At 41.7% G+C, this 57,586-nt stretch overlaps 1 protein-coding gene across 1 annotated transcript; it reads right to left on the reverse strand.

Annotated features, from left to right (window-relative positions):
• Positions 1-320: 320 nt before the first annotated feature.
• On the reverse strand, positions 321-42,070 carry SLC26A6 (solute carrier family 26 member 6). The gene is made up of 20 exons (XM_058167160.1): positions 41,773-42,070; positions 33,775-33,914; positions 32,709-32,819; positions 31,691-31,866; positions 30,918-31,082; positions 30,681-30,833; positions 28,909-28,991; positions 28,521-28,668; positions 27,722-27,835; positions 20,236-20,313; positions 19,901-19,996; positions 17,786-17,892; positions 15,578-15,647; positions 13,528-13,620; positions 10,914-10,997; positions 9,989-10,057; positions 4,472-4,672; positions 3,393-3,447; positions 1,967-2,103; positions 321-902 (listed from the first exon to the last, which is right to left on the reverse strand). The coding sequence occupies exons 1-20, from the start codon at positions 41,976-41,978 to the stop codon at positions 879-881; spliced, it is 2,310 nt and encodes a 769-aa protein (XP_058023143.1). The 5' UTR covers positions 41,979-42,070; the 3' UTR covers positions 321-878.
• Positions 42,071-57,586: the final 15,516 nt, after the last annotated feature.

Raw genomic sequence — 57,586 nt, forward strand, 5'->3', positions numbered from 1 at the left:
CTTTACTTTATTGTCATTGCACATGGTACAACAAAATTAAATGCCTTCTTCAGATATTCTAAATAAGCTTTTTGGATGAGAAGCGAAACGTCTTCAAAGGAAAACCAGAAAGTTCAGTTGCCTCTTGGGACAACCATGATCTGGTTGACTGAGAATTTCCACAGACAACCAGAGGTCTTTTTTACATTGTTTACCAGTATCACTGACCTTGATTTATGCCAATTATCACAGGTCTTCAACTTTCTTAAAGTTTGCTATCCGATACTTCTAACTGGAAATATTAGGAATACTTCAGGCAAAGCATGTGGGCTAAAACGCCTTCCTCTGTATTAATGCATCCAGGCATGAACAAAGAAATTCAAAGTATGAAAAACTTACTTTCTAAGACCTGCTATTAAAACTCCAGTCTAAGAAGGAAGGAACAAACGTAGAGAGTAGATGCTTCTGTAAGGAACATGTTCTGCCTTTCCTTATTGATCAGGACTATCACAAAGGCAAAAACATGCTGTAAATGCCCAGTTTTCTCACCAAATCCAGTGGCAGACTGAACGGAAAATCCTTATCCCAAGAGTAGGGAGAGCAATACATTCCAGTACCTGAGAAGGATTCTTTTTTTAATGCATGAAATATTTTCTTAGGAGAACTAGAAGAATCAGTGCTCAAAAATCCAGAACAAAAGCTTCTCAGCCGCAATCATTCTCAGTTTCTCCAAAGTTGAGTCTCCAGGAAAAGGCATTTCCAACTTCCAGTTTTTAAGCATTTACACCTGGTAATGGTTCACTTCTTCTCTGGATTTGTAATGATGGTGAATCATACCTCACTAGCAACATTGTTTAGAACATCATCTTGAAGATGTAAGCCTGTTTTCTGCTTGCCGATTACATGGTAGTGCTGTAGCCAATCTACAAAGATGGAGATTGAGCATCTCATATTAGCTGTACATATATATCATGCAAGGAGCCTGTCTGTACATATTCATGGGACAAAACACCAAGGAAAAACTATCCAAGATAGAGATCATCTCTCTTTATATCCTCCTTTCCAAGGAAGATCATATGTCTAATTCTAAACACACAATACCTTGACATAATTTTTAATTGAATTTCTATGGAAATGCACATATGTAGAGTAATCCTCACAATACCTAAAGAGAAATCAAAGCACTTCTTACAAGAGCTCAATTTGTAATCCTGCTTTACAGGGTAGTCTGAAAAATAGAGCCTTATCTCATCTGATCTAGTGAGTTTGGGACAATAGTCATTTAACCTGGCCTATATATTAGCCAGTCTGGTGTAGTGTAGTTTTCTATACTGCCCAGAGTCCACTGGAGTTGAGCAGTCAGTACATTTAAATAAATAAATAAAAATAATAAATGGGTAAGGCACCAGAACCGGGAGACTGAGTTCTAGTCCCATATTAGGCACAAAGCCAGTTGAGTGGGTACAGGTTAGTCACTCAGTCTCAGCCCTAGGAAGAAGAAAATAGAAAATTTTCACTTCTGAAAATCTTGCCAAGAAAACTGCAGGATCTGATCCAGGCAGTTGCCAGGAATTAACACTAACTCAAAGGCACATGCACGCATTCACACAATTAGGCCTACCTGGATGCAATAGGTTTTCAATCATTATTTTAAACTGTATTAAATGGGGAATATAAATTATGATTTGTGGGGACGATAAATTATGAATTGGCATAGGGAGAAAGAATCTTAGCACACGAATCACGGTTTTCCCTTTACAGGGCTGTATAAAGAGTGAGTATAAATCCTGCAGTTCAGAAAAGAAGAAGAAGAGTACTGATCTGGCATTGAAATACAATGAGATCATCAAGGAAACTGAATAGTTCAGCCCTGCTGTTTCAAGAGATATGCCTGGTGGCAAAATAGCACCAAGGCAGTCTACTAAACCTGCACGATCCCTGCGAGGAGTCGTTTTTTTCTGAGTTAAGAAGAAAAAGAATTGCTTACAGTGTCAATGTGTGGCATGCTCTGTTCTCGGTTCCTGGCGATATAGGTAATTGCATCGTGCACTGATGCAAAAAGGTGGTTCTTAGTTATGGTTTCATTGAAAAAATTGCCTCTTTCCAGCTGGGTAATGACAGTGCCTGCGGAGAGAAGAGCAGTAAATTGCCTGACAGGACCACGTACAGGGGCACATCTAGTATTTGTAGTGGGAACACTAGTGATGAATCCAGTCAGGGTCACATCTCATTTAGCCCAATAAATCTGGACTAAAGCAAGACTGGGGACAGCTATATGTCCATTTTAATACGGCCAGCCGAGAAAATTTATTTTGCATATTTCCTGCCTGTTTTGCTCACCAGAAGGTCTATTCAAGACTGGGAACTCTTACACCCCCCTTAACTTTGTACTCTCTTTCCTTGATCAAAATTACTCCCAGTTGTTATTACATACTACATATTATATGCCTCCCCCAATCTGGTTGTATTGAACTACTGCTCTCATATTTCCAGCTAGTGTTGCACAATACAACCGAAGGTCACAAGCTGGGAGAGGCAATGCTAGTAGCCTGGTGGGTGGCATGCTATGGGGAGACTCATTTATTTTTTTGCTTTAGCAGAAATTTCCACAGGGGTTGAGTTATACTTAGGAAAAAGGTTGATTTTTCCCAGGCTCTCCTCATGGGACTCTTAAATAATACCAAACTATGATACATGTATATCCTAGTTTTTAGTCAGATTGTATCTGGGCTGCAAAGGTATAGATTAATACTTAAAGGCAACAAAGAACGTTTTGGTCTCTTTACTGCCACTTAATGGCTTTCTGTATACAGTTTGTGCAGCTCTGCCCCTGCTAGTTTGACCTTTTGCTGAAACTCATACAGGTAGTCCTTGATCTAAGACTGTAATTGAGCCAGGCAAGTCTTGATAGTTGTAAAATAGATCATCACATGACCGGACCCAATTTTACAACCTTATTTGTGGCGGTCATTAAGCAAATGTGGAGCTTGTTAAGTTAATGTTACAGTTGCTATGTGAATCCATTGTATGCCATTGGCCAATTTTTGCTGGAAACCGGAAGGAAATACTGGCAAAACCATCATAAATCATGGCCATGCGACTGTGGGGTACTGCAAAAGGCCATAAGTACATGCTATGGGGTTGCTGTAAATGTCGTCACGTGACCACAGGGAGGGAGCTGATATAGGAATTCTGAAATCAGGTCGTAAGTAGCTTGGGGGGAAGGGGTGTCCATGGTAACTTCAGTCGCTAATGACCATTTGTAAGTCAAGGACTACCTGTAATGCTGAAACTCATAAATGCCCATGAGTCAGACCTGGACTGATACAAGAGCAAGGCCTGAAGCCAAAAGAGGACCATTTGATTCAAGGTACACCCACTTCCAAGGTAATAACTTCCTGGGTCTTTCTTACCATGGCAACCAGCAAGAAATACATCCACTTCAATCTCCTGGAAATCTTTAAATATCTGCAGAAGGCAACAAAGCAGAAACAGCAGAGTTGAAATACCCGTATAAATATGTGTGTTTGCCCAGCTGGCCAATTTAGGCTAGGTAAGGAAACTGCTAATGGAGTTTCCTTTAAGGTAGTATACGATCCAGATGTTTTGCAGTTGGACTCCCATTATCCCCTGAGAGCACGCTAAAGGGAGTTAAAGTCCATTTCAATGGGAAGGTGCACAGTTGAAAACGATTTAACAGAAAGTTATTTCAACAAAGTCAGATTCTCCCTCTCCATTTGTTCTTTCAATCCTTTTAAGTTCAGTGAAACAGTAGTGGCCATGAGCAATCTGCCACAGGAAAGAGCCTTATTTCTGAAAAGCTGGGGAAATAAATGCTGTCTTGGCATTTTGAGTTCTTCCAACCATTTCAATGGGGAGAAGCGACCAAATGAGAGAAATTGATTTAAGCAGTCAGGAAGCTGCAGGAGACCCATTTTTAGGAGGTCAGAAATTGTAGTGAACTCAAAAACCCTTCAGTCCAGAACTCAACTGGAGATCCTGATCAATTTTAGCATTTTGTACATATGACAAATACAAATACCAGTAGATGTTACATTCATGGAATCTCAAGATCTCTATGATCTTTAAGGCTAGAGAGTCACATTTTTCAGATAGGCAATTTATAAGGAAAGACAGAAGGTGGTAAAGATTAAAAACACTTTCATCCGTATGGTGACTTTGAAGCAAGGAGCCAAATGGTTTTTCTTGAAGAAAAGCACAAGGGAATAACATACTCTTATTTCTAGACATTCTTGATTCAGAAAGAAAACACTACTTTTACAGTAGTGTTACTTCCCTCCAACAAACAGTAATTTGGAACAAATGTGGATTTTTTTTTGTCAGAATCTGAGCAAGACAAGAAAGCAGTTAAATCCACACTTCATGTGGGCAGTGGCATTTATTCCTTGCACCTCCCTCCTACAAGGTCTGTTGGTCTCTCTTCCCAAATGGGGCACAGCCATACATCTCTGAAAGCTCTCCCTGTCCTTACATTTTTTAAGGTCTTTACGGAGACAGTGTCCACAAAGGTGACAGAACTGAAGTCCAGAATGAGGGAATGGATAGAAGGCTTTTCTAGCCCCAAACCATTTAAACTGGGTTTGCAACAAGATTGTGGCTGGTGATGACTTGGGTGGTCCCAAGCCATCACAGTTCCATTGCTCTCTGTACCTGCTATGTCTTCCTCTGGTTCCTGCAAGAAAGGAGAAGCAGAGTTGATTACTTGGAGGGATTCTCCAGGGGTTGTCTTTGCTCTTAAGAGTATGTGTGGAGTTTGAGAGGTGTGGACTGAGTTCTGCTGGGAATAGGAAATCCCTTTCTGTGGACAGATCGTAATCATATGTTGGGTTCTCACACCTTAACTTAGAACCCAGAAAAAATGTTTGGAATGTCAGAGGGTTCATATGCTAGCTTTTTGAGGCAATAAATAAGCACATAGGGAGTATGCAAATTTCCTGAGAGGGAAAAATATGAACAAACTTGGTGAAGAAACAAGAAGTCTAAAGCAGTAATATCTCCTCCTTGTATTTATCTTAGTAGTGGTTGTATCATGTTGAAAGAACTATCATGACAACTGATAATACATCTATCATTCAAAAAGACCTTGATCATCTAACCGCTTGGTCTAAAACTTGGCAACTCCAAATCTCAACCAGCAAATGCTCAGTCTTACATATAGGAAAAAAGAACCCAAACACTAAGTACTCGCTTGATGGACATTACCTTACAGATGACCCCCATCCCGTTAAAGACCTTGGAGTTTTCATGTCAAATGATCTAAGTGCCAAAGCCCACTGCAAATACATAGCAAAAAAGGCTCTAAGAGTTGTAAACCTAATCTTGCGTAGCTTCTTTTCCAAAAACACTACACTACTAACCAGAGCATATAAAACATTTGCTAGACCAATTCTAGAATACAGCTCACCTGTTTGGAACCCTCACCATATCTCTGACATCAATACAATTGAACGTGTCCAGAAATATTTTACAAGAAGAGTTCTCCATTCCTCTGTAAACAACAAAATACCTTATCCCACTAGACTTGAAATCCTGGGCTTGGAAAACTTGGAACTCCGTCGCCTTCGACAAGACCTAAGTTTAACTCATAGAATCATCTATTGTAATGTCCTTCCTGTCAAAGACTACTTCAGCTTTAATTGCAATAATACAAGAGCAACCAATAGATTTAAACTTAATGTCAACCGCTTTAATCTAGATTGCAGAAAATATGACTTCTGTAACAGAATCATCAGTGCTTGGAATACTTTACCTGACTCTGTGGTCTCTTCCCATAATCCTAAAAGCTTTAACCAAAAACTTTCTACTATTGACCTCACCCCATTCCTAAGAGGACCATAAGGGGCGTGCATAAGCGCACAAACGTGCCTACCGTTCCTGTCCTATTGTTTTTCTTTTCTTCTTCATATATATATATATATATATATATATATATATATATATATATATATATATATATATATATATATGTTTTCTGAGGTTTTCGTGTGTGTTTGAATGCAGGTATTTGGTTGTTGGGTTTTCTCCCGTAAAATTGGAAGTGTCTTGGCGACGTTTCGCGAAGTCTCATTAAATCATCTTCAGGCTTCAACCGTGCTTCTGGGAGCAATGTGTGATTGCAGCTGTTTCTTCCTTTTAACTGCTAGTGGGGTTTGAACTGATTGGGTGGGAGCTTGGCTGTGCTCTGATTGGATGGGGTTTTTGTGCTCTGATTGGCTGGGGGTGTGTCCTGTTTGGGTGGGGGCTTGGTTGTGCTCAAATTAGACTGAGTTGCAGGGGGATTTGAGCTGGTGAGCTGCACTGCTGCTGTTTGGCTTCATGTTCGTGGTCGTGCTACATCTTCATAGTGGGTGTCAGTCTGCTGCATGTATGGATTGGAGGGGTTTGAAATGGCTAATGTTGCAACTGCGGTCTGGGTTCTGGTCCTTGGTCGTGCTTCCTGATCAGTGTGGGTTTGGGTCTGCTTTCTGGGTGGATGTGTGGTGGTGACATCCTGTGTGGACCTCGTGAGTGTGGGTCTGGTGTCATTCCTCGTGTTAGGGACTCGTTTGTCAATAAGGGCGGGTTTCCAAATGGCTGGTAGGCGGAGGTATCATCTCGTTTGTTCATGCTGTGTGGGCGTTTTCTATCTCAATGGCTTCTCTGATTATTCTGTTGTTAAAGTGTTCAGTTTTGGCGATAGTTCTGGTCTTTTAAAGTCAATATCGTGTCCTGTGACTTTAAAGTGTTGGACCAGGGAAGAAGTTAGTTCCTCTTTTTGAATGAGTTCTTGTGTTCTTCAATCGTGCACTTATTCTTCTGTTGGTTTGTCCAATGTATGTGGTGGGGCAGGCGGTGCATGGGATTTCATATACTCCTTGATTTTCTAACTCAATTTTGTCTTTGGGGTTTCTTAGGATGGTGGATATTTTTTGGTTTGTGCAGAATGCTGTCTTGATGTTATGTTTGTGGAGGATCTTGCTGATTCTGTCTGTGGTGCCTTTTATATATGGGAGGAGGGCTGTGCCATTTTCTTGTTCTCTGTCTTGGGTTTTAGTGGGGGGTTCTTTTTGGATTAGTTTGGTAATCTTATTTCTCTGGAATCCATTGGATGTTAGTACGTTTGTGAGAGTGTGTAGTTCGGTTTTTAGGTGTTGTTCGTCAGCTAAGCATTTTGTTCTAGAGATGAGTGTCTTGGCTACGGAGTTGATCTGTGCTGGGTGGTGGTGTGAGAGTGCATGCAGATAGCGGTTTGTGTGTGTTTTCTTCTGGTAGATGGTGTGTCCTAGGGAGCCATTGGGTTTCTTGTAGACTAAGACATCTAGGAAGGGAAGTTGGTTGTTAACTTCTGTTTCCATGGTGAACTGTATTTTGGGGTGTAGGCTATTGAGGTGTGTGAAGAAGTTGTCAAGTTTTTCTTTCCCGTGTGGCCAGATTATGAAGGTGTCGTCTACGTATTTGAGCTAGAGTTTGGGTTTGTGATCAGATTTTTCTAGTGCTTGGGTTTCAAAGTGTTCCATGTAGAGGTTGGCAATGACAGGTGAGACGGGTGATCCCATGGGTGCTCCTTCTATTTGTTTGTATTTTTGTCCGTTATAGATGAAGTATGTGTTGGATAGGCAGTGGTTGGTCAGATATAGGATGTGCTTGGGGGGTTATATTTGTTTTGGATAGCTGTCAAGGCTTCTTTGATTGGCACTTGGGTGAAGAGGATATGACATCAAAGCTCACGAGTAGGTCGCTGGGCTGTAAGTTTTGTTTCTTTATGATCTCTATGAACTGGAATGAGTTTTTACGTGTGAGGTGATGGATTCTGCATAGGGCTGTAGTTGTTTGGCGAGAAATTTGGCTAGGTTTTGTAGAGGTGAGCCTATGGAGCTGACTATGGGTCTGAGTGGGGGTTCCTTCTTTGTGTATCTTGGGAGGCCGTAGAGCTTAGGGCATCTGGATGATTTCTCTCTGGGAATGATTCTTTGTTGGATTTCTTCGCTGATGGGGAGGCTTTTATTTTGGATCTAGTGGTTTTCTAGGTAGGTGGTGGGGTCTGTTTTAGGGGCTTGTATGCAGGGTCTTGGAGTAGGTTGGTTAATTTGGTTTGGTAGTCAGATGTGTTCATAACCACCGTGGCATTGCCCTTGTCTGCTGGTAGGATTATTATGCTGGTATCTTTTTTCAGGTTAAGTAGTGCTGTCTGTTCCTCTTTGGGTAAGTTGCTTTTGGGTGGCTTGCTGCTGCAGAGGATGTTGGTGATTTCGAGTCTGATTTTGTTAGCGTCATCGGGGTTGATTTTGGTCAGGCTGGTTTCAACTCCGCATATAATGGTCTCAGTGCGGATGTATTTGGGAGTGACTGCAAAGTTGAATCCTTTGGAAAGGACATCGGTTTCAGCTTTGGTGAGGATCCTATCTGAGATGTTATGCACTGTTTGTTTCATGTGTGGCTGTGAGGGGGGAGGGGTTTGTTTCTGGCGTTCTTGTAGTCTTCGGAGTTTGTTGGTGTGTGTGTCTGTCTTGAGAGTGGTCTGTGTTTCGGCTCTCCAGACGGCGAGTTGTTTGGATTTGTCCCAAAGTGCAGGGTGAATCTTGTTGCTGAGTTTGAGGTGAAGTGTGAGGAGATATTTGTTGATTTGATCTAGGAGGAATCTTTTTGTGTGAAGTTCATTTCTGATTAGGGCCAATTCTGTTCTTTTTAGGATGCGTTTGGCGGCTGCAGAGTTGGAGTGGAATTGTAGCACGACCACAAACATGAAGCCAAACAACAGCAATGCAACTCACCAGCTCAAATCCCCCTGCAACTCACATTAATCTGAGCACAACCAAGCCCCCACCCAAACAGGACACACCCCCAGCCAATCAGAGCACAAAAAAACCCTCATCCAATCAGAGCACAGCCAAGCTCCCACCCAATCAGTTCAAACCCCCACTAGCAGTTAAAAAGGAAGAAACAGCTGCAATCACACATTGCTCCCAGAAGCACGAAGCTGAAGCCTGAAGATGACGAATGAGACTTCGTCGAAACGTCGCCAAGACACTTCCAATTTTACGCGGGAGAAAACCCGAATAACCAAAGACCTACATACAAACACCCACGAAAACTTCAGAAAACATATATATATATATATATATATATATATATATATATGCTTATACCTTTATATACTATATAACCTTTCTGTATGATAGTTACATATATTGTTGTGACAAAATAAATAAATAAATAAATAAATAAAAATAAAATAAACTTACTAACCTAGTTAAAAAGCCACTCACTACCTTTTTAGTACTTGGGAGTAATAACGCATCTGTGTGTGCGTGTGTGTTTGTGCATGCATGGTGCATGTGCATGTGTGTAATTATGTGTGAGCATAGAGGTACAACATATCAGAATTGCATTTTTTTTGTCAGAATGCATCTGTCAAATGTCCAAATGGTATATTTATTGACACTTATTGTGAATAGATTATATAGCTATAATTATTACATCGCTATCTGCACAAATAATACTGTATATGATCAGGCACTGCCTTAGAATAATGAAAAATTAGGTCCATACAAATCAGTGAGAAATCCATTTGTGGGAAGGGATTATGTCAATCAGCTGAATATTGGCACTGTAAGAAAAAGTTGCCTTGTATTGGTAAACATAAGTGTGATTTCATCAGGTGCATCTCTATGAATTGAATGGGAGAGCTGTACCTCTTTAGTCTCTACCTAAAGACGTCCTTCTCAACTCCAGGTCTGATCTGAAATCTCAGATCTTGGAAAACTTTGGCAGGAGAAAGTATCATTTGTAAATCCATATTGACAGAGGAAACTCAGAGGAAGCTTTTGTTGCATGGTTATTGAACATTTAATATCTACTTTGCTGGATTTTGAAGCCAAAAGTACTCATTTACACAGAAATATATACATACAGTATACAATGGGTTTACTCAGGTATAGTAATGTCCTAAATGCCTAGGCAATGTTGCCTGCACTTTCTCTTTTTAAAATAATTGTACACGGTACAGTACTTGTGACTTTGCATCCATCTCCACATCCTCAAATCCAGGGTTGTTTTCTCCAGATTTTTTAGCAGTTTTCTGTTACCAAAAACAAGAGGAAAACATATATGACAATTTTCACAGAAGTCTTTCTTCATATGACATTTTAAGATACATAGAATTAATTCTGGATCAAGGAAGAAAATGACAAAAGTTATGACACTGGTATGTTGATGCCATGCCATGCCATGTCATGGTAGCTTATTGCACAAACCATAATTAAAACAAATCAGAGTTCAGTACAGTATGTGAACAAATAATGATATGATACCCAAAGCTGAACAGTTTATTCTGCACATAAACTGTTGATGTGGAACTGGTAGGGATATTGATTTTGGTAAACCTGACTCTTAGGATTTCTGTTCTGTTTTGCATCAATAAAACAGAGAGTTGTAGTCCTGCAGTGCTCTGAGCATAAGAGTTTCAATATCATTTATGAAAATATAGTTACAGCAGTACAATCCAGCCAGCCAGCCAGCCATCTTTATCCATGTCTATCTGTAAATAATACTTTTTTATGGTATGGTAAGAATAAAATCCATAGATATTTCCAAAATCACTATGTAAGAAATGTGCTGTTGCCTGAACCAGTCTGAACCGGCTAAATACTACCTCCTGTATGTATGTATGTATGCATGCATGTAGGTAGGTAGGTAGATAAAGATAGAGATAGAGATAGATAGATAGATAGATAGAGAGAGAGAGAGAGAGAGAGAGAGAGAGAGGGAGGATGCAGTATTCAAAATATCTGAAGGGCTCAAGGTTAGTGAAGGTTAGTTTGAACTCCTTCCTGTTTTTTTGATTATCTATAGATAAACCAGATCCAGGTATCTTTGTGGGAAATATTCTGCTTGGAATTTAGAAGAAGAAGAAAAACACTAGTCAGAAAATGTACCTTGGCTTCTTTTTTGTCTTTCTTTTGCTTCCTCTTCAGAGCTTTCATCTTCTTTTCAATGAGATGACACACATCAATGCCACACTATAAAAGAGACAAGTTCTTACATCTTTGGAAGTAATGGACAGCTGCCAGTTTTCTGGTGTGTGATGGTGTGGTCAAAAAGTCAAGATGATAGACACAGATGGTGAGATTGAAGCTCTGCCTGTTTTTGATATGCCTTGCACATGCGATGCATATCAAAATCAGGCAGAACTTTGATTGTATTGTTATGTTTCCCATCTTGACTTTTTTTTTAATCATATCCTGCAGATATTCTTGGGAGACACCAAGATCCATTTTACTCATTTTCACTTCTTAAAAGAAGCTTTAGATGGTGGGCTTTACACACTGAGAAGGCCCCATTCAAGATGATATTTGAAATAATCTGATGGATTGATATCTGATAAGAAAAGTTTCACTAAAATAAAAAGAGTCGTTTTGCACTTTCCCTCACACTTCAGTTTATTGGGCCAGAATTACAGAGTCAGAATTACAGGCCAATTTGATATTTTCCTAATAAATAGACTTTGATGTCTTGGACTTTATTGCATGGGACATGTTACTTGGAAGCATGACAGTCAAGTGAGCTCATGATTAGATTATGCCATTAAAAGGGTCTACTGTGGGGACAATCTAGAAACAGAATTTATTTCAAAACAGAAGATAGGGGCTATTAACTGGCACTAGTCATTAGGGGCTTCCCTTGAAGAGCACCCGGAGGCTCCAGTTAGTCCAGAATGTGGCTGCGCGGGTGATAGAGGGAGCCCCTCGTGGCTCCCATGTGACACCTCTTGCGCAGACTGCACTGGCTACCTGTGGCCTTTCGGGTGCGCTTCAAGGTTTTGGTAACTATCTTCAAAGCGTTCCATGGCATAGGGCCGGGTTACCTACGGGACCGTCTGCTGCCACTGATTGTCTCCCACCGACCCGTGCGCTCTCACAGGGAGGGACTCCTTAGGGTGCCGTCCGCCAGGCAGTGCCGACTGGCTACACCCAGGGGAAGGGCCTTCTCTGTGGGGGCTCCCACCCTCTGGAACGAACTTCCCCCAGGACTCCGTCAACTTCCTGACCTTCGAACCTTTCGCCGCAAGCTTAAGACACATCTATTTATCTGCGCAGGACTGGACTAGAATTTTAAATTTTAAATTTGGTTTTTAACGGGGTTTTATTATTTTAATTGTAATTTTAATATTTGGCCTTATTTAATAAGTTTTTTAATTGGTGTTTTATCTTGTAGTTATATTTGTGTTTTTTATTAGGCTGTAAACCGCCCTGAGTCCTTCGGGAGATAGGGCGGTATAAAAATGATTAAATAAATAAATAAATAAATAAATAAAGAAGACTGTTGATCTGTGATAAAGACCTTTATTAGTTTTTGGTCAATTTCTGAATACAGTTCAGGGAGCTGCTATTTACTTATATAGCCTTGGACATGCTGTAGGTGGGTGGGGAGTGGGTCAGAAATGGCTTTTCTTATGTCCACTTGTCGTTGTTCACAAAATTCTTTCTCAGAGGCTGTCCTCTGGGGATCTGGGAATATGGCAGAAGGTTTTGGGGATGGGAAGAAGGTTTCTGGGGAGGATGACTGCCTGCGGAACTGTCATTATCACTCATGCATGAGGCAAACACAAATTTGTTTCTCCAAACTTTTGACATCTCACACAGTCCATTCTTTCACCAGTGTTATTTTATTTCTTATCATCAGTTATGTACCACTTTGGAAATTCTGAATCAGAAGATGGCACACAAAGGTTTACAATAAGCTGTAAACAGGGAAAGTAAACTCAGAATTTAATCAGAACAGCAACATTGAGATGGCTGGGCAAATTGAAGTTCCTATAAATTTTTCCTAGTCTGAATCATCAATTAAAAACATATTTTACTTCAAGGGAGGGTATGTATGTATGTATGTATGTATGTATGTATGTATGCATGCATGCATGCATGCATCAGTGGTGAAATTCAATTTTTTTACTACCGGTTTTGTGGGCGTGGCTTGGTGGGTGTGGCAGTGGAAGGATACCACAAAATCCCCATTCCCTCCTCACTCCAGAGGAAGGATATTGTAAAGTCTCCATTCCCACCCCACTCTGGGGCCAGCTAAAGGTAGTATTTGCCGGTTTTCGAACTACTCAAAATTTCCGCTACCAGTTCTCCAGAACTGGTCAGAATCTGCTGAATTTCACCCCTGGTATGCATGTATGCATTTATTTACGTATGCCCTCTTGGGAAAATTTGTAGCCATTTCGACATGCCTGAATGTGGATTTTGATAAGATATGCAGGTTGACCCTTGCCCTGCTTTTAATGTTGCTGCTTTAATTCAGAGCTTTTCATCATTTCATAACAGTTTTATATTCGGAATACAAATGCATGAAGTAAAGCATTTGATCCTGTTGACTTCAGGTCAGGGAATCAAATGTACCACAAGGGCACTCCCACGCGAGAGTCGAAAGAGCATCTGTCTTTGGATCCCTTCTCAGTGGAATACAGCCCAAAGCTATTTTACAGGTCATAGATTGCCATGAATGAGCAACCAAGCAAATACAAGAGCAAACTCTAAGTTTTCTTACCTTTTTTTTAAGGGCCTCTGCATACAGTTCAGCATTGGCAAAATAGATAGTAGCAGAGGAGTGGAAAATTTTCACACCTGGTATTTCCTTAGCCTATTGGGGTGGGGGGAGAAATGTTAGGAAAAGATAGTTATTATGGGGCTAATAGTAATAATTCAAAGACCAGAATAAATAGAGCTCGGACAGGAACTCCATTTATTTATTTTCAAAGAAAAATCAGGAACATCAGGATATGTATTAAATAGGATCTCAAGATAGTGGGAGTCTGCTCCAATCCAGACAGGATGATTCTGGTCTTTACTGATCATTCTCTCTTGTTTTGCTGGACAATAATTTCTCAGAGGTCATAGGCAGGCAGTGTCAGCTGTGTCATTTAAACCCAACATAATAACTATAATTCTTGGCTAGAGGAGGTTTCCTAGAGGATTAACAATCACAATATGGACTTTGCCCCTGTAGGGATAGGGGCCTAATTGGGCCTGCACAGTTGTGATCTGCATTTGTGGAACAGCTTGCCTACTACAATCAGTAAGTGGAATAACTTGCCTGCAGAAGTTGTGAATGCTCCAACACTGGAAATTTTTAAGAAAATGTTGGATAGCCATTTGTCTGAAATGGTGTAGGGTTTCCTGCCTGGGCAGGGGGTTGGACTAGAAGACCTCCAAGGTCCCTTCCAACTCTGTTATTATGTTATGTTACTCCGATCTGCAATACTTCTTACCTGGTGGGTTTTCATAGGACTGTAAAAACTTGACTATTCAATAAGACCTTTATTTAGCCCTGCCCCTGGTTGTTATTTATTATAATAATATTGCAATAAGATAAGCAGGGATTAACTCCAGAGGAACAATTGTACGATATGAGAAAATTCAAAAATAAAATAGTAGGTAGGTATATAGGTTAGAAATGCATATAAATAAAGATTCAATTTTGCTTAGGTAGGGGGTTGGGCTGGATGACCTGCAGGATCCCTTCCAGCTCTGCTACTGTATTAAATTTGTTAGACATTACTCTGCTTTAAGATAGTGGAGAAGAGACATGCTGAAAATATAACAGTGTTGTGTTAGAATAAATCTTTGTTTGAGGCCCCTTAGAAAGAGGCCCAGCTATGGGGACATTCTTTAATGCCAGGACAATTGAGATAAGGAAGAGCTATGCTTGCAAAATATTTTGTGAGTAGAAATAAGGAGGTATTGGTAGTAATAGGGAGGTGTTGAAAAACATGTAATTAAAGAAAGAGATGATGTTGTTTCTGAAGGCATCACTGGATTAGTGGGGATCGGTCACTGGGTCCTATGTAGGAGGGGCGGGGGGGGCGTCGTGATAGGGAACTATAAAATGTGATGCTTTTGAAATTTCAGGTGTGGCTTCCTGGCTCAAACTCCTTTGTTGAGATCTGCTGAGATACCACCCTGTTTCACAAAATTGCTTTTATTATTATTTTTAATAAAATCTCTTTAATTTCATGCTTGTTGGCTGAATTCATTTCTAACACAATCAAGCAGTAAAACAATATCCTAATCAAGGAACTATCAAGGAGAAAACCACATTCCCATCAAAACTGGCAGGGCAAGCCACTGTATCAGTGGTGGGTTGCTACCGGTTCGGTCCGGATCTTGCGAACCGGTAGTAATGGCAGCAGGAGGCTCTGCCCACCTACCCAGATGTCATCACAGATGCTCTGTGCATGCACAGAAGTGCCGCACATGAGCGCCCGCTCCCATTGCAAACCGGTAGCAAAGATAAGTGGAACCCACCCCTGCACTGTTATAAATAGGAAGTAAACTTCACTAGAACTGATGATGTTACCTACTCAAGTAATGAAATGTCTGCAAGCAAACAACAAAGCTCAGAGAGCATCAAGTACGCCACAATATTATGTGCTGTGTTGCCTGTTTTTTAAAAAATTCTCTTTAATGCATTGCCTTGTAAATTGCTCAGAGCCAGTCTGGAAAGTAGCATAGATAGTTTAGTAGTAAATAAATAAATATATTTTTTCTATAGAGTTCCTGACAACTATCTCCTTTAATCATTTTCATGATATACTTACTTTGTGATACTGAGCAATGTCTTTGTAAATTCCTGTGGTGGATACTTGCCCCAAAATGGAATAATAAGGCCTTGGGAAAGGGATAAAAGAGAAAAAGGATTAGCAAAGGGTTTGACCTGCTCTCATAATAGGTCATTCATGACATCTGTATCTGGAACTCCTCATGGAAAAAGAAGCTGCTTGCTTTATATTATGTTAAAGTTTCTTTACCGGATTTTGTATTAATTGTTTATATAAGTAATTTGAATATAAATCTTCTTGTAGTGAACATGCCAGCCAAGTATGATGACTCTTTTGAATGTTACCCATGATACTGATAGATTGCAGTGATGAAAAAGATGTAACACAACCCTTTGAGTATTTATACTCTGATTATGCAAAAGGAATGGCTTACGCCTTAAATCTCTGCAGCTTAGATTAAACATATAGACTAAGCATATAGTTACTTGTAAATTTATTTATTTATTTATTTATTTATTTATTTATTTATTTATTTATTTATTTATTTATTTAGATTTTTATACCGCCCTTCTCCCGAAGGACTCAGGGCGGTGTACAGCCAGATTAAAACAATAATATACAAAATTAAAATAACAATTAAAATACATATTCAAAAGGTGGCCGAGAATTAAAACCATCAAATTGACCTATACTAAAATACCCCAATTTAAAATTATTAAAAATCCAAAAATTTGAAAATTTAAAAATCAAGCCAGTCCCGCTTGGATAAACAGATATGTTTTCAATTCACGGCGAAAGGTCCGAAGGTCAGGTAATTGGCGTAAACCGGGGGAAAGTTCGTTCCAGAGGGTAGGTGCTCCAACAGAGAAGGCCCTTCCCCTGGGGGCCGCCAGCCGACATTGTTTGGCGGACGACACCCTGAAAAGACCCTCTCTGTGTGAGCGTACGGGTCGGTGGGAGGCATAAGGTAACAGCAGGCGGTCCCGTAAGTACCCGGGCCCTAAGCCATGGAGCGCTTTAAAGGTGGTAGCCAACACCTTGAAGCGCACCCGAAAGACCACAGGTAGCCAGTGCAGACTGCGCAGGAGCGGTGTTACCCGGGAGCAACATGTGGCTCCCTCAATCACCCGCGCAGCTGCATTCTGGACTAACTGGAGCCTCCAAGTGCACTTCAGGGGTAGCCCCATGTAGAGAGCATTGCAGTAATCCAGACGAGAAGTGACGAGAGCATAAGTGACTGTGCATAAGGCATCCTGGTCAAGAAAGGGGCGCAACTGGCGAACCAGGTGAATCTGGTAAAAGGCTTTCCTGGAGATGGCCGCCTACTGATCTTCAAACGACAGCCGTCCATCCAGGAGAATGCCCAAGTTGCGCACCCTTTGTGTTGGGGCCAATGACTCGCCCCCAACAGTCAGCCAACTGTACCAGGGTGCCGGCATCCACAGCCACTCCGTCTTGGATGGATTGAGTCTGAGTCTGTTTCTCCCCATCCAGACCCGTACGGCTTCCAGGCACCGGGACAGCACTTCGACAGCTTCGTTGGGGTGGCCTGGGGTGGAAAAGTTGAGACAGCTGAGTATCGTCAGTGTACAGCTGGTAACTCACCCCAAAGCCACTGATGACCTCACACAACGGCTTCATAGCTAAATCCCAATATTTTGGTTCCATATACAAATATAAGGGCTTTTATTGGTTCATAATAACAACAACAGTGTTTTGATTGAATTATATATACCCTGTTTCCCCCAAAATAAGACATCCCCTGATAATAAGCCCAATCGGGCTTTTGAGCGCATGGCAATAAGGCCAAGCCCTTATTTCAGGGCTCAAAAAAATATAAGACAGGGTCTTATTTTTTGGGAAATATGGTATGTACTGAAATTAGCAATTCCATCAATAGTGAGATGGAGTCTGTCTTCTGCTAGATACTGCTGAACTTCACCTTCCAGCACCTCCAGTCAGAATGGCCAATGGTGACAGATCTGGGAAGTATAATTCCGTAGCTTTTAGGGACCACAATTCCCATGTTTATCTTTAGCTAACATATATATATATTATATTACTTGCCTTACTTGGCACAGTTCTGCCTCTCAGTTTCTTAATATTATCTTATATTTGAACAAATCAACCTGAATCTTTTGAAATGGGGCAGAATATAAATGCCTTAGACTGCTGACTAAAAGTCTAGCAGAAAGCAATTCCAAAATCTATTTCTCCCATCCTCTCGCTAGCTTGAGTAATACTTACATCTGAGTCCGGAAGATTACAGTGAAGAGTGAAAATGTCACAGCTGCTGCCAGTCCCAAGTCGAGATTCAAGAGTACCGTAGCGAAAAAAGTTACAAGCCAGATAAGCTGAAGTCATGAGAATGAGAGAATAACAACAGTACTGAAGGCATCACTGGAATTGCCATTCAATTTTAGAAGAGGGAGACATTTCAGTAGTTATTATTTTTGAGTTATGTTAGCAAATGTGAATTGGTGCAAAATGTTATCCCATTGCAGCTGGCCAGTGGTCTGCCTAACCTTGTTGACCCATCAAGGATTGCTGAGTCAACTAAAAAATTGAAAACAATTGATTTTATATCAGATAGGCTATTGATGGTACAGAGATGCTTTTTAATAACCCTGTAGGACATTGTTATTGTTCTATTATATCTTAGCTATGGAATACATAAATATGAAGAAAAAACACTGTATATTGCAAAACCTACAGCATTAAAGAATAACATGGAGGTACAACCACATCAGCAAAGATTTTAAAACGGCATGAAGAATCTTAGAATCTTCTCTGTTGGAGTCAGTAGAACAATGATGTGAAACATTCGGTGCAGTAGGTGCTTTGAAAATACAAATTACTTTGCAGTGTAATTACTGCAACACTCTCTTCATGGGTTTCCCCCCCTGTTGGATGCTACAATTGGTAGAAATTGGTTTCAGCCAACTTGCCAGCCAGAGGGAACAGATCCAGCCGTTGAGCACCAATACTGCAGTGACCACATGGCTACTGATTTACCCCCAGAACCCATTCAGAGTGCTTATTATTAATGTTAAAGCTCTACCTGGCTTGATTCTGGGTGTTTGTAGGATGATCTCAACTTGATTTCACCTGTTTTGTGTTGAAAAGACCATGTGACCATGTGTGTGAAGTGGGAGCTTGAAAAAAACACTTGCGTTGGACTATCTTAATTGTACTTCCCATCTTTTTTTTTTTTAAAAAATGTTTCATTATAATTTCTTTATTTGAATGTTGTGAGCTGCCCAGAATTGTTGAGATTTGGGTAGCACATAAATGTAATAATAATAATAATAATAATAATAATAATAATAATAATAATAATAATAATAATAATAATAATAATAATAATAATAATAATTATTATTATTATTATTATTATTATCATCCTCCTCCTCCTCCTCCTTCATCTCACCTCCCAAAGTATGGAACACATCCAGTTTCCTTGCCTTTGGGAATCTATGTGTAACTGCCTCAAATCTATGGAAGTAGATGAGCTATAATTTATGTGTTAAATAAAGTAATTGCTAAGTATCAATCAGGATATGAAGACTCTAATATCTGAATGTCCTTCAATTATGACATGGTTTTAATCTTGCCACAGAGAAAAAAAGCTGGCATGTCTTGGAAACTAGTTCTAGAATATCATTTTTCTAAGTATGTTCAGATTTCTTTGTTCGAGGTCTGCATGACCATTACGGGTAAATGGCCTCCCAAACTATAGGATAAAATTGCATGTGCCACAGTGCATTTCTTGCTTCACTCTAGAAACAGAGGGATTTCTCTTAAATATAGTGCAAGATGCTATCACTTGTACGGTAATAGTAATGTAGTAATGTTGGGTGATGGTGGTGGTGGGGTAGAAATCAGTTTTTTTGTTTGCTATTTTATTTCTTTATCTACTTGTTTCTATAACCTTGTTGAAACATTATAGCACAGTTTTATTAGATTTTTTCCCCCAGGTGTCCTTTATACAATACTGTTATTCTTTTCTGTTTCTGAGCGTGAGAGCTACATCTTGCATCCAGTGGTGAAATCCAAATTTTTTTACTACCGGTTCTCTGGGCATGGCTTGGTGGGCGTGGCTTGGTGGGCGTGGCAGAGGAAGGATACTGCAAAATCTCCATTCCCACCCCACTCTGGGGCCAGCCAGAGATGGTATTTGCCGGTTCTCAAAATTTCTGCTACCGGTTCTCCAGAACCTGTCAGAACCTGCTGGATTTCACCCCTGCATGCATCCTTGTTGCACGCATAATCTAAATTAGCTCCTTGTAAAAAGCAGAATTTATGACCACCCATCAGTCTCTGCTTGCCCTCGGATTCCTCTTGAAGGCTTCTCCTACTTACCAGGTCGGTAAAATTAGATCTCCAAAGTGCAGGAATATCTTTGAACTGTTTGAACATGCCTTTCAAGTTGACGATAACAATGGCAGCTAAGACAGCCTAAAAGAAAATGGCAAAGATACTATTTTATAATATCTCGAGTAGGAAGTTTTAATTCAAGCAATGGGCAAGAATGGAAGAACCTTTGCATAAATATTAATCTTTTCTAGAGCAATACAGTCCTCACTAAGTCATATTGATATTACCACTGTATTTGGAGAATGTTTCCTTCAATATCCACTGTACCTCAATGGTATTTATTTTTTTTAAAGAAAGAACAGTCCAATTTTGGAACATACTTTGGGTAGTTCGTGGAAAAGCTCTCCAATCTTCAGAATGGTTGCCAGGATGATGAGAGAGGAGGTGACTGTAGCCATCTGCAAAATAGAAAACGGAACAACTGACTTGAAAGCAGGCTGCATAAAGCAAGAAAATAGCCCCAAATTTCACTTTCCTCCCGTTTCAGCTTGTTATCAGGTTTTAAAGACAGCAGATGGAGCCTAAAGTCAGCACTTGGCTGACTTTAGGCTCTAAAACTAAGCAGGGTCAGGCCCGGTTATTACATGGATGGGAGATCCCAGAAAGTTTTAGAACTGTGAAAAGAGAAAAAAGGAACCCCAGGTAACGATTGATTGATCAGTATGATACTGAGCAAAACTTTGGAACAGATTATTAGACAGTTTATGGGCATTCAGAAGACAATGTCTTGCTTGGCAGTGCAGGTTTATCAAGAACAAGTCAGGCCCGTCCAATGTGATTTCCCTTTTTCACAGAGATCAGTTGAGGAGATTACAATGGAACAGTGTATTTGGATGTCAGCAAAGTATTTGAAACCCATGAGATTCTAGTAAGCAGGCTGGACTATGCTAATAGAGGAATATAGAGGTGGCTGAAAAATTGTAGTTAATAAGCATATGTTAATGATTTTTTAAAATCAAACTAGATACACTATTATATTCTGTGGGTTCCGTAATAATTGAGGCTCCACAGATGTTCACACACAATGTTTATTTTTAACTCACAGAGACCAGTAACAACCAAGAACAGCGCACCCGCTTTGACAGCCCTTTTATACTCGGCTGTCAAAGTGGGATCCAATCAGAACAGAACAAGAAACCATCTCCACCACTAGGGGCCGCCACTGCCGGTGCAGGACATAACATACACGAAAGTGTCAAGTAATTTACTGCAGGCTTCATTTTGGGCCCAGTGCCGATCCTTTTTTTTATTCAAAAAGTTTTTATTGGTCAATAAAGGTTTATACAAATACATATCAGGTATGGTAAATTTTCATTTTTCTTATCCAAAATAAGAATTTTACTCAAATTTTTTAACACCTACAACAGCCATATGGCAAGCAGGTGACACGAAGTAGCTACGTTTACAAATCTTAAATACGTAATAAAGAAGGGTCAAGAATAAACAGAATATCGTACAAAAGAGAATAAGGAAAACCAACACAATCCCAAATATCTTTATCACTTCCTAGTTTTGGATCTCAGAACTCTGGGTTCAGCCTGACCCAACTCCAGGGCCGCAACAGCGGCAGCCGCCTCCGCCCATGGTCTATAACCTCCCTTCTTCAATTCCTGGGTCATCTGATTCCAGGAGGGCTTTGTGTTCCTCCACGTAGGCCGTAGCCTCCGCAATTGTACTAATTTTTTCGTAATGCCCTCCCGGAAAATCATCAATCCCTCTGGCATCAGCCATCTGAAGCCCACTCCTTCTGGTACAATTTGCTTGACAAAAGTAATATTTCTTTCTCATTTCACGTACCTGTCTGGGAATCTGCCTCAGAATGGCTATCTCCCTGCCCCTGTAAATCAGTGCCCCACTCCTATGTTTTCTAAAATTTCATCTCGTCTCTCTTCTCACAAATTTGACATGAACCTCTCTGGGAACTGCATGCGTGCGTGCATATTGTGAATTAACTCTATAAACTCGATCCACATCCCAATTCATGAAATCAACACCTCTCCCAAGAAATTCTCCCAACAATTTAGTCACAACATCTCTCAAATCTTCTTGGTCCACTTCTTCCAAATTTTGTAACCTAAGGAAATAAGACATTTTATCCATCTGTGGTCAAGCACAGCATTGCCTGTCGTCTCCTCTCTTTTCTGCACTGCCGCATCTCACCCTCAGACCTTCCACTTTCTGCTTGTTTTCTGCTGAGACTTGTTGAGTATCCTTTAAATCCTTTTGGATAGTCACAATTTCTACTCTTATTTCCGTTTGGCCTCTTTGCAAATCATCCAATTTCTTGTCCATATTAGATAACTTTTCCAAAATTCTCTCCATCTCTCCAGCAGTTGGTCTCTGACCTTTGCCATTGAAAAAAAAAATACAAAATCCTCAGGCAGGCACAGTATCCTTGTAATTTCCTCCGGATCCACCAGGGGCACTCACAGGAGCAACGAGTCCAGAGTACAGTTAGTCAACCAGGAAGCCGAAGGAAGTGATGTCATCAAGATTCTCATAGTGAAGGCGGAAGCTGGACGCCACCACTGTTCCCCAGAGGAGGGGCCTCAAACCTCCCTCCTAAATTTCTCCATCACCTCTTCTCTCCAGAGCTCCACAAAACCGGTAATCTTCTTATTTTAAGTTCTCCTCTCTCCAGAATGACTCGTGCTCCTTCCAACCGCAGGGGAGAAAACCCCCGCACTCCGGGCACTCCACTGCACGTTTACCGATATCTCCTTCCCTTCTCCATTCCTCAATTCTTCTCCGTTCCCTGTTCACCACCAGGCTGCTGCAGTTATAAATCCAAAGCCCCGGTGTCACCGGGCACAGCGGCCCAGGCGACGACCAAAATAATGGCCGTGGCCCGTGGCCTCCAAACCCCGCCGAGCCTAGGACGCGCCAGCATCGGTCCCCACAGTCCTGTATGTCGGCTGGGAGACCCCTGGCGAGCCGTCCGTGCGGCAGGTGTCCTTTTCGGAACACCTGGCCCCTGAGGGCCTCGGCGGCGGCCGGATTCGGGCGCTGGAGGCAGGAGAAGCCTTCCAGACGACCGTTGCCGCTGGACACCGGAAGTCGTCTCCCAGTGCCGATCCTTATATTTAAAAATGAGTTGTACAAAGAGATTTTAAAAAGATTGTAAAATTTGCAGAAGATGCAAAAATAGAGAGAATAACAAACCCTTTAGGATATTATGTGGGCGATCCTTGACAAGCTGGGCAGAAAGATGATTATCAGCATAGCCGATAACAAAGTGTTGCATTTTGGTAGAAAATGTCTTGGGGATAAATATAGGATAGGGGCCTCACGCTAGGCAGTGCTACATGAGAGATGATCTGAATTCATCACAATCTGAACATAAATAGTACGATGTAGCTGCAAACAGACACGCACAGACATACCAAGACTATGCTGCATCAGTGAAATGTGAAAATGTGGAGAAATGAACCATCTCTACTCTGTTTTGGGTAGATTACAGTCTACCCAAACTGGAATATTTTGGATGGAATATTGGCATCTCCACTGAGAAGATTGCATCCAGTTCTGGGTACTGCAGTTTAGGAGGTATATTGATAACTGAAGTGAGTCTAAAGGAGGAGAGCAACCATGATGATCAGGGTCTCGGAAGGAACAACTTATGAGGAATGGTTGGAGGCAATGGGTGTGTTTAGTTTGGAGAAGAGAAGACTGCAAGAAGAGTTCAAGTATCAGAAGAGCTGTCATGTAGAATACAGGGCAGAATTGTTCAGAGATGTTTCTTAAGACAGGAGAAGAAAGAATACGTTTAAAATGCAATTTAGTTGAACATCAGGGGAAACTCCTAACAGTAACAGCCAAAGGTGGGTTTCAGCAGGTTCTGACCAGAAATTTTGAGTAGTTTGGAGTTAATACCAACTCTGACTGTCCCCACCCCCATCTATTCTCTGCCTCCCAAGTCCCAACTGATCATGAGGAAATGGGGATTTTGCAGTAACCTTCCCCTGGAGTGGGGAGGGAATGGAGATTTTACAGTATCCTTCCTCTGCCACAGCCACTAAACCATGCCACGCCCACCAAGCCACGCCCACAGAACCAGTAGTAAAAAAAATTAATCCCACCATTGGCTAAAAACAAACAGTGGAAGAGACTGACTTGAGAGGCAGTGGACTCTCTTTTGATGGGGATTTTAAAAGGGATGAGATGGCCAATGTAGGGGGTGCTGAAATAATTGATTCCTGCACTGGGCAGGAGGTTGGACAAGATGATCTCCAAAAGTACTTTCTAAATCTCACAATTTATGATACTATAACTGGAAAGTAAAAAGAAAAAAGGAAGTAAATGGCAAAGTCTTTCCATATCATTATCAGGAAACGGCATATACTTATCCACAGTCAATTGATGTCTGTCTAAGTTTGAGACATATTTACTTTTACTGTTTACTTAGCCTTGAGCTCTTATTTCCTGTCACACCAATTGTCTGAGCAGTCTGGATTATTTATTTATTTATTAATCACATTTATATACCGCCCTATCTCCCGAAGGACTCAGGGCGGTTCACAGGCAAGTAAAAACATATAAATACAAATTAAAATAACAATTAAAAAACTTATTCTAAAAGGCCGAATTATTAAAAAGCAGTATAAATAATAAAACCCATTAAAAACCAATATAAATTTAAAATCTAATCCAGTCCTGCGCAGATGAATAAATGTGTTTTAAGCTCGCGACGGAAGGTTCGGAGGTCCGGAAGTTGACGGAGTCCTGGGGGGAGTTCGTTCCAGAGGGTGGGAGCCCCCACAGAGAAGGCCCTTCCCCTGGGTGTCGCCAGACGACACTGCCTAGCTGACGGCACCCTGAGGAGTCCCTCTCTGTGAGAGCGCACGGGTCGGTGAGAGGTATTCGGTAGCAGTAAGCGGTCCCGTAAATAGCCCGGCCCTATGCCATGGAGCGCTTTAAAGGTGGTTACCAAAACCTTGAAGCGCACCCGGAAGGCCACAGGTAGCCAGTGCAGTCTGCGCAGGATAGGTGTCACACGGGAGCCATGAAGGGCTCCCTCTATCACCCGCGCAGCCGCATTCTGGACTAACTGTAGCCTCCGGATGCCCTTCAACGGGAGCCCCATGTAGAGAGCATTGCAGTAATCCAGACGAGACGTCACGAGGGCATGAGTGACCGTGCATAGGGCATCCCGGTCTAGAAAGGGGCGCAACTGGCGTACCAGGCGAACCTGGTAGAACGCTCTCCTGGAGACGGCCGTCAAATGATCTTCCAAAGACAGCCGTTCATCCAGGAGGACGCCCAAGTTGTGCACCCTCTCCATCGGGGCCAATGACTCGCCCCCAACAGTCAGCCGAGGACTCAGCTGACTGTACCGGGATGCCGGCATCCACAGCCACTCTGTCTTGGAGGGATTGAGCTTGAGCCTGTTTCTCCCCATCCAGACCCGTACGGCTTCCAAACACCGGGACAACACTTCGATAGCTTCGTTGGGGTGGCCCGGTGTGGAAAAGTACAGCTGGGTTTCATCCGCGTACAGCTGGTACCTCACACCGAAGCCACTGATGATCTCACCCAGCGGCTTCATATAGATGTTGAACAGAAGGGGCGAGAGAATCGACCCCTGCGGCACCCCACAAGTGAGGCGCCTCGGGGCCGACCTCTGCCCCCCTGTCAACACCATCTGCGACCAATCGGAGAGATAGGAGGAGAACCACCGATAAACGGTGCCTCCCACTCCCAATCCCTCCAACCGGCGCAGCAGGATACCATGGTCGATGGTATCAAAAGCCGCTGAGAGGTCTAATAGGACCAGGGCAGAGGAACAACCCCTATCCCTGGCCCTCCAGAGATCATCCACCAACGCGACCAAAGCCGTCTCAGTGCTGTAACCGGGCCGGAAACCGGACTGGAACGGGTCTAGATAGACAGTTTCATCCAGGTGTAAGGGAAACTGATATGCCACCATACTCTCTACAACCTTCGCCGCGAAGCGAAGGTTGGAGACCAGACGATAATTACCTAAAACAGCCGGGTCCAGGGAAGGCTTCTTGAGGAGGGGTCTCACCACCGCCTCTTTCAAGGCGGCCGGAAAGACTCCCTCCACCAAAGAAGCGCTCGTAATCGCCTGGAGCCAGCCTCGTGTCACCTCCTGAGTGGCCAGCACCAACCAGGAGGGGCACGGGTCCAGTAAACACGTGGTGGCATTCAACCTACCCAACAACCTGTCCATGTCCTCGGGAGCCACAGGGTCAAACTCATCCCAAACAATGTCACCAAGACCACCCTCAGACGTCTCACCTGAGTCACCGCAATTTTGGTCCAAACTGTCCCGAAGCTGAACGATTTTATCGTATAGATAACCGTTAAACTCCTCAGCACGTCCCTGTAATGGGTCATCCCGCTCCCCCTGGTGAAGGAGGGAACGAGTCACCCGAAACAGGGCGGCTGGGCGGTTATCTGCCGACGCAATGAGGGAGGAGGCGTAGCAACGCCTCGCTTCCCTCAATGCCACTAGGTAAGTCCTATTATAGGACTTCACTAGTGTCCGATCAGCCTCCGAACGGCTAGACCTCCAGGAACTCTCTAGGCGTCTTCTCCGGCGCTTCATCCCCCTCAGCTCCTCGGAGAACCAAGGAGCCGGTTGGGACCTGCGCCGGGTCAGAGGCCGCAAAGGCACGACACGGTCTAAGGCCCCCGCCGCGGCCCGTTCCCAGGCCGCAACAAGTTCCTCAACCGTGCCGTGAGCCAGACCCTCAGGAAGTGGCCCAAGCTCCGTCCGGAACCTCTCCGGGTCCATCAGGCGCCTGGGACGGAACCAACGTATTGGCTCCGTCTCCCTGCGGTGTTGAATGGTGGTCAGAAAGTCCAGGCGAAGGAGAGAGTGATCTGACCATGACAAAGGTTCAATGACTATTTCCTTCAAGTCCAGATCTCTCAACCACTGACCAGAGATAAAAATCAAGTCCAGTGTGCCACCCCCAGTGTGAGTAGGGCCATCAACTACTTGAGTCAGGTCCAAGGCCGTCATGGAAGCCGTGAACTCCCGAGCTGCTGTCGATGACGAGCCGGAAGATGGCAAGTTAAAGTCCCCCATGACTAAAAGTCTGGGGGTCTCAACTGCCACCCCAGCAAGCACCTCCAGGAGCTCGGGATATAGAGGGAGTCATAGTGCAAAAAGATCTGGAAACATTAGTTATAGAAAACTGCCCACTTTTGTGGTCATGGTGGATACTGGGTTTTTTTTTTGACAACAGGAAGCCAAACAGCCCTCAATAAATTATTCGTCTCATACATTCAAAGAGAATAGTGATGAAACAAAGTTTTGAACTTCATGTTAATTCCAGTAGCATATTCAAGGCTACTTAATATTTGTGAACAGATTCATGGCCGACTCAAATACTAAACACTAAAAAAAATACCCTAAATGTATTTTTTATTATATTTCATAATATAAATAAATTTATCTTCTAGAGCAGGGATCTGCAAACTTGGCTCCTTTAAAACTTGTGGATTTCAACTCCCAGAGTTCCTCAGCCAGCAAAGCTGGATAAGGAACTCTGGGAGTTGAACTCCATAAGTCTTAAAGGAGCCAAGTTTGCAGACCCCTGCTCTAGGGATAAACAAGCCCACCCTCAGTCCACAGGAAGGGTAATTGATGTAATTTCTAAAGCTAACTGTACCCCAGCATTCATCAGAATGATCTCATCTATTCCAGCATGCCTTTAAATTAGTTCTCACTTAGTTCTCTGCAGGTCTGTTCTGCTATCCATCCATTTGATTGATTCCAACTTCTGCACAATTCCTTCCTCCTATCAGAAAAAGGCTACAGGCTTCTCTGGGATTTACCTGGCTGTGTCCTCCTGTGCTTTCTTGTACCAGGGAACGGGACATGGAGCAGCTGATGCTGTAGCAATGGAAAAAGCTACCAGTGATGTTACTGAGCCCCAAGGCTATCAGTTCCTGTAAGAGAGTTGAGAAGACCTCAATGTATATTTCTTTATTTGGAGAGGGGGGAAAAAGTTCGGAAGAGGCTGCATGCCCATCCCTTGACTTAGAAGTACAGTACGGGTAGTTCTCGACTTAGGACTATTATGGAGCTTGCCCATTAAAGTCGTAAGTCATAACAGTCATAACATAGGTCACCCACGTGACTAATCTGATTTTACAACCTTTTTTTGTGATGGTTGTTAATTGAACTGCAGTCACAAAGCAGTTCACTGCATGGGTTCAGCAAGCACCATAATTGTTAAGTGAATCAATGGTTTGTTACGGAGCTGTTTGGCTGAAAACCTGAAGTAAATGCCAGGTTTTGGCAAAACCATCATAAAATGTGGTCATGTGAATGCAGGATGCTGCCAATAACCGTAAATGCAGTCCAGTTGCTAAGTGCCTGACCTGCAGTCATGGTACTGCAGGGTGGGTGGGGTTGGGAGCAGCCAATGGAATTTCAGAGCTGGGCTGTTAGTATTCTTGGGAGGGTCCTTCATAACCTTGAACCATTGCCAAGCAATGGTTGTAAGTTGAGGACTACCTGCAACAGGAGTAGATAGATTGGTAATCTAGAGAGAAAATAAAGTCAAGGCAAAGAAGAAAGAGGGAAAAAAGCCAGGAAGCCAAGATAAGGAAAACATAACAAATGTCTTACCTGGTTGCTGTCCACACTATAACCGTGCCTGAGTGCGAAGATTTTCCCAAGGGAGATGCAAAGGACATAGCTAACAATAGCAATGGCAAAAGCATTCCCTATCACCTGCCCAAAATAGCTTCCATTGGGGGCTTCAGGAGATCTCAATCTATAATAGGAAAACATAGATGCCACAAAGCAACACTGCTGTACAGGTAGCACAAGGCAAAAGAAGGGAGGAGTAGGTGATTTCCCAGGGCTGGGGTGGAAAGAGGAGTATTAAGCAAACAGAAAGGGAATCTCCATTTTGTGCAGTGTAAATGAGACCTCTGTCAGTTTTGAAACCAATTAATCTGGCATATTATGGCTCTGAGACCAATGGATTTGGGGAAGCAGCAAGAACACTTACCCCTTGGGAATATCGCCCACAACACTAATCCCAAATTTGTTGTTCAGGCTGGCACCATAGCAGATTGCCGTGGAGACAATAATCTGAAAAAAGAAGGCAGGTAGGCAAAATATTCTTTGGTAATTTAATGCTGCTGAGGAAGGGCACAGATGAAGGCATTTATTAGGTTGCAATGTCTGTAATGTGATGGCCTCATTCTTATCTGTTGGGCCAGAATTTCCCAAATGCCAGCTAACATGAAAATCTCTAAAGGCCATTAGATTGCGGAAAGTTGAGCTAGATGTTCCTCAGATGCATAATAAGAGTAGAGGAGACTCAGTCATTGCAGCACTCTAACCCTTTTCTTTTTGGTCTCAGAAATGGGACTCTTATGCTTGTAAAAAAATTTTTTAAAAAAAATTGGCAAAAAAACCCCATAGCAACAATAAAGCAGCAGCGTGTATCATTAAAAATATCCTTCAGCAACTTAAATCTCATAGAGATATTTTTAAAAGAGGAAATTACCTAAATTAAATGACATTATGAGCCACGGTGGTGCAGTGGTTAGAGTACAGTATTGCAGGCTACTTCTGCTAACTGCCGGCTGCCTGCAATTTGGCAGATCGAATTTCACCAGGCTCACGGTTGACTCGGCCTTCCATCCTTCTGAGGTGGGTAGAATTAGGACCCAAATTGTTGGAGGCAAAATGCTGACTCTGTTAGAAAGTGCTGTAAAGCACTGTAAAGCGGTATATAAGTCTAAGTGTTATTGCTATTAAGTCAAGCTTAATTTCAGTACTCAGTGGACTTGTCCATGTGATCCATCGGTCTCTTATTTTTAGCAACAGGCAGTTCAACAAGATAACAGGTCATCAAAATCCTTGACCTTTTGATTAAAATCAAGTGTAGTTGAATGCTCAGGAATTGGGACCTAGATTTTAAGAACAAGCTCTGTAAACTCTTTGTATCCTACTCTTTCAATTTCTCTTGCCTTTGTTTCTTTAAAAATAAAATCTTCATTTCAATGAAGAGAGTGTATTTCTTCCTAGGAAACAGAATAAAATTCTTATTCCTTTCTACCACAATGTAATATAAGGGATGAAGCTAATTCTAATTCCTTCCAGGAATTGCTTGGAAACAAATTCCTTCCAATGATTGATCTTTTTTAAAAAACCCAACTGAAAACTCATCCCACCCAAACATTATTCCCAAAGGGAATCTTGAAAAGTGATCAGGAGGGCTTCTGGATCCTGGTATGGAAATGCATGTTCACTTGTGGCTACTGAATGCTTTGACTAAAAGACTTAACATCATTTTTCAGCTATACCTTTTATGTGGCAGTAGGGGAGAATTATTAAACACGTGGCTAAGGAGTAAAATATTTCCATCTTCATTCCTCCATTATTGAATATATGTCAATATATGCCATTACTGAATATATGTCATGTTGCAGTTGTGAAATGGGTAGCTGTGTAAAGCACATTAGGCATACTTTTGGGGCTGGTGGCAGCTAACTTTGGTGCATTTTCCTTATAAACACCCTAACATTTGCCTTCCACTGAGTATAATGCCAACAATTTTATTTCTATGAAGTTTTCATCTTGTTTTAATAATTAGATTTTTGGCAGGTATTTGGCCAGTATTATGCTAGTTAGTTTTTTCTTGTAATTTTAACAGATTAACAGATTATGTCAAAACTTCTGCCTTGCTGGTTGTATTTTGTTCCATTGTCATTTTAAGAAAAAAAACAAGCAAGCCAATGAATGATCTTGGACCATTGCCCAAAGAGTTACCGTGAGAAATTCAATGGGGATAGGTGTTGGAAGCTTCTTATCAAACTTGTCATTGAGTAGCTTGATGAGCAAAAGAACGACCATGGAGATCAAGGCAGTGACCACAGTACCAGTGTGAATGCCAGGTAATTTTGAGCAAATCTCCACAAAGGTCTGGGGGAAAATAGCAAGATAGAAGAAGTCATAATTTGGAGACACAAGATGAAACTCAACTTCTGTGTGTCTACCTGTACTTACGTAGATCAGTGACAATGGTCCAGATTTCTCTTCCAGTCTGATTCCAAAGACATACTTTAGCTGGGAAACCAGCACATGGACTGCAGCAGCTGTGGTATAGCCTCGCACCAAGGGCTCTGAAAGATAGGTGGCCACAAATCCAAACTGCAGTAGGCCAAGGGCAATCTAAAAACAGATCATTGGTGAAATTACATCTGCTGAAACTGAAACTCTCTAGTGATTTTCTAGCACATTTTTCTTAAGCCATCATTAACTCAGAAAGCTAATGACCCAGAAAGCAGAACAAATGCTTAACTATTGCTAAGCAGGTAAACAAAGTTTCAATAATTTGGAAGCTAGTGCGTTTCCTGGAATCAAGCTATTTTTTAATTCAGACTGTTTACTTAGCAGGAAGCACCTACCCACTACTCAGTCACCCACAATGAGCAATCAGCAGCTCTTAGAACATACACTTATTAACTATTCAGGAGATGGCACTTTTCACTCCTCACAAATCTCTGCATATGCACCATACATCTTGCCTGTTCATTCTTCTCTTTTCTTCCTGTGGACTCCCTCATCTCCTGTTAATTTGCTCTACAAATAACTCCCTTTGAACATACCTGTGTCACTGTCCACATTAACTGCAGCTACCTCCACCCTGCCTAATAACAGTAAGACCAACACTTTCAGTCTTAGTACCAAAGCAAATTCAATATTTCTTATTTTTAGGTTTTAGGTATTGATTCAGTTTACACAACCAGGTTTTTACTGCATGTTTATCTGCCTTTTACCTGGAATAGACCCATTAAGCAGGTGACTGCAGCTACCAGCTCTATTCGGGCTGCATCCCTCCGGATCTCATTGACAAATGTTTTATTGGTGCCAGTGATAACTTCCAGATATTTTCCATTTGGTTCTAGTGACTCTGTCATACTTCCTAACATCACAGAAATGATAGCAAAGGGACCTGTGGGGAAAAATTCAAAGTTTGAGTGAATCTTTTCATCTATTCTTCTGATTCAAAAGGTTTTGAAAAGGATGTCTGTTTCCTTAGACTGTGTTAATAGCACTAGCACTAGCACTTAGACTTATATACCACTTTATAGTGCTCTACAGCCCTCTCTAAGCAGTCAGCATATTGCCCCCAACAATTTGGGTCCTCATTTGACTGACCTCGGAAGCCTGGAAAGCTGAGTCAACCTTGAGCCTGGTGAGACTTGAACTGCCAAATTGCAGTCAGCTGGCAGTCAGCAGAAGTAGCCTGCAGTGCTGCATTCTAACCACTGCGCCACCATGGCTTATGATAAGCATAAAATGATATAACAAGCATATATCAATTGGGCAAATAAATAAATATGTATTGCAAAATACTATCCAGTATTATGTTTAGGTGCTGCCAAATTTAAAGGGGTGGGGGACAAAGTACTTTGAAGTTCCTGCTGTCTCATCTTCCTTCTGTGTTATCATTGGTCTCAACCTCCCTTCCCTCGCTTCTTTTTCCTGCCGTTGTGGCCCTCCTCACTTCCCCTCGACTGCTCTTCTTGCAAAACCTTTTCTGCTTAATGTGGAAAAAGTACTGTGCCAGCCAATTGGAAAATGCAGCACATTTTAAAAATGTAGTCTAAAAAGGATATCTGTGCAGCTATGGCTTCCAATAGTCCAAATAAGTGCTTTCTTTGATAATCTTTCTGTAAGTCTTTTGGGGGCTTCCCAAACTAGTCCTACAGTTCATCGCTAGTGGTGGCATTGGTGTTCTACCTCTAGTAAATGTGATCCCATCAGGCATCTAAAGTAGCATTCTCTGCTTACCAATAGAGATGTGTCTGGATGTCCCAAATAAGAAATACACCAGAACTGGATAGAAGGATGAATACAAACCATGGACTGGAGGCAACCCTGCTAGGAGTGCATATGCCAAACCTTGGAAAAATAGAAGTGGAAGTTACCTCATATGTCATTAACACTTCATTTGTATTTCACTTATTCCAGTTCTATTCACCTATCAAGCACTTGATATGGCTTTCTCCTATAATTTTTCACCAATTTGCTAATGTGTCTCAAATACTTTGGACAAGAATAGGCAATACTGTCTCTTTAGATATTTGAACCACAATTCTCATAAGCCCCAGATCAATACACCTTATATCGGCAGTCCTTTCCCATTAAATACCATTTTTTCTCAAAGGGTTTTTTCCTTGAACAAATCAGTTCCATTTTTTTCAAAAATAATGATGCAAAAGCCAAGACAATTTTCCAATAGGTTTTCCTACAGCAGAAGTGGACATTCCCCTAAGGATAATGAGCTACAATTTGATCCTATAATCAAGGAAACTACAGGTACCCTTACCAGAAGATTAAGGTAGGCTGGGACTTCCAGGTTTATCAGGTTCCTAGATTTGGTGTGATTCATAGAAGAATTGAGAAGCCTCTGGAAAACAAATTGCTTTCATTTCCATCCTTAAACAGCCTTTTCCAAATAGTCCAAATCAATGTGGAAATTTAGAAGTAATTAATTTATATCACTGTGGAGAGAAAACAAGATGGCACGACTTGTGAAGGATTGTGTCCAGAGGCTTCCTACAATTTCTATAAAAACCAAGCCAAGCTCACCTGCTGAAGTCAATCATATTGCTATTGAATTTTGACAGTGAAATCGAACAGAGCCAGGGTATGGCTTTCCAACTTCTTTTCTGTGCCTATTTCTACCTATCGTTCATTGATTATACTATAGCTTTAGCATCAAAAATTTTCTGACTGATCCTGTCAGTCAGAGAATTCCAACTGGCAAGATCAAGGAAGAGGGCCAATAGTTGGTCAGAGGGTATTTTTGTTTCTCAAGATCCCAGGACTCACAAGAAGATCTCAGATAACATACCCTGTGGGAGATGCATAATTCCCACACTGAATCCTGAGATGATGTCCCCTAGCAGCCATTCTTTGACTGGGTAGCGTGGCAACCATCTAAGGATGGGCAGGAATTGAAATAGCAAGTTCTTTGCAGTTGATCCTGAGCATCTGGAAAAGAGGTGGACAAAGATCTTTGCAAGAGGAAAGCAGGGTCTTCAATTTACATGGAGTTTGAGGGATGTGAAGCAATGAAAGAACTGGGAAGCTGTTCCATTCCATGAGGTAAATTGGTGCATCACTCCCAGAATCTATCATAGATGTGCACTCAAGGGAAAAAACACATGCCATGCTACATTATTCTGCAGTAAAAAGATCAAATTCCAGAGTTGCAATATTGGAATTCTGGACATTTTGGTGGCTAAAAGCAGAGGTGGAGCTGCTCCACCTACTCCTAATTAATTGTGTGTGACAAAATGGCTACAACCTTTCCATCTCTTACTTTTTTTATTATTCTAAAAGTGCAACAGAGCATGCAGCTGTTAGACAAGGTTTTGCTCCAGCCCTTGGAAAAAATAGTTAGCTACAATCCGAAGAATCATATTTTTAAAAAAAGGGGGGTGGGGTGGGGAGGAGCTGAACAGTGCTAGTTTTATACTTTACCATACCTTTTAGGCAACAAAGTTATCCAGGGAAATACAACATTTATGAGAAGCAATGAAATATTACCAATAAAACATAAAAAAGTACACAAAGAAAGTCAATGAATATCTACCTCAAGTCCTTTCAAGGTTACTTTCTTTTGACTTTTGTGTAACATTGGAAGCTTCCTTTTGGAGAGACACAAAACTGCAATCTTCGTTGAGGCACAACAGTCCAAAAAACTAGCTTATTTAATATACATATATATGTGTGTGTGTGTGTGTGTGTGTGTGTGTGTGTATATATATATATGTAGGTCTTTGGTTATTCGGGTTTTCTCCCACGTAAAATTGGAAGTGTCTTGGCGACGTTTCGACGAAGTCTCATTCGTCATCTTCAGGCTTCAGCTTCGTGCTTCTGGGAGCAATGTGTGATTGCAGCTGTTTCTTCCTTTTTAACTGCTAGTGGGGGTTTGAACTGATTGGATGGGAGCTTGGCTGTGCTCTGATTGGATGGGGTTTTTTTTGTGCTCTGATTGGCTGGGTGTGTGTCCTGTTTGGCTGGGGGCTTGGTTGTGCTCAGATTAGTCTGAGTTGCAGGGGGATTTGAGCTGGTGAGCTGCATTGCTGTTGTTTGGCTTCGTGTTCGTGGTCGTGCTACATGTTCATAGTGGGTGTCAGTCTGCTGCATGTATGAATTGGAGGGGTTTGAAATGGCTAATGTTGCAGCTGTGGTCTGGCTTCTGGTCCTTGGTCGTGCTTCATGATCAGTGTGGGTTTGGGTCTGCTTTCTGGGTGGATGTGTGGTGGTGACATCCTGTGTGGACCTCGTGAGTGTGGGTCTGGTGTCATTCCTCATGTTAGGGACTCGTTTGTCAATAAGGGCGGGTTTCCAAATGGCTGATAGGCGGGAGGTATCATCTCGTTTGTTCATGCTGTGTGGGCGTTTTTCTATCTCAATGGCTTCCCTGCTTTCTGCTTTCTGTGCTCCAATCAGAGCCCAGCCAAGCTCCCACCCAATCAGTTCAAACCCCCACTAGCAGTTAAAAAGGAAGAAACAGCTGCAATCACACATTGCTCCCAGAAGCACGAAGCTGAAGCCTGAAGATGACGAATGAGACTTCGTCGAAACGTCGCCAAGACACTTCCAATTTTACACGGGAGAAAACCCGAATAACCAAAGACCTACATACAAACACCCGCGAAAACCTCAGAAAACATATATATATATATATATATATATATATATATATATATATATATATATATATATATATATATATATATATATATAGAGAGAGAGAGAGAGAGAGAGAGAGAGAGAGAGAGAGAGAGAGAGAGAGAGAGAGAGAGAGAGCAGATACCACATACCCTTCATTTACTGATTAATATGAGTTGAATATGGGGACAAGGGAAATGTGTTATCTAATTTAGAAAAGCGAAAAGGGTTTTAAATCTGTCTGTAACTGCAAGAAAGAAGATTGAAGTCACTTCTTTAAGTATTTTTTCTTTTTTGCTTCTCGTTGTTTCCAACGCTTCTCTCTCCCTCTCCCTTCCTTCCTCCTTTCTTCTTTCTTTCTTTCTTTCTTTCTTTCTTTCTTTCTTTCTTTCTTTCTTTCTTTCTTTCTTTCTTTCTTTCTTTCTTTCGTCTATATTGTTTCAGATTTTTTTTAACTTTGTAAAACAAAATGCATATATATGTGTGTGTCAGCACACACACATATATGCAATTTATACGCACATCAACACGCATGTATATATAAGGCATGAGAAAACCTGACCAGTTTGAATATTTGCAGACAGAAGAAGCCTTGCAAAAGGGCATTAAAGAAAAAGCTAAAAGCTTTTCTATAGGTCAAAAATCCCATTTCACTTCCTCTTATATACAAGCTTTCTAAATATTTGGATGCTCCATGTGATTCTTTTTCCGAGGCACGCTCTCTATGGAGCACAGCCTGGAACCTAAGGTTGCAGTATGAAATACTATATTAGTATTCCCAGTTCCAATCAGTCCACAATACCCTCTTTTGTGATGTTTTCACTTCTCTCCAGTTCAGTTTTTTGTTTTCTCTACCCCATGGTCAAACCACCTATTCTAGAATTAGTTTCTGTTTGTACAGACTTCAAGGTTTCCCAAAATTAGGGAGATCTTGAGAATTGGTGGAATTGTTTGGATCTCCTAAGTAGCAGCACAAACATCTAATAGTCCAAACATAAAAGAGACACCAAAGATTTTCATGAATGGGAAACCATTTATATGCTATAGCATTAGCATATTGTTCTTTTGTTCCCTCAGAATTGAGGGCAATGTGTTCCTTTGTCCTTGATTTATGACCATACAGGTAGTTCTTGATTTATGACCATCATTGAGCCTAACATTTCTGTGGCCAAGTGAAAATTCTGTAAAATGAATTTGCCCCATTTTACGACCTTTCTTGCCACAGTTGTTAAGTGAATCATTGCAGTTGTTAAATTAGTAACATGGTTGTTAAGTGAATCTGGCTTCCCTATTGACTTTGGTTGCAAAAGGTGTTCTACCAGTATCCCAGGATACCGTGGTTGTCATAAATATGAGTCAATTGCCAAGTGTCTACATTTTGATCACATGACCATAGGGATGCTATAATGGTTGTAAGTGTGAAAAACGGTCATGTCATTTTTTTCAGTGCTGTTGTAACTTTGAACAGTCACTAAATGAACCACTGTAAGTCAAGGACCACCTGTATTCTGTCATCATTTCCCTCCAAGCATCTGCCATTCAGAAGGAAGAACTTACTGTCCTCATGTTTCCCAAGGCCCTTCCTTTTCATAATCTAAATACCCTTTCCTGATTTTTCATGCTACAAGTATGGATTCGCAATACTTTACCTTATTTTCCTAATCTGGGTGGAAAATGACCCCTGTAAAATCTGTTTTTTCAGGCCGATCTTCTCTAGCTCAGACTCACTCAGCACTTCGCCTGCATTTTCTGCCTTGGAGTGACCTGGCTGTCCATTTGCCTCCATGCCCACCTCAGCGATCCCACCTGTTTTGTGGTTCAGCTTTGGGACTAGGAAGAGAAGAAGAAACACCATCAATACTAATGTTCCAGAGGTGGAACTACCAAGATTTGGTTGGCCCCAACCCTGCTGGCTTTTCAGAAAACCTTAAAAACCTGGAAGTTGAACTTAATGGAGCCTGTGAGGTTGATGTTAATTTAGCGATGACTGGTGTTACCTATTGTAGTCATGTATGTGTGTTTGTGTTTACACAACAATGTGTTTTATTTATTATTTATTTATTTATTTATTTTTCAAATTTATATACCGCCCTATCTCCCTAAGGACTCAGGGCGGTTCACAGGCAGTTAAAATACATATAAATACAGATTAAGAAACAATTAAAAAACTTATTCTATTGCCCCAAATTTAAAATAGTATAAATAGTAAAAACCCTTAAAACCCATAACTTTAAAATCTAATCCAGTCCCAGATAAATAAGTGTGTTTTAAGCTCATGACGAAAGGTTCGGAGGTCCGGAAGTTGGCGAAGTCCTGGAGGAGTTCGTTCCAGAGGTGGGAGCCCCACAGAAGGCCCTTCCCTGGGTGTCGCCAGGCAGCACTGCCTAGCTGGCGGCACCTGAGGAGTCCCTCTCTGTGAGGCGCAGGTCGGTGAGAGGTATTTGGTAGCAGTAGGCGGTCCCGTAAATAGCCCGGCCCTATGCCATGGGCGCTTTAAAGATTGTCACCAGCACCTTGAAGCGCACCGGAAGGCCACAGGTAGCCAGTGCAGTCTGCGCAGGATAGGTGTAACAGGAGCCACGAGGCTCCCTCTATCACCAGCGCAGCTGCATTCTGAACTAACTGGAGCCTCCGGATGCCCCTCAAGGGAGCCCCATGTAGAGCATTGCAATAATCCAGGCGAGGCGTCACGAGGCGTGGTGACCGTGCATAAGGCATCCCGGTCTAGAAAGGCGCAACTGGCGCACCAGGCGAACCTGGTGGAAAGCTCTCCTGGAGACGGCCGTCAAATGGTCTTCAAAAGACAGCCGTTCATCCAGGAGAACGCCCAGATTGCGCACCCTCTCCATCGGGGCCAGTGACTCGCCCCCAACAGTCAGCCGAGGACTCAGCTGACTGTACGGGATGCCGGCATCCACAGCCACTCAGTCTTGGAGGGATTGAGCTTGGGCCTGTTTCTCCGCATCCAGACCCGTCGGCTTCCAAACACCGGGACAGCACTTGATAGCTTCATTGGGGTGGCCCAGTGTGGAAGTACAGCTGGGTGTCATCAGCGAACAGCTGGTACCTCACACCGAAGCCACTGATGATCTCACCCAGCGGCTTCATATAGATGTTGAACAGAAGGGGCGAGAGAATCGACCCCTGCGGCACCCCACAAGTGAGGTGCCTCGGGGCCGACCTCTGCCCCCCGTCAACACCGTCTGCGACCGGTCGGAGAGATAGGAGGAGAACCACCGATAAGCGGTGCCTCCACTCCCAATCCCTCAACCGGCGCAGCAGGATACCATGGTCGATGGTATCGAAAGCCGCTGAGAGGTCTAATAGGACCAGGACAGAGGAACAACCCCTATCCTGGCCCTCAGAGATCATCCACCAGCGACCATGGTATCCTGCTGCGCCGGTTGGAGGGATTGGGAGGCACCGTTATCGGTGGTTCTCCTCCTATCTCTCGACCGGTCGCAGATGGTGTTGACAGGGGCAGAGGTCGGCCCCGAGGCGCCTCACTTGTGGGGTGCCGCAGGGTCGATTCTCTCGCCTTCTGTTCAACATCTATATGAAGCCGCTGGGTGAGATCATCAGTGGCTTCGTGTGAGGTACCAGCTGTACGCTGATGACACCCAGCTGTACTTCCACACCGGCCACCCCAATGAAGCTATCAAGTGCTGTCCCGTGTTTGGAAGCCGACGGGTCTGGATGGGGAGAAACAGGCTCAAGCTCAATCCTTCCAAGACAGAGTGGCTGTGGATGCCGGCATCCCGGTACAGTCAGCTGAGTCCTCGGCTGACTGTTGGGGCGATGGAGAGGGTGCGCATCTGGGCGTTCTCCTGGATGAACGGCTGTCTTTGAAGATCATTTGACGGCCGCCTCCAGGAGAGCTTTCCACCAGGTTCGCCTGGTGCGCCAGTTGCGCCTTTCTAGACCGGGATGCCTTATGCACGGTCACCACGCCTCGTGACGCCTCGCCTGGATTATTGCAATGCTCTACATGGGGCTCCCCTTGAGGGGCATCCGGAGGCTCCAGTTAGTTCAGAATGCAGCTGCGCGGGTGATAGAGGGAGCCCCTCGTGGCTCCCGTGTTACACCTATCCTGCGCAGACTGCACTGGCTACCTGTGGCCTTCCGGGTGCGCTTCAAGGTGCTGGTGACAATCTTTAAAGCGCTCCATGGCATAGGGCCGGGCTATTTACGGGACCGCCTACTGCTACCAAATACCTCTCACCGACCCGTGCGCTCTCACAGAGAGGGACTCCTCAGGGTGCCGTCAGCTAGGCAGTGCCGTCTGGCGACACCCAGGGGAAGGGCCTTCTCTGTGGGGGCTCCCACCTCTGGAACGAACTCCCTCCAGGACTTCGCCAACTTCCGGACCTCCGAACCTTTCGTCGCGAGCTTAAAACACACTTATTTATCTGCGCGGGACTGGATTAGATTTTAAAGTTATGGGTTTTAAGGGGTTTTTATTATTTATACTATTTTAAATTTGGGGCAATAGAATAAGTTTTTTAATTGTTTTTTAATCTGTATTTATATGTATTTTAACTGCCTGTGAACCGCCCTGAGTCCTTAGGGAGATAGGGCGGTATATAAATTTGAAAAATAAAATAAAATAAATAAAATAAATATATATATATATATATAAAGAGAGAGAGAGAGAGAGAGAGAGAGAGAGACCAGATACCACATACTCTTCATTTACTGATTAATATGAGTTGAATATGGGGACAAGGGAAATGTGTTATCTAATTTAGAAAAGCGAAAAGGGTTTTAAATCTGTCTGTAACTGTAAGAAAGAAGATTGAAGTCACTTCTTTAAGTATTTTTTCTTTTTTGCTTCTCGTTGTTTCCAACGCTTCTCTCTCCCTCTCCCTTCCTTCCTCCTTTCTTCTTTCTTTCTTTCTTTCTTTCTTTCTTTCTTTCTTTCTTTCTTTCTTTCTTTCTTTCTTTCTTTCGTCTATATTGTTTCAGATTTTTTTAACTTTGTAAAACAAAATGCATATATATGTGTGTGTCAGCACACACACATATATGCAATTTATACGCACACCAACACGCATGTATATATAAGGTATGAGAAAACCTGACAAGTTTGAATGTTTGCAGACAGAAGAAGCCTTGCAAAAGGGCATTAAAGAAAAAGCTAAAAGCTTTTCTATAGGTCAAAAATCCCATTTCACTTCCTCTTATATACAAGCTTTCTAAATATTTGGATGCTCCATGTGATTCTTTTTCCAAGGCACGCTCTCTATGGAGCACAGCCTGGAACCTAACGTTGCAGTATGAAATACTATATTAGTATTCCCAGTTCCAATCAGTCCACAATACCTTCTTTTGTGATGTTTTCACTTCTCTCCAGTTCAGTTTTTTGTTTTCTCTACCCCACGGTCAAACCACCTATTCTAGAATTAGTTTCTGTTTGTACAGACTTCAAGGTTTCCCAAAATTAGGGAGATCTTGAGAATTGGTGGAATTGTTTGGATCTCCTAAGTAGTAGCACAAACATCTAATAGTCCAAACATAAAAGAGACACCAAAGATTTTCATGAGTGGGAAACCATTTATATGCTATAGCATTAGCATATTGTTCTTTTGTTCCCTCAGAATTGAGGGCAATGTGTTCCTTTGTCCTTGATTTATGACCATACAGGTAGTTCTTGATTTATGACCATCATTGAGCCTAACATTTCTGTGGCCAAGTGAAAATTCTGTAAAATGAATTTGCCCCATTTTACGACCTTTCTTGCCACAGTTGTTAAGTGAATCATTGCAGTTGTTAAATTAGTAACATGGTTGTTAAGTGAATCTGGCTTCCCTATTGACTTTGGTTGCAAAAGGTGTTCTACCAGTATCCCAGGATACTGTGGTTGTCATAAATATGAGTCAATTGCCAAGTGTCTACATTTTGATCACATGACCATAGGGATGCTATAATGGTTGTAAGTGTGAAAAACGGTCATGTCATTTTTTTCAGTGCTGTTGTAACTTTGAACAGTCACTAAATGAACCACTGTAAGTCAAGGACCACCTGTATTCTGTCATCATTTCCCTCCAAGCATCTGCCATTCAGAAGCAAGAACTTACTGTCCTCATGTTTCCCAAGGCCCTTCCTTTTCATAATCTAAACACGCTTTCCTGATTTTTCATGCTACAAGTATGAATTCGCAATACTTTACCTTATTTTCCTAATCTGGGTGGAAAGTGACCCCTGTAAAATCTGTTTTTTCAGGCCGATCTTCTCTAGCTCAGACTCGCTCAGCACTTCGCCTGCATTTTCTGCCTTGGAGTGACCTGGCTGTCCATTTGCCTCCATGCCCACCTCAGCGATCCCACCTGTTTTGTGGTTCAGCTTTGGGACTAGGAAGAGAAGAAGAAACACCATCAATACTAATGTTCCAGAGGTAGGACTACCAAGATTTGGTTGGCCCCAACCCTGCTGGCTTTTCAGAAAACCTTAAAAACCTGGAAGTTGAACTTAATGGAGCCTGTGAGGTTGATGTTAATTTAGCGATGACTGGTGTTACCTATTGTAGTCATGTATGTGTGTTTGTGTTTACACAACAATGTGTTTTAACAAACCCATGTGTTTAACAAAGCCACGTGTTTTTTAACACAAAATAAAATTGTGATTTTTTTTTTTAAAAATGGTCATTTTCTATTCTGCGTTCTTGAATTTTATCTTAGACAACCAGAGTTTGCATTGCAATATAATTTAAGCAAAGGAATACAATGCATAATAAACATGATCTGCCAGTTTGGGGGAAAAAATTGAAATCAGGATCCTTGCGTTCTATCTTGAATTTTTAAAATAAAGGGCTCATTAAAAAAATAGAACCTGACATTTTAAAATCCTGATATATGTTTTAAAGCAACTGATAGGTATCCAAGTAGTTATATAAATGAAATGGCTCCTGAGCAGAAAGGAAAGAAGACAGAGGGGCTGAGCCATGCTTACTGCTTGGCCCATTGCCAGTAGAAACCACGTATAGCTTGCTAAGTCTAAGAAAGGATGATGTCATCGTTCTCCCATCTCCAGCTCAGGGCAAATGCCCCTGCCTTGTGTTTTCTAGCTCTGATTCAAAACTGGCCTTGGTTGACCGCAGCTGTCTCAAGAAAAACAGCCTTTGTTCCATTCTACTGACAGCCTCACCTCCAATTGGCTACAGTGCTTCTGTTTTCTGTTTTCTGAACAGTCACTGCAACCTTTTCCTTATCCAATGGGCACTCTGCCCAGCCTGGGTGAGGCATCTTCTCCTTGGTTTCGCACCCCCTGTCCTTCCATATCCTTTATTATTTTACAAAAATCTGTAAACTGCAATTTAGGGACATTGCAACATTTGTTCCTATAAAGCTTAACTATACATTATTGTGTGCCACAGAATTCACCTGGACTATAGAAGATCATAAAAAGGAAAGTATAATATGTTATTTTTGTTTGTTTGTTTATATCTCACCTTTATTATTTTTTTATAAATAACTCAAAACAGAAAAGATACAGATTGATCCTTCTTCCTATTTTATCCACAACAGCAACCCTATTATTCTGTTGCTTTGATTATCATAGCATCAGAACAACAATGCTGTAATAAAGGGACAAAACAAAATGTAAGGGTCTGGTTTACTGTCAGGTAATGTGGGAAGGGGCTGTGATAACATCTTTGTGTGCAAGCATCTGGGAAAGCAAAGGAAAGGCGCAGAGACTAATAACGAGGGCCCTGTAAGCCAGCCCATACAGAAGCTAGTCAGTATGGCTTGCCTTCTCTACATGGATGGGAAAGGCAAGAAGCAAAGGCATTTTGGTTTTCAAAATTTCCCATTGCATTTCAGGACCAAGGCAAGTGGAATTCCAAGGAAGAAATAAAAATCTGCAGGTAAAAGAACTCTTCTAACAGTTGTCTATGGTGATTCTCCATCATCCAAGTCATGGTTGTCCCAAAGGTGCTTTTTTTTCAAAAGCCACCTGGACTTTCTGGGTTTTCTCTGAAGACATTTTGCTTCTCATCCAAGAAGCTTCTTCAGCCCTGATTGGATGGCTTCAAGCAGTTCTTAATGCCATGAGCATTAAACAAAGGAATAAAATGCATAATAAACATGATCTGCCGGTTCGGGAGAAAAAAATCGTCTGTTGGTGCTGTTGCTGGTGGTAGTGATGGAACCTGATAGCGAATAAGGTCAAAGTAGGCAAGGGAAGCCATTTCGTTTTTTTATGCTATGCTGAAGACCTGAGGGAACAGCTCTCTTTTGAAATAAGAGTTTGGTTTGAAGAGATATTTTTCACTTAACAGAAAATGTACAGAATTCTGCCGGAAGCAAATATCAACTTTGGAAGAGAGATTTTCCTCTGCCAAAAGCAAAGGAAGAATGAATCATTGGATCCTAAGTAGGTCTCAGTTAATATTCTGATCTCATTAATTATTACCTTCCAAGCTGAGATGCATTAGATATGCATTCCTGCGAATATGTGGAGTTTGACCAGATCCAGGAACCAGAAGGGGACAACCAATACGATTAAACACCGTAGAACTCAGGGGAGAAAAATCATTTTGAACATTAAAAGAGGCAAAGCATCTCCCTTTGAAAATGCAACCATAAGGCAAACCCCTCCCTAAAAGTACATCCTTGCCGTAATTCTGCTACTGCATAGGAACTTTATTGTATCCCCTCTGGGCAACTTCCTTTTAAGCATATTGATTAATGCTTTGTGAACATGTCAAAACCTAATTGAGGAAGCCATCCTATAGTAATCACCAAAATTGTAGAAATCTTTTGGGAAAAGCGTATTTTCTAAAACTAGCTTTTTTGGGGGAGTAGAATACCATAAAATTATATATCAGGATAATTATGGAAAGATAATTTAATCAAGAATGTAATGCAATAACTTTTATGAAGGATTTACTATTAGAATAGCAGTTACAGTGCAGAAGTGAACAGTGCAGAAGTGAGCAGAAAAGTGAAACATAGAAAAAAACAGGATATACAAAAATTATCACCATAGAAAAAATGAGATATACAAAGATTCTTTAACCAAAAACTGTCTACTATTGACCTCACCCCATTCCTAAGAGGACTATAAGGGGCGCGCATAAGAGCACAAACGTGCCTACCGTTCCTGTCCTATTGGGTTTTTTTCTTATATATATATATATATGCTTATACTTCCTTATATTTCCTCATATATATGTTTATATACTATATAATCATTTTGTGTGATGCTTGTGTATATTGTTGTGACAAAAATAAATAAATAAATAAAATAAATAGTTGGGTAACCTTTAGCATGAATTACGGCTTTACAACATCTTTCCATGGAGTGAACCAAGTCTTTTAGTTCTGCAGTTGTTATAATGTGAAACCAAGTTTGAATGATTCCTTCTATTAACTGGGTTTTATTGCTGGGTCGCTTCTGACTAACAAGTTTCTTTAGTCGGCTCCATAGATTTTCAATTGGGTTAAGGTCTGGGCTATTCCCAGGCCATTCCAGCAGTGGAATATGATTATCTTGAAACTCCCCCCAAAAAAGGGGGGGTTATTAGCCATCAAACCTCCAAAATACACTTTCCCCAAAAGGTTTCCACAATTTTGGCCACTACTGTATTTAGAGTCATTTCACTGATCCGTTTCACTCTGCCCACGAGGAAGCAGAATTCATAGCATCTGGGTCTTGCTCCCTTTAGGAGCTGTTTCTACCACCTAATTTCTTCTGTACTCCTAAGGAGTTTGCTGTATTTAGATGCTGCTTTACAGCAGGGCCAATCTTGAAATAAGTTTTCATAGTCATTCCAATTAGCTTCTAAGGTGTGGAGTGGAGAAGTCACCATCTCCTGGATTGAATCTGGAGATGAGAGCTTCAGAGTTACATTATGGTAAGTTTAAACTTCCCAGCTCAGTCCTCTCTTTGCAAGCTGGAGATTCTAGAACACGATGAAGGACATTTGGGAGATGAGTGAGTCAATTGCTCACCCATGTTTTCAGACTCTTTGTATCCTAACCTCTGTTGTCTTCAAGAGCAGCATGAATAATCATAGTAGGCATCAATGTCAAAAGGAATAGAAGATGGTTTGATGAAGGGATTTTCCTTTGCTTTTACCTTTTTCCCATAATAATTATCAGTCAAGAGTAGAAAAATCTGCTACCAGTATTTGTTCTTTTCTTCCCAAAGGAGGGGGAAAAAAAGATTTTATTGTTTCTCACTAAAATACCTTCAGTTGAGGTTTTACCATGGATGGCTTTTAATTCTCTTAAATATCAATGCAAATCAACAAACTCCTTTCCTCAAAACATATATAGCTGCATTCATAAAAATGCAGGTGTTTGCATGTTGTCAGAAGGACCAATCACGCTCCAACTACTCTGTATCAGGTTGCTCTTGGGGCTTTAAAGAGGTTTTCGTTATTACAAAAAGTGGGAAATACGTTATCTCCTGCTGCTTTGTTGAGTCCAATAGTTGACTCGATAAGGCTGTACCCATCCTGCATTTGTTTCTCTCATGGTCAACAATCCTGTGTTTGCTTTTTGCATCACATAGAAATTACAAAATGTAGGTGTTCTCTTCTAGGACCCTTCACAGGAAGAAGGTGGTTTTACATGCTGGGGCTACATTATCAGAGGGTACATACTGTCCAGACCCTCAGTCATTGACCCTGTTTTGGTTTATATTAATTTTTTTTTACCTAATACAAAGAGCTGGAATTATCCCCACTTTTCTTGATGTAAGATTGCCTAGTGATCTATTTCTTGTTTCCAGTCACCAAAACAAAACATAGGATTTTGACCAGAAACAAAAGGAAAAAACAATCCAACCTATCAAAAACAGCACTACAAAAAACAGATTAGAAACACAAGTTAAAATAGGGAAGAAAATGGTAAGTGAACACCTGTCTACCCTAGACGAGTTCAAATCACCAGGACCGGATGGATTACACCCCAAGGTTCTGAAGGAACTGGCAGACGTGATCTCAGAACCACTGAACTATATCTTTCAAAGATCCTGGAGCACAGGGGAGCTGCCAGAGGACTGGAAAAGAGCTGATGTAGTTCCCATCTTCAAAAAAGGAAAAAAAACAGATCCAGGAAACTACAGACCTATCAGTCTGACCTCAATACCGGGGAAGATTCTGGAAAAGATAATCAAGCAACGAATCACCGAACACCTAGAAGCAAACAAAGTAATAACCAAAAGCCAACATGGGTTTGTCAAAACAGATCATGCCAGACTAATCTTATCGCATTCTTTGACAAAATGACAAAATTAGTAGACCAGAGGAATGCTGTCGATATAATTTACTTGGACTTCAGTAAAGCATTTGATAAAGTAGACCATAACCTACTACTAGATAAAGTAGAAAAATGTGGGTTAGACAGCACCACCACCAGATGGATTCGTAACTGGCTGACCAACCGCACTCAACGTGTAGTCCTCAACGGAACTACATCCACATGGAGGGAAGTATGCAGTGGAGTACCCCAAGGCTCTGTTTTAGGCCCAGTACTCTTCAACATCTTCATCAATGACTTGGACGAGGGGATAGATGGGGAACTCATCAAATTTGCAGATGACACCAAGCTGGCAGGAATAGCCAACACTCCAGAAGATAGGCTCAAGTTACAGAAAGATCTTGACAGACTTGAACATTGGGCGCTATCTAACAAAATGAAATTCAACAGTGAAAAAGTAAGGTTCTACATTTAGGCCAAAAACAAAATGCACCAGTACCGTATATGTGGTACCTTGCTCAATAGTAGTACCTGTGAGAGGATCTTGGAGTCCTAGTGGATAACCATTTAGATATGAGCCAGCAGTGTGCAGCAGCTGTTAAAAAGCCAACACAGTTCTGGGCTGCATAAACAGAGGATAGAATCAAGATCACGTGAAGTGTTAGTACCACTTTATAATGCCTTGGTAAGGCCACACTTGGAATATTGCATCCAGTTTTGGTCACGATGTAAAAAAGATGTTGAGACTCTAGAAAGAGTGCAGAGAAGTGCAACAAAGATGATTAGGGGACTGGAGGCTAAAACATATGAAGAACGGTTGCAGGAACTGGGTATGTCTAGTTTAACAAAAAGAAGGACTAGGGGAGACATGATAGCTGTGTTCCAATATCTCAGGGGCTGCCACAAAGAAGAGGGAGTCGGGCTGTTCTCCAAAGCACCTGAGGGTAGAACAAGAAGCAATGGGTGGAAACTGATCAAAGAAAGAAGCAACTTAGAACTAAGGAGAAATTTCCTGACAGTTAGAACAATTAATAAGTGGAACGACTTGCCTTCAGAAGTTGTGAATGCTCCAACACTGGAAATTTTTAAGAAAATGTTGGATAACCATCTGACTGAGATGGTGTAGGGTTTCCTGCCTGGGCAGGGGGTTGGACTAGAAGGCCTCCAAGGTCCCTTCCAACTCTGTTGTTATGTTATGTTATGTTACAATGTTCACTTTAAAAGCTGGATTTATGTTTTGAAAAATGAAAGCCAACGATTATTTTCTTACTTCAATCGCAGAAGCTAAAAATTACTGTCACTCTTGTACTTGAGCAGATTGAATGTTCATGTTTGCAGACCTTTCTCGAAAACTGTAATCTGATAGGCTTGCACATTATCTTTTTTTAACATTCTTTTTAAGATTATTCTTAAATCAATTGACTGAAAAAGAGTTTGACAACTTGGCAACTTGTTCATTATTTTGTAAACCTTCCTAAATCTTAAACATGTCAGGTTTCCCTTAATCTGAATATTGTAATATTTTCTTTCTCATGGTTGAAAATTGTTTTTGCTTTTTCCTGAAGATCTCATGCTATTTAAAAGTCACAAAAAAATATAATACTCCTTTTATACTAGATTGTTGCTTATCCTACAAGATCAGATCTAGATTTTTTCAATTCTGTCATGAAAACTGGAAAGCTATGTCTCAGCTACCAAGGCAGAAATGTATACCCAGCATGCATTCTTTCCCCCTATAATTCACTAAGATTGCTAAACAACAATTAAGGAAGATCCTATCTTATACCCCACACTTCATTCAAAAACAAATTAAATCATAGTATCTGCAAAAGGACAAACTGATATTTAGGAAAAGTAGCCTATGATGAGTGGCACAACCATTCTTGGCAAGTCGGGAATGCTGATTAAAACTTACAAGGGAAGCATGGAAATAAAATGGGAATGGGAGCAAGAATGATAGAGCATCTGGGATTACGGCGTGCTAGAAATATAACCTAGATTGCAATATTTTGTGAATCCCATTCATACAATATTTGACATAAGTATGCATCACAGTAAGCGTTAGAGTCAATTCCAGCTCTTCAGACAAGTGGCCAAAAGTTCTCATTTATAGCATTAATTTTCAACATTTCTGTTACTAAACACAAAGGAAAATAATTTTTAACCCTCAGTTACTAAATTCTTACCTTCATCTCAGCTCTTTACCACTATCCCAGCTATCCCAACAGAACTATTTCAATTTTATGCTTATTTATCTGTTAATTACAGCTCTGCCTTTTCTCAGGGGCCTTTGTAAGGAAATGTAGGGCTCACACTCTCTTACCTGATAGATGTCACACACGATTGCTGAACTGATGACACATGTTGCACACAGACAGCTTTATAGCCTTGGGCTCTGCTTGGCTCAGAATAATCCCTGACAGTGATCTTTGAGACACCACTCCCTCCTTGCCTTAATGCCACTACACTGGTCCTGCTGCTTCTCCGCTTGGTTGAGGTTCCAGAGGCATTTTGGTTGTGCTTCTTGGATCGGATCCCTGGCTTAGCTGATGATTTGGCCCTGGACTCTGGGACTTTATCAGAGTCAGGACGGATGGATGAGGGTGACCGAATTTGAGACGCTGCTAGTTCTTTTCCCCTGTTCTTTTAAAGAAGATGCAGGCATTATGCATTTGGCTGCAAGGGGCCATCCAGATAACCTTTCCCCTGATCAGGAATAGGCTGGGCTTCTCATCGCTAGCACTTACGTTACTTAATTTGGATAATGAAACCACTGCAAGAAAACAACTAAGCTCAGAGAGCATCATTCTTTTTTTTTTTCATTTTGTCACAACAGTATACATAAACATCGACATAAAACAACAATATATCATAAAAGAAAAACATATATATAAGCAAAAGTATGCAACAACTATGTTAATTTGATATAATGAAAGGGAACAATAGGACAGGAACGGTAGGCACTTTTGTGCTCTTATGCGCGTCCCTTATAGTCCTCTTAGGAATGGGGTGAGATCAATAGTAGACAGTTTTTGGTTGAAGTTTTTGGGATTTTGAGTAGAGACTATAGAGTCAGGTAGTGAGTTCCAAGCGTTAACAACTCTGTTACAGAAGTCATATTTTCTGCAATCAAGTTTGAAGCGATTGACATTAAGTTTGAATCTATTGTTTGTTCTTGTATTGTTGTGATTGAAGCTCTACCATCATCCCAGTGCCGAAGAAGCCCACCATCAAGGAACTGAATGACTACAGACCAGTTGCTTTAACATCTGTAGTCATGAAAAACTTTGAAAGGCTAGTGCTTTCCTACTTGAAAACCATCACGGATCCGCTGTTAGACCCCTTGCAATTTGCATACCGAGCAAATAGATCAACAGATGATGCTGTTAATATGGCTCTGCACTACATCCTACAACATCTTGAGTCTCCAAAGACCTATGCAAGGGTCCTTTTTGTAGACTTTAGTTCAGCATTCAATACCATCATTCCAGACATTCTTCTAACTAAGCTAAACCAGCTACAGGTAGCGGAACAGACTTGTAAGTGGATCACAAGCTTCCTAACAAACAGGAAGCAGCATGTGAAGCTAAGCAAGATCACATCAAATACCTGTACAATTAGCACAGGGCCCCCCAAGGCTGTGCTCTCCCACTTCTCTTCTCTCTGTATACCAATGACTGCATCTCCAATGATCCATCTGTTAAGCTACTGAAGTTCGCAGATGACACAACAGTGATTGGTCTCATTCGAGACAATATAGACGAGAGGTCGAGAGGTCGAACGACTAGTCTTGTGGTGCAACCAAAACAATCTGGAACTGAACACACTCAAAACTGTAGAAATGGTGGTAGACTTTAGGAGAAACCCTTCCATACTTCCACCTCTCACAATACACAGTATCAACAGTAGAAACCTTCAAATTTCTGGGTTCTATCATATTGCAAGATCTCAAATGGACAGCTAACATCAAAAACATCATTAAAAAAGGACAACAAAGAATGTTCTTTTCCCAGTAACTTATGTAGCGGCTCGGCACGGTTGCCTTATTTTTCAAAAAGACCGCGTAAAAGTTCACTAGACCCAGGAATGCCTGTAGCTCTGTTTTGTTTTTGGGCGCTGGAGCCTTTCTTATTGCCTTGACCTTGCTCTCAGTGGGGTGGATTCCTTCCTTGTCTATTCTGTAACCCAAGAACTCTACGGATTCTACCCCTATTTGGCATTTGTTCACTTTAACCTTTAGACCGGCTGACCGGAAAATGCCCAGAACTTTTCTCAATCGTTCCCCCAATTCTTCTAAATTTTCGGCTGATACCAATACATCATCGAAATAGGGGACTACCCCCGGGAGCCCTTGCAGAAGTCGCTCCATTAAATTTTGAAATAGACCAGGAGCCACACTCACCCCAAACTGTAACCGGGTACACTTGAAAGCACCTCTGTGAGTCACAATTGTCTGGGCTTCGGCTTGGGCCAAATCTAATTTGGCAAAAACGTGCCCTTGCCCCAGCGAGTGCAGCAAGTGTTGCACCACGGGGACCGGGTAGGCGCTTTTTTGCAAGGCTTTGTTTAACGTTGCCTTGTAATCAGCGCAGATTCTAACTGACCCATCTGGTTTCACTGGGGTGACGATTGGCGTCTCCCACTTTGCATGATCGACTGGCACCAGTATCCCCTGACTGATGAGCTTGTCTATCTCCCTGTCGATCTTGGGTTTAAGGGCAAAAGGGACCCTCCTTGCTTTTAACCATATGGGGGCTACCTGGGGGTCTAAATTAAAGGAAATAGGGGTCCCCTTGTACTTGCCCAGGCAGTCTTTGAACACATCTTCGAATTCGTCCATGAGTGTGTCTTTTAGGTTAAAGTCACTTCTGTAGATGCCAGTCACTCCCATGCCCAATGCACGGAACCAGTCCAGTCCCAACAAACTTGGCAGGGTCCCCTCCACTATCGTGGTGGGCAGGGGCTTCTTGTGTGGTCCGTACTCGCGGACGGAGGTGGTCCTCGAACAGGATGCGATTCCCTTGGTAGTCGTGAACTCGTAGCCGCTGTGTTTGCAGTTTGCGTTTGGCGATTCTCGGCAAAGCTTTCGCAAAAGTGTCCCAGGACATGATTGTGATCGCTGACCCGGTGTCCACTTCTAGTCGGCACGGCACTCCTTCGATTTTCGGTTTAGTGAAAATTTTCTTCTCGACTCGGGTTGCTGCACGGCCTATTATCACGGTCGTTCGATTTGAATTCGCGCCCTTTTTGTTTTGACCAATCGCGGGTCGCCTTGCCGATCCTGAGCTCTGATTGGTTGGTTTGAATTTTCGGCGGGAAGGTTGGGGTGCTCGACAGACTTGAGCCAGGTGCCCCTTCTTCTCGCACCGCCGACATGTAGCGTCCTTGAACTTGCATCGTTGACGCTGGTGTTGCCCTCCGCAACTTCCGCATTCATCCCGGTCTTCTTTGCCCCTTCTCTCGGTGAGGCAAACTCCTTCCTCATCCTCGCCGTCTGATTCGGTCTGGATTTCTTCATTGTGGACCGGGGTTGATTTCAAGGCCGCCATTGGTGTGAGCGGCTTTGTAGGGTTTCCGCCGCTTGGTGGACATCTCATGAGCTCTGGCTTCGTCCAGAGCGTTTGCCAGCGTTAGATTGCTTTTGATAGCAGCCGCCTCCGCAAACGAATGTCTCTGACCTCACGGATGAGTTGCTCTAACAGCTCCTCATCCAAGTCTCGGTACCCACAATCTTTGGAGGCTTTTCTCAGGGCGGCCATGTAATCGCTGATGGATTCGCCCTCTTGTTGTCTGCGCTCTCCAAATTCAAAACGCCGTACGTATTTAGACGGTGTTGGCGCGAAATGGTTCTTCAATAGATTTTGCAGAGTTTGCCACGATACCGATTGTACCGGCGTTGGCTCTGCCAGGGCTTCCGCGATGTCGATGACCTCGGGACCGCAGTGGCTCAGGAAATATGCCCTTTTGCGGTTGTCTGGAACTCCTTGCAGTTCGTTAGCCTCGAGGAAACTCTCGAAACGGGTCATGTACGTTCCCCATTTCTCCCTGGATGGGTCAAACGGCGCGGGCGGAGTGTAGCTGGCCATCTCCGCGTTTCTGCCCTGAGTTTGCTGGGTTCGGTTCTTCCGTGCGTTCAGCTCGTTCCTGGTGCTCTTTAGCCTCGAGATCCCATCCTCGTCGCCAGTGTTAAGTTCGGGAAGTAACGAGGCTGGAGACCAGGGTAGTGACAACAGCTCTTTAATATATGGTGAACCCAGCAACCAGGCTGGGGAAAAACCTCTCCTTATATACAGTCTAACCGGCGGCTTCAACCAATCAGCAACGTGCTTGTTTCCCGCCAAAATATTTAAAGATACATTACACTTTTGTGCTCTTATGCACGCCCCTTAGGAATGGGGTGAGGTCAATAGTAGACAATTTTTGGTTGAAGTTTTTGGGATTTTGAGTAGAGACTATAGAGTCAGGTAGTGATTTCCAAGCGTTAACAACTCTGTTACAGAATTCATATTTTCTGCAATCAAGTTTGAAGCGATTGACATTAAGTTTGAATCTATTGTTTGCTCTCGTATTATTGCGATTGAAGCTGAAGTAGTCTTTTACAGGAAGGATATTGCAATAGATGATTCTGTGTGTTAAACACAGGTCATGTTGGAGTCAGCGGAGTTCTAAGTTTTCTAATCCCAGGATTTCAAGTCTGGTGGCATAAGGTATTTTGTTGTTTTCAGAGGAGCGAAGAACTCTTCTAGTAAAATATTTCTGGACACGTTCGATTGTATTAATATCAGAGATGTGGTATGGGTTCCAGATGGATGAGCTGTATTCAAGAATGGGTCTGGCAAATGTTTTGTATGCTCTGGTTAGTAATGTAGAGTTTTTGCAAAAGAAGCTGCGTAAAATTAGGTTTACAACTCTTAGAGCCTTTTTTGCTATGTAGCTGCAGTGGGCTTTGGCACTTAGGTCATTTGATATGAAAACTCCAAGGTCTTTGACAGGGTGGGGGTCGTCAGTAAGGTAATGTCCATCAAGCTTGTACTTAGTGTTTGGGTTCTTTTTTCCAATATGTAAGACTGAGCATTTGCTGGTTGAGATTTGGAGTTGTCAAGTTTTAGACCATTCAGATTCTCAACCTTTGCTTGGGTTAAGACCAATCACAGCTTTAGGGTGTGGGAGGAAAAGTGACGGATCACCTGACAATAAATCCTTTTCCACAGCCAAGTCAAAACTCAGCGTTGTTTAGAAACAACGAAAGAGAAGTCATAGATATTCAGGATCACCACCATTTTGATTCAGAAGCCTGCTAGGGACTGGGTCTGACCAGAATTCTCTTCCAGAAACCTGAAAGGTGTCAGTTTGGGGAAATTGTTGTGTTGTGAGATTAATGGAAAGGAGCAGGGAAAGATCAGTAAAAGAACACCCTCCTGGAAGCAGGATGGAAATGGGTTTAGATGAGAGGAGAAGGAGGATTTAGAGCAGTTCTCATTAATCAGGGTGGCCACAGGCAGAAGGAGAGATGATGGCAGTAGGGGGCAAACCACACTTGGGGAAGGGTGATTGGCTTATGGGACAATCCGGTCTTGATCAGTCTTTGGCATATTTCTGGGAGGGTTCCCTACTTCAGCTAATAATCATCATTCTCAAATATTCCCATGTACTGTCAATCAGGGCAATACAATACATTTGCTAGTCATGACAGTGGAGTATATCTCAGCAAGAGTTATTTATTAAATTTATATGCCACCCATCTCGCTATCCGAAGTGACTCTATACTGATACATGGAAGGCTAAATTGCATTTATAACTATCCATGAGGAAAGGCAGGCAGGTTGAAGCACAATGAAATTTACTCACCTTGACTTTTTAGCAGATAAAGAAGGAAAATGGGGTTATTTTATGATTTCCTTTTTTCCTTTTCCACCCTAGTTTTTTTTAGGGCATTGAAACAATTGAACACAAAGGATGGGGCAGATATAAACTGTTTTATTCAATTATCCTGAATTGCCTATTGACTTCCCATTGCTTTTCTTTATCTGCTTATTTTGTAGATTAAAGGCTGCCTCTGCCACTTAAGCAAGATGGAAACATCTGTCAACTGAGCTATAAAGATGAATGTTGCAACCTCAGAGTGCAACTCAACATTTAATCTTATCTCTTTTCTTACTTTTTCAACTTCTCAGTATTCTTCACTTTTATGTCATACTCATTTATCCATATACCTATACATCACCTTCAGACATCTTTTCTAGTCCCATTTATTGATATAAATGTGAATTGCAGACTCTGTTCAAGTTTTCACTGTCTATTATTTACTTCTCATTTGTTGCTGCTACATAGATGATTGTTTTGCTACTCAATTGTTTTCCATATAATCAATACTTTTAAGAATTGATCTTCTGAGTAAAATTGCCAGCAATACATTGAAAACGCTCAGTTTGATTGTAATATCTAGAAGGTTATTACCTGTGATATCTAAATGGTTTCTCCTAAATACTTCTCTTAGGTTTAAAAACAAGCTAGGCCTCTTGACATGCTTCTGTTAGCACATTGAGATAATTGGCTGGTTTTTGTTGGAAATAAATAAATGTTCTTGTAATCTGTTCAATATGGAATAAATTCAGATTAGAGTAGATGAGGAAGGGATAGTTTAGAATGATTTACAGGGTAATGGAAGGTGGATTGCTGGCCTGTAATAAATATTTATTCTTTTTGGCTAGCACAGGGAAACAAAAACCCAGGCTGGTAATTGAACCCTAAAGAGTTTTTCCCACAGTTTTACAGCTGTTGTTTGAGTTATCTTTTTAAAAGGATTACAGAGTTTATACACATAACAAATTTTAATTGATAAAATATTGGCAATCAGTTGCTTTTATTCACATTTAAAGTTGCATTTCTAATTGTGCTTGTTAAAGAGAAAATTGTACTGGAACAAATGGAGTGAATGAACATGGTTGCCTCTGAATAGCTATGAGGGATCCTAGAGATCATCTAGCCCCTCTGCCCAATGGGGGATCTGTGATGTAGAGTGCCTTTACAGTATTCCTGATGCATAGCTTTTCATTCAATATTTCAAGCAAATACTCCATATTCTTCATAATGGATTCATAAATACTAAAATAATTCGTTACATCTCTGGCTGTAAATTGTTTGTTTGCACGGACTGGTCTCTGGCATGTCGTGGCCTGGTGCAGGTCCAGGGACCAGGGGTTGAAGACCACTGATATAGCTGTTTTTTGTAATTGCAGCACAATCTGAGGAAGGGGAAGGGCGAGGGCTTTAAGGAGTTGCCAACCAAGGGTTCCAAAATGCCCTTTTCCCTTTGAATCTCAAGTGCCCCAGCTTTAATAATTAAGATCGAAGATATACCGAATCACAGATGAATGGAAAATGTAAAGTGTCCCCCCCCTCAAAAAAAGAATTGTAAACAATTTTTCTTGAACTCTGTGTAATAAATAAAAAAATATGGATTCTGGTTTAACTATATATGTATATATAGATTGGGGAAAAAATAACGTAAAGAAGCTTTTTCTTAGGTATACAGTTGCTATAGCAAGGCTTGATGGACAAACAATAGGACTTTTACATTCAGCACATGTGCACTTCAACAAAAGAGAAATGGGTTTAACTGCCTGCATATTGCTTGGCCCAGATTTCTACCCACTCCCAGGTAGGACATAAATACAATGGCTATAAAAATGAGACACCCACCTTTTTAAGGTCTTGGTGAATAAAGACTGTTTTTCTCCATTCTGGAAGGAGCGTTCAGAACAAAGATAACTCTGATCAAAAGCTACAGTGATCCACCTTTACTCAGAGATTGAATGGAAGACTGAAATGGAGCCCTTTCCCTCCCAAAACTACAGACTGTGGAATGCATTGGGGAATAATTAAAATCTTTCCCTTTTCTCCTTTTTTTTTTTTTGCCAGTGGTGGTAGGAATAGATGCCATCCACCTCTGACAATCACAAAGTGTAAACATTGATAGTCCCCAGTATAAACATTAAGTCTACTTTGTTTAACAATTAAGCTACAGAATTCTATGGTTACAATGCGACAATAAATGGAGTAGTATTACTGCTGCAAATGAACAAGAGCACACAACCAAGGAAGACTGAAACTTGAAGAAACTTACAGCCAAATCATTATAATTATAGTTACAGTTCTACTGTAAATTGGGTTCTCTCAGAGCTGGCATTCTAGACAAGCATTCACATAGACATGTTGGTACAGCTTCTGTGCAAGGTTGGACTTACTCAGGTGGCTAAATTGAAAAGCTAAATACTCTTGTGAAGTATTTGAAAATAAAATACTTCAGGGCAGTGGTTCTCAACCTCGGCAACTTTAAGATGTAAAGACTATAAATCCCAGAATTCTCCAGTCAGCATGCTGGCTGGAGAATTTATTTTTATTTTTATTTATTTATTTATTTATGTCATAGTGTATATAAGCATTAACATGAAATAACTATATAACATATAAGCATATATATGAGCATAAGTATGTAATAACTGTATTAATTGGATATAATGAAAAGGAACAATAGGACAGGGAACGGTAGGCACGTTTGTGCTCTTATGCACGCCCTTTATAGACCTCTTAAGAATGGGGTGAGGTCAATAATAGATAGTTTTCGGTTCAAGATTTTGGGATTTTGAGAAGAGACCACAGAGTCAGGTAGTGTATTCCAAGCATTAACAACTCTGTTACAGAAATCATATTTTCTGCAATCAAGATTGAAGCAGTTAACATTAAGTTTAAATCTATTGTTTGCTCTTGTATTGT

This window comes from Ahaetulla prasina, chromosome 2 (assembly GCF_028640845.1).
Source record: "Ahaetulla prasina isolate Xishuangbanna chromosome 2, ASM2864084v1, whole genome shotgun sequence".
NCBI classification, from domain to species: Eukaryota; Metazoa; Chordata; class Lepidosauria; order Squamata; family Colubridae; genus Ahaetulla; species Ahaetulla prasina.

Bases quoted from the DNA above. Each gene is read 5' to 3' on its own strand.
- SLC26A6 (XM_058167160.1), bottom strand. From the start codon at position 41,978: ATGGTGTTTCTTCTTCTCTTCCTAGTCCCAAAGCTGAACCACAAAACA. The intron at 28,669-28,908 runs GTAAGTGTTCTT...TTCCTATTATAG, and splicing joins GTGGGCGATATTCCCAAGGG to ATTGAGATCTCCTGAAGCCC. The intron at 10,998-13,527 runs GTAAGAAAACTT...TCTCTTTTATAG, and splicing joins CAGAGGCCCTTAAAAAAAAG to TGTGGCATTGATGTGTGTCA.